The sequence below is a fragment of the Alosa sapidissima genome, chromosome 5 (genome assembly GCF_018492685.1).
Source record: "Alosa sapidissima isolate fAloSap1 chromosome 5, fAloSap1.pri, whole genome shotgun sequence".
In the NCBI taxonomy this organism is placed as follows: domain Eukaryota; kingdom Metazoa; phylum Chordata; class Actinopteri; order Clupeiformes; family Clupeidae; genus Alosa; species Alosa sapidissima.
The window spans coordinates 24,160,164-24,224,993 of record NC_055961.1 but is presented as its reverse complement, the minus strand read 5'-3'; the positions used below and the strand labels follow the sequence as shown (position 1 = coordinate 24,224,993).

General features: G+C 42.6%; 2 protein-coding genes and 2 long non-coding RNA genes across 5 annotated transcripts in view; all 4 read right to left on the bottom strand.

Annotated features, from left to right (window-relative positions):
• The window catches only part of LOC121708978, a 5,524-nt gene extending 3,970 nt beyond the window's left edge, over positions 1 to 1,554 (bottom strand). Inside the window, exon 1 of the long non-coding RNA XR_006031810.1 lies at positions 1,486 to 1,554. This is a non-coding gene — a long non-coding RNA (uncharacterized LOC121708978). The remainder of the gene's footprint in view (positions 1 to 1,485) is intronic.
• Positions 1,555 to 12,276: 10,722 nt separating this feature from the next.
• On the bottom strand, positions 12,277 to 31,107 carry LOC121708971 (transmembrane protein 47-like). Its single transcript, XM_042091971.1, has 3 exons — positions 30,768 to 31,107; positions 23,785 to 23,925; positions 12,277 to 13,963 (listed from the first exon to the last, which is right to left on the bottom strand). Exons 1-3 carry the CDS (start codon positions 30,961 to 30,963, stop codon positions 13,782 to 13,784), a joined length of 519 nt encoding a protein of 172 aa, XP_041947905.1. The 5' UTR covers positions 30,964 to 31,107; the 3' UTR covers positions 12,277 to 13,781.
• A 19,148-nt stretch (positions 31,108 to 50,255) lies between these two features.
• Positions 50,256 to 53,937, bottom strand: LOC121708979. The gene is made up of 3 exons (XR_006031811.1): positions 53,637 to 53,937; positions 53,364 to 53,511; positions 50,256 to 50,392 (listed from the first exon to the last, which is right to left on the bottom strand). It is a non-coding gene; the product is annotated as an uncharacterized LOC121708979 (long non-coding RNA).
• Positions 53,938 to 54,689: 752 nt separating this feature from the next.
• On the bottom strand, positions 54,690 to 63,770 carry LOC121708963 (hexokinase-2-like). 2 transcript variants are annotated; one of them, XM_042091956.1, is made up of 11 exons: positions 63,635 to 63,770; positions 62,891 to 63,041; positions 61,322 to 61,484; positions 60,894 to 61,042; positions 60,547 to 60,666; positions 60,030 to 60,125; positions 58,106 to 58,205; positions 57,584 to 57,767; positions 56,847 to 57,002; positions 56,322 to 56,558; positions 54,690 to 54,976 (listed from the first exon to the last, which is right to left on the bottom strand). In XM_042091956.1, exons 2-11 carry the CDS (start codon positions 63,005 to 63,007, stop codon positions 54,775 to 54,777), a joined length of 1,524 nt encoding a protein of 507 aa, XP_041947890.1. In that variant the 5' UTR covers positions 63,008 to 63,041; positions 63,635 to 63,770; the 3' UTR covers positions 54,690 to 54,774. The 2 variants fall into 2 exon arrangements, with proteins under 2 accessions (XP_041947890.1, XP_041947891.1); XM_042091957.1 differs by lacking the exon at positions 63,635 to 63,770 and having other exon boundaries at positions 62,896 to 63,006.
• Positions 63,771 to 64,830: the final 1,060 nt, after the last annotated feature.

Sequence of the window (64,830 nt, the reverse complement as noted above, 5' to 3'; positions counted from 1 at the left end):
CCACCATTTATAAACAGTAGTTTCATATCTCTAGGCAGCATACTACAGTGGAGAGTAGGAGAGACATTTAATTATGGACTGTGTGGGATCTCTGCCATTGTTCAGTGCGGTCATTGTAATCTATGGTGAAAGTTCTCTCTGTCTATTTTTTGCTTACCCCAGCCCTCTCTCTCTCTCTGTCTGTCTCTCTCTCTGTCTGTCTGTCTCTCTCTCTCTCTCTCTGTCTATCTCACTCTCTCTCTCTCTCTCTCTTTCTCTCTCTCTGCCTCAGTGCCTCTGCCTCTGTTTCTGTGCCTTGTGGTCAGTAACTGGTATCTGTCCCTGTGGTGATGTGTCTCAAAGACAGGGGCAGTCCTGTTGCTGTCCTCACAGTACGGGCTACTCTACCTTACTCACACCCAGTTTCTTCACCTTGTAGGTGCTTCTGTCAAGCTGCTGTTTTGTCTTCAGCCGTGGCCTACAGGTTAGGGTTTTGGACTTGTATCCGGAGGGTTGCCAGTTAGAACCCCGACCAGTAGGAACAGCTGAAGTGCCCTTGAGCAAGGCACCTAACCCCTCACTACTCCCCGAGCGCCGCTGTAGCAGGCAATTTACTGCGTCGGGATTAGTGTGTGCTTTACCTCACTGTGTGTTCACTGTGTGCTGAGTGTGTTTCACTAATTCACGGATTGGGATAAATGCAGAGACCAAATTTCCCTCTCGGGACCAAAAGAGTATATATACTTAACTGCTTTAAGCTGTGTCCCTAACCTCTAAAAGAAATGTCTTTATAGTCTAGTGTACTGCAGTTCATTAAAGATCCTTGTGGTGTTTAAGACATTCTGGCACAGTTGTGTTTGGTGAGAGGAAAGTTGAGGTACTCAGGATGAACATGTGTCAGTTCTTCCGTCTTGCTGAAGTGCACGTTTTCAGACCCAGCAAAACTCACTCACAAACTGCAGACTTTCAAAAGACAGTCGCAGTTTCATGAAATCAGACCAAAAGTTTATTTATCATCTGTGTATGCTAATTAGCTGTAACAATTTTACTTTTATTGCTTCAGTAGTTCTTGTAATAACTCTTGTGTTGGGTTTTGTGTAAACTGTTATTTGTCTATTTATTCATTTTTGTTTATCATGTAATAAAATGAATTCATTTCCTCTCAAACCAAATCTGTGGATGTGTTGCTGAAATTTCTTGCATTAAGAATAGAATAAAAATGTGTCTAGACATCTCAGCCAGCACTGCATTTTGCTTTGGGAAATGCAAGAAAAGAAGAGCTGACTCAAATAATGAGTTGCTTCACTTCATATTTACTTCTCTCTCTCTCTCTCCCTTTCTCTCTGCAGTGGTGTGGAGAGTGTGTGAATGTCCAGGTATTCATATGCCCGGAAACACACACACACACACACACATACACACACACACACACACACACACACACACACACACACACACACACACACACACACACACACACACACACACACCACAAGGTTTGCTTACCAAAAGGGAGAGTGTCAGTAGTTTGGTGTCTTTTTTCACTGCTCTAGAGATGAGAAGGCATTCCCTGCTATGAAGGACACACAAAACACACAAGGTGTCAAGTGAAAGTAACACAATGAGACTGCTTGAAAATAATAGAGTCTCTGTCATGAGCGTGTAATGTGTTTGGTTTGACACACTGCATAATTGCCACTGTTCCTACTGACAGTAAGACTCTGGAGCTCATGTTAAAACGCTTGCTTGGGTATCAATGCAGATCCCCATACTGCTGCTGGCTCTGGAGATAATCCGATTCAGATTTCAGATTTCAGATTTCAGATTTCATTTTATTAGTTTGACATGGCAGAAACATTAGAAAAACTTAACGTTTTTACAGTCCTGAATTTAGTCAAACAACAAAGTAAAACTCGCATATATAAAACAAGTTACAATTATCAAGAGGACAAGTTCTGGATGTGTCTAAGGGTTAAGCATGGGACGAGGGGACTGGAATGTCCAGTTGTACTGTGGTGATTGGCGTATTACTGTAACATCAAAAAAGGATGATGGGTGGCCCTGTTACAGCATTAGTACACAGTGTCTGGTGTCTGACCGTAATGATGCCAACAGAATGGAACAAAAAGAAGCCCAGTAACGGTAGAGTGTATATTCGCATGTGTTTTTGTGGTGCAGAGTTTGCATATGAGACAGATGAAAATCCCTCTCACTCTCTCTTTATACTTCATCATCTCTCTGTCCTCATCCCTCCATCCCTCCCTTCCTCCCTCCCTACACTCCAACCATCTTTGTTACCATGGTTTGCCACAAGACGCAAAATGTCAGATGATTCATAGCGTGCAACTCTGAGTTCAAACTAGCGCAGGAGCCACAGAGTGGAACGCCTTGATGAGAACTGGTGAAAGAAATTACCATGCGATTGATATTCCCTCTCCCTCTCCTCCCCTGAGAGTAAGCCACCACGCGTTTTACTTTTCACTGTGTGTTCAGGGTAAATATTCAGCCCCAAAAAACTGAATCATCATACAGCTACTGCTTTTGCTGCAGTTGCAAGACCCTGATGATTTCGGAGAGAATCTTCTGGAAGGCCATGATGCTTCTTCAGAGAATGTTCTGGAGAGAGGGAGACTTCCGTTTGTGAGTGTGTGGTGCAGGCGTTGAGGAAGAGACACATGGTGAAGCAGGAGCATGCTTTAGATGCCCGTGTGCTGGGAGCCAGTGGGGCACGCTGTCCCAGACCCAATTCAGTGGCACTAAAAATACCCATGCTCCTTTTGAAGGGTCCCCAGCACCTGAGACAGACACACGCACACACACAAACGCATGCGCGCGCGCGCACACACACACACACACACACACACACACACACACACACACACACACACACACACACACACACACACACACATAACACACAGTCACACAAACGTGGCACACATACATAGACACTTGCACACCCATGTGTAACACATACGCATACACACAGCTGCCGACAACTCTGGCTGAAGCGACCCTATCTGTCATACTCTCTTTCTCTCGCGCTCTCTTTCTCTGTATGGAGAACCAATCTATCCTCCCTGTCTATTTCTCCGAGTCTCTCTTTTCTTTCTTTCATCCCCTCTTCTTTGAGCCTCTCTTTTTATTCTCTCTGCTTGTGGATGCTCTCCCCGATTTCAACGGATATTACTGAAGATCGAGACTTTGATTAAGAATGATTTGGACATTTTTCTTTTTCAAAGAGAAATGAATTTCATGTCCATTTGTATGTGCCTGTAAAATGAGCTGTGTGTGTGTGTGTGTGTGTGTGTGTGTGTGTGTGTGTGTGTGAGTGTGTGTGTGTGTGTTTGTGTATGTGCGTGTGTGTGTGCATGTGTGTTGTAGAGAGGGAGAGAGAATGTTTGTTTTGTATAGGTGTTTGTGTGTCCTTGTGTTTGTGTGAGCAAGCGTGGGGTGTACATCACCATGTACGTAACTCTAGCACGCAGAGTTGTGAGCTCTGAGTGTACTGTGGGTCAGGCAGCCATGAGAGGTGACGGCTGAAATATCAGAGAGCAGTGTGTAGGGTGTAGCGTTTCACACCAGGGGCTCCGGCCAGATACAGCTGCTGGCTCCCGCGGGGTTATGGGAAATGTGCTGAGGTTATGGGAAGACCAGCTGAGAACTGTGGGAAGAAAAGAAGCAGAGGAATGAAGTTTGTCATCCTCTGCAGGCCCAAAAATGACCTCATTCTTTAGGTACCACGTCTGATTTTACACGAAAGGCCAGGAATCGAGTCCAACTCACGCTTCTCACAGACACGGCCTCAGGGGACACCAGGGTAAAAAACAAACCCTGCACAGCTGGCATGTTTCACTGCACTCTGAAGAATACATTTGATGTATGAGCCTCTTTTTGAGTTCATGGTCTTGAGAACCAATTTGATCTAAAAAGGGAAATTACTTTAACAATGTTTTATTCATGTTTGATTCCGAGTTTACATTTTCCAGATAGGCCGGGCGGGTATAGATATGCCTGTCGGAAAACAAATTCCGTAATCTTCTGATGATCATTCATTCTCATTTTTTATGTCTTTATCCCTGCGTCGTCCGTGAGAACAAATTCCTGGACGATGGACTTGTTTGAAGTGAATGTGTGAGACTGCTGTTGTGTGATATTAATAAAGATGTGCTCATTGCGATGGTGGCGTGAACACACCCAGTGGGTCCTGGGTGAGTTTCGAGAGCCTCTCCTGACTTGGCATCTGAGGTGGCGGCGGCGGGGGGAGCTTTTGTATCCGGAACCGATGGCAGACGCGCTGCGGAACTAAACTCCTGAGATTCTTTGAAGGTCACTTCCCCAAAAATAGACATGTATTGACTCGGTCGGGCCCTTCATGCGCATCAACAGAAACGCTTGCACACACACCTTAACACACACACACACACACACACACACACACACACACACACACACACACACACACACACACACACACACATAGTGGCCAAACACAATGACACAACTTTAAAGATCATAGAGATGAAGCTGTCTCACTTCAGTGGCTTGACAGGTATTAGGCAGTAAAGAACAGCAAGGGACTGCTGCTTGGTATGGGAAAACAGTGGTGTTAGTATCCTCTGAAAGGCCAAGGTACTGCAGTACTATAATTGGGTTAGTTCTTCTGATAAGTAAACCACCGGATTAGAAATAAGTTAGAGAGAGGAACAGAAAACACCTCCCTCACACTAAATCCTTAAATGACACTTTTATAATGGAGAACCTAGTGTAATAGGATGAAACCTTAAGCCTAACGACCTCTCCTAATGGCCCACATAGTTTGTCAGTCTCCAGGGAACAGAGGCAGTGATTATAGTGAGTGCTCTGTTGTGTTTAACAGCCCCACACTGAGACAGCAGGTGGTGGTGGTGATAGGTTGTCATGCTTTCCATTTGTACAAAGGGCTCTTCTTACGAGTAGTAAGATGACCGAAAAAACAAGATGTTACACAAAATTACGCGACGGCACGCCCCCTAAAGTCATCTGGCGAGAAGCGATCTTGTACAAATCAATCTAGCCCCCAGTTTATGGCGAGTTTTGACGACTTCAAAGTTACTTAATTTCACAAGTTACGAGTTGTCACAAGCCGTCACCACGTACAAATGGAACGCACGATTAGTAGTGGTGATAGTGGTGATGGTGTTAATGCTGGTGGTGGTGCTGGTGATGGTAGTGGTGGTAGTTTGTGGTGATGGTGTTAGTGGTGGTGGTGGTGATGGTGTTAGTGATAGTGATGGTGGTCGGGAGCTTTGTGAAGTGATGGAAGGCTCCCTCCTGTGTCATGCTGCTATATGTGTTAGCCTACTCTCTAATGGGCATGACAGCTGGCACAGAGATCGTTCTTCTGGGCCCTGTAGTGAAGTATGCAGTGGTGATAAATTAGACCTGATGCCAGTCACACAAATACCCCCACCCCCTACAGAAATACCTCACATAACTCCTCACGGAAATAGCTAGCCTCTTCACCGCTCACAGTTACCACCAGACCTTCCCAAAAATGTGACCACCCCCACCATACCCCACCCCTCCCCTAGTGCCCTGGACCTGCCACAAAAATACCCAGCATGCACTCCACCACACAAAAATACACCCCCATCACACCCCCACACACATATAAACAAACTGACCAACACCCCCCCCCCCCTCCCCCACACACCCCCACACACATATAAACAAACTGACCACCCCCCCCCACACACACACACACATATATATATAAACAAACTGACCAACCCCCCCCCCCTCCCCCACACACCCCCACACACATATAAACAAACTGACCAACACCCCCCCCCCCCCAAACACACACATATAAACACACTGACCAACACCGTCCAACCCCGCCCCACCCTAACACACACTCACCCTGCAGACCATGTTTCAGTGCGGTCAGTGGAGTGAAGCAGAAGTGCTAGAATATTTAGCTTGTTCCTGCTTTGCCTCCAGCCAGCCTCATTTCTGTCCCCTTCAGTCCACCTTCTAGTGGGGAATTTAGTAGCGCCAGGTGCTTGACACAAATTACTGAAACCAGCCCCCCCCCCTCTGTTGCTGAATGTCCTCCCACACAGATATCCTCTGTGGGAGTACCTCTTAGTGACGGAGATTTGATGATACTCTGCATCTAGGCAGAGAGAAGTTGCTCTGTGCTTTTAGGAGGAGCATTAAAAATATATTAGAAATATTTTTCCATCACAAAGGACTGTATATTACAGCAGGCATAATGAGGAATGGGGGTGGATCGCTGGGGGAGTTGTTATGAGGAGCAACGCATCATTAAACCCCATGGCTACATTATCATCAAGTTGTTTTCACAAAACATTAGGGCTCACAGATACTTGCAATTACCCTGCTGCCTGGTGTGTCTTTTGCCACAGACCAAATGGGGTGGAGATGCGGCAGGATGGAGCCTTGGTTATGGGGGTGAGGACAGAGGAAGTGTGTGTGTGTGTGTGTGTGTGTGTGTGTGTGTGTGTGTGTGTGTGTGTGTGAGAGAGAGAGAGAGAGAGATGGTGGGGTAAAACAAACAGATGAGGAAATTAGTGCTTTTCAGAGAGGAAATGCTATGACTGCAAAAGAGGTTAGGAACACATACGTATAATGATGCCTTATGAATAATGAACAATAAATATTTCACCAATTCTATCACTGAAACATTCCAGAGAAACATTCAATTTCGTTCAAACGTTCAATTGCTTTCAATTTTATTTTCAATTATATTTTGACATACATCAATGCTAGTATGTGGCATTACATTTGAAACATCACCTACCCCTGGTCTGAGGAATTATTCCTGTAGGTCACAGACAAGGATTAGGGTCAGAGGTCAAGGGTCAAGGGTAAAAGTTTAGAGGTGAGAGTTTTGGAATAACACTCTTGCAAAAGCCTTTCAAAGTTGTGACACTCTCAAGTTGTTGACCCTTGAGTAGTTGGCCAATATGAAGTACATACCACTGTGGAATTTCAACAGCAAAAAAGTGTTGTATTGAAGCATATCAACTACATGTCTTGATCCATGCTTGAACCAATGGCATAGTTATTTACCTATATTATTATATGGCTACAATATTGTAGTCTCGAGCAATTTCAATGTATTGCTCTAAGAAGTTGTGTGTGCTGTTTTTAATTCATAGTAAGGAGTTGTGTGTGCCATTTCTAATTTACAGTAAGGAGTTGTGTGTGCCGTTTCTAATTCACAGTAAGGAGTTGTGTGTGCCGTTTCTTATTCACAGTAAGGAGTTGTGTGTGCCATTTCTAATACACAGTAAGAAGTTGTGTGTGCTGTTCCTCATTTAAAGTAAGGAGTGGTGTGTGCTGTTCCTCAGTAAGGTCTACTGCGCTGTATTTCCAGTAAGGAATGTTGTGTGCTGTGTATTGTCTTTATTGGGTCTGACAGCTGAGTAGTTACAGTAGGAATTGTAGGTGATTACAGGTTCATTCACAACAGGGGATAAACCAAATGATGACTAATATTACTGCTCATTTAGATAATACGTGTGTGTGTGTGTGTGCTTTAATGTCTCATGCTTGATTTTGTGATTACTACTGTCGCAAGACGCTTAATACTGTGCTATATTTTAGACCCATCAAGGGTGTGACACTGTCTATGTGTGTGTGTGTGTGTGTGTCTATTTGTGAGCGTGTGTGAGTGTGTGTCTGTCTACTTAGCTGCTCATCTCCTCCCTTGTCCTCTCCTCCAAGAGAGGGTAATAAGACCTGATATAAAATGGGAGAGCTATGTGATTGTATTGGAGATAGCCTGTCTAATATGCCAGTGGACACTTCGTTCTCTCAGAGGAAATGAGGCTGCGGGCGGTGGGGCTTAGGAACACTGCCGAGGTTGTAGGCAGAAGTATGTCTTCATGGCCACACTCTTTTTTCTCAATTCCTTTACTCTTTTCTTCCTTTTTTGAATAGGAATATATAAATATATGTGTGTGTGTGTGTGTGTGTGTCTGTATATGTTCATTTTAACTCAACCCCTAGCAGTCCTGGAATTGAAAACAACTGGAATGAGCCAAGAAGAAAGAAACTGAGGCAAGGGGAAAAATGCATTCCAATATCCCACAAAAAGCCACGTGCATCTGCAATGAATACATACATGTACAGTTTCTCCAGTCTCCAAGGAACATAAACCCACACTTACTCACAGAAAACCAAACACACACACATACACACACTCTCTCTCTCTCTCTCTCTGTCTCACACACACACACACACATTTGGAAATACTGAACCCTCAGACAGACAAAATCAACACACACACACACACACACACACACACACACACAAGCATCCTTCTATGCACGTCAGTGGCTGCAAAAATTGCTGCTGTCCTGCAGAAGATGCATACAGTTGTGTTTACTGCCCGAGGACCATCCTCTCCTCTCCCATCCCCTCCCCTCCTCTCCAGACCAAACCGTGGGCTCTGCTGGGGAGTGACGGGTCGGCAGGCTGGTGGGTGTCGGTGGCAGCAGATCAGAGGCTGCGCTGAGTGCGGCTAATTAACGGGAGCCTGATGAAACTGGGGCTGGGTGACGGGGTGGAAAAGGTGCAGCCTTCTGCCAGCGCAGTCTGACTCAATTCTGTGAATGAAAAGTGAAATGTGTCTCCTCTCTCTTTCTCTTTATTCACTCTCTTTCTATGCTTGCACTCTTTCACACAGTCTTATGCTTGCTCTCGCAAACACATCTGTCTTTTTCCTCTTTCATTCACTCATCTCTCTTCATCTCTCCCTGTCATTCTGTCTGTCCCTTTCTTTCCCTCACCAGAAGTTTCTCACCTGATGCCCAAAGCAAAACTCATACTTTTGTGTCTGCTCAAGAGGGTGTGAAGACGTTGCCTCCTCCTTCAAGGGTAGAATCTGTGATTCTGATGAATGGTTGTTGATTTCTTTCTTCAGGTTTTCTTCAGGTTGACCAATTAAATAACATCCCTCCCTTCCATAATCCTGATGCAATGTCTTGATTGGCTGGAATAGTGCATGACTTGTGTGTGTGTCACATTATATGTTTACCATTTACCAAGCCAGGACTGAGCTCAAACTGCAGAGGCCTTGTCCTCTGAAGGGACAGCTAGAAAGGAGCCGTATTGAATTTGATTCAGATTGTATCTTTAGGAATCTGGGGCTCTCCAAGTATATAGGCACAGCAGCCAATTTCCCATATTGCCCATCTCCACATCAGCCACTGTGCTTAGTCTCTTTCTGTGTGTGAAATACAATCATGCAGCTGACTTTCTCATCTGTGATCTGATTAGTTTCTGTGCCCTGGTGACTCGTAAGGGACTGAACTGTAGGTGCTAATAGTGTATCACTGGTGATAACAGTCATTTGAGTTTTCTGCTTTCTCTTTTTCTACTTTCTCTTTCTTTCTTCCCAATGCACTCTCTGCTCTCTCTCTCTCGAAGTCTCTTGCCATTCATCTTTTCTAGTCCCTTGTTCCACCTCTCCATCAGTTCCCCTTGTTGCTTCGTTCTTTCTACACCTTCCTCCCATCTCTTCTCTCTCTCTCTTTCTCATTCCCTCTGTCTCCTGATACAATGGATCAGAAGCAGCCCTTATAGTCTTATGTCGAGTCACAGGAGAGTATATCGATATCCTGGCAGCCTGGGTTAGGAAACCTCATTAGTGCACAGCCTTCACACACACACACACACACACACACACACACACACACACACACACACACATCCAATTTAGCCTGAAAGCACCGGCACTCACAGGGGTGATGGCAGCTATAATTGGGTGGTGGCCGTTTCCCCTCCCCCTTCTATCCTGGCAGGGATGGGGGTGTCAGACTGGTAGGTGTTACATGTCCAAGTGGTTGTGTTTGCCCAGGTGCTTCCATGCCCTACCAACTTCCTCCTTCTGAGAAACACGCCTCCCCCAACACCTCCACCATCAGCACACACACACACACACACTCAGGAGGAGTTGGGCATTCTTGTGATAGCTGAGAGTGTGTTGGTGTGTATTTTTGGCCCAGGCACTCTGATTCGGACCAGTAGAGTGAGCAGAGTGTGTACAAACACCTCAGATGTGCTCAAATTACAGCAACTCTACGCTGGTCTTCCCAGTCGAGAGCCGCTACTCTTTAGTAATCTCACAGGGACAGTAGCTAGTAAGGAAATCATGAGGCCATGAACCATGACTTGAAAAAAATAATATAGATATGTGAGACTGGCCCACAGATCGAAGTGCAGGCTATACTGGTCCAAATGTACCTCTAAGGTCTTGTGAAAAAGCAGGGGGGAAGTAAACTGATACTGACAAGTAAACGGTCACCAATAGACTATATTACTGCATAGAGTAAAAGCCAGTAAGTACAGTGGTGGTCTGTACACACAATGATACAGTGTCCTACTTCCATTTCATTGCTTTCCACTCCAGCAGTCAGCCAAAAAAATGAAACATTAGCCTAGCTTAGCATAGTTCCCTGGAAGTGGGTTACACCAGTTAGCCTATAGTTAGCCATAAACAGAGCTAACTGGTGCAACACACTTGCAGTGAATTCTGCAAAGCTAGGCTAATGGTGTCAGACTGGGTTAGTGCACACACAAAGAAGAATAAGTATCCTCTTATCTATCTCTGGGGTAGATGGCAAATGAAATAATTTCCCAAATGTTGGCATGTTCCTTTAAGAGTGAGACTGATACACTAGACTGGTTTATTATGCTTATGCTTATTGTGTAAGCGTCTCGGTGTGTGGTCCTCCTTCTGTGTTCTTGCATCACAGGCTTCTGTACACAGCATGGATGCACTGTGTGGGTGAGATCAATTAAACAGAAGGGAGAGACAGAATCAAAGCTTTTAGATCAGGGGTCTCAAACACCCGGCCCGCGTCCTGCCCAATTCCGGCCCGCGACGAATGACAAAATAATAATGTAATCCGGCCCTTGAGGCTATTAATTGCGACAAACAACGATACTGATTAAAATAGACGATAGATCCAGGTACGGTGACAAATCTCATTTGTAGGCCTACTCTGCTCCACTATGTGCAAGACATCCAGAGCTTGATTCAAACCCAAAATCGCTGCGCAAAGTTTTCAGGAAATACTTGTATTACACGCGAGAAACACAAAGACGTGCATTTGTAATGACGCGGAAGCGATGCAGGCCATAGTGTTGCAGAAATTGAAGCAGAAATTAAGCAGAAATAGCCAGGCCTACACCAAATGTTGAAAAACTTTCACGTGTGATGAAGTCTTAGGTAAGCTATGTTATTCACCTATTCTAATTCTGAAGGAGAATATCCTTTTGGAGATTATGATCGATCGTCTATGACAGTGATATTCACGGTGCGTCTGTGAATGGAGGTGCGTGTATACAACGGTGTCCACTAAGCATACCATGCTTGTTTCGACCCTCTGCCCAACATAGCTTGGAGGTTGCAGTGGTAATCGTGATGATAGTGTCCGTAATGGATGTGGTACAGACATCAGGGCTAGTAGAAATAGGGCTCTAAAGAACTACAAAGTCACCCGCAATATGATGCGAACTTCTGGTTACTGCAGATTACCCGCGATAGAAACTGTTTGACCAGAATACTTTATTGTAGGCCTATATTGTAGTAATCTATTACTAAACCACAACATCTTAGGTGTTGGTATACATCTTAGGTGTTTTTCTGTTAATTTGTTATGTGGGTAATATGAAAAAAGGAAAGTAAACCTGCTTAAATATGTTCATCCCGTATTTACTGAAAGGTGCATAATTTGAGGTGCTTGCCATCCAGTGACAAATTAGATGGGTAAATTTACCCCTTCATAAACTTTTGTTTTACTCAAAGATTTTTACATTTACAGTATAACTTTATCTCTGACCACTTTCAAGCCATGGCCTTTTAAATTTTGATATAAAAATCCAATGGTGTTGCTTTCTTAACCCTGATGCCTAGTTTGCCAGATTTAAAAAAGTTATGAGAGGAAATATTTGTATTTGGTGTGAAACACACACACATGCCTGTTTTTTATGTTTTTCATTTATTTTATAATTTGTATTAATATTTATTTTATCATTATTTTATTTATAAGCTAAGGTTGCTAGCACAGGTGTCTAAAACTAGATAAAAACACTTGCACTTTCTGTTTGCAGTTTTGTGTGGTATTTGAAAAAAAGAACATTGCATTTTCAGCCGGCCCTCCAATCAGATGACGTTGGCAGAATTGGCCCCCAGCTCATTTGAGTTTGAGACCCCTGTTTTAGATAGAGGTTGTCTTCCTGAAGTAAAAACAACTCAGCAAGAAGCACACGCAGCACTGCAGAGATCAACACTGTTTATTCTTCTCTTCCAATGGCACCTGGCGTACAGAAAGAAAGCCATACCTTGGTTTTGTGCACTGATTGCAGAAGAAGTTGGCTTTTTATTACTCCCTCCTTGCAATGAAGCCCCCTACCAACCAAAAAAAGAAACTCTGCAAGAGTTTTTCTGTGTCCCTTCCCAAGAAAAAAAAACTGCAATAATCAAACGACAAAAACATAAAATATACTTTATCTTCCTATTAGAGAATACATCTGTATGCTATGAACACTTGAACAATATGATATGTCCTGTATCATAAAATGCAACACAAGAAAGTTCATATACAAAAAGGAATAATATATGTACTTTACTCTTCTTTTTAAAAAAAAAGAAAGCAACCGACAATCTGCAACTTCCGAGATTTCATTTTCCTCGCATTGGTGTCAGTTTGGAGATCCATGGGATTCACTGTTGAGGAAGGGCTGAAGCACTGCACGCTGGATGAGAGAGACTGCAGGGGGCGAGGTCAGAGAGAGAGTGGTGATGGTGAGGACAGAGGATAGGACAGAGCGAAGGGATTAATGAAAATGAAAGAGGAAAGAAAATTAAATAAAGAAAGAATAGAGTAATAGAGTGAAGAAACTGGAGCCAGATGATATGTATACTGTATATATATATATATATATATATATATATATATATATATATATATATATATATATATAGAGAGAGAGAGAGAGAGAGAGAGAGAGAGAGAGAGAGAGAGAGAGAAAGAGGGATGTCCATTTCTGGCCTGTGTAGCGTGGCTGTGGCACCAACGTGCCCTCTTCAAGGATGGAGCTCTTCCGGCGGGCCAAGCAGCAAGTAGCCCCAGTCCTCCCCACACAGCTGTTCCCCATACTTCATACCTCCAGCAGCCAGTCTGCCAGCCAACCAGCCTGTGTACGGGCCCGCTCACTCTGTCTATAAATAACAGAGCTTGTGTGTGTGAATGTGTGTGCGTGTGTGTGTGTGTGTGTGTTTGTATTTGCGTGTAGTAAAACTATACCTTCTTTCTTCATACAAATGTTCTTCATTTTCGCCTGTGTGTGTGTGTGTGTATGTGTGTGTGTGTGTGTGTGTGTGTATGTGTGTGTGTGTTTGTATTTGCGTGTAGTAAAACTATACCTTCTTTTTTCATACAAATGTTCTTCATTTTCGCCTGTGTGTGTGTGTGTGTGTGTGTGTGTGTGTGTGTGTGTGTGTGTGTGTGTGTGTGTGTGTGTGCGTGTGTGTGTCAATTCTACATCTGCTCTGGGCCACCCTTTAACAGTGCTCATCTTGCCTTAGACAGCATATATATGTCTGTGGGTGCAATATAAGAAGCTGTTATGTGAGCTATGCACTATATGTGGCGTGTGTACACTATGCTTTTGGTCTGTGCTTGTATGCATGAGTGTATGTGTGTGTGTGTGTGTGTGTGTTCATGTGTGTGTGAATTTGTGTGTGTGTAGTGTGTATATATGCATGAGTCAGGGAGGACTCAGTACATGGCATCCTCGTACATATCTGTTCGCAGGCAGAACAGGATCCCACCCCCCAGCATGAAGATGGTGGCCCCCCAACCAAGGCCGTAGCCCCAGTTAAACTCGTGGTAGGTCTGCAGCACCGTGCCGTCGATGAATTTGATTGGGTAGAGGACCAGGGCACAGGCCTGAAGGACCACTGAGGAAGGAACATTAGAGCAAGGGCAGCCAATGAGAATCCATGTAACAGGTGTTAATTGTTTTTACATCAATAGCAAATTATGACTGAAAATGTCTCCAAACTTGATAAGTGGAACAAAGGATGAGATATAAAGGCTACTTGCAGAAAAACAATCAAACAGCAATTCCCTTTGGGTGCAGAGCACAACAATAAAGAAACAAGGGACAACTTGCACAAATAGAATTGTCATGGCTAAACTTGAGTAGAAATGTTTTCATTTTAAGAATGCTGTGGTCAAAGAACCACAACCATCTAGGATATTGTGTATCCCTGCATTCCACATCCTGTTCTATCTGCTGCTCACTGAATCAGAAAACAATTTTCAAGAAAGGAAGCAAGAGAAAAAAATGACTGGTGAAGTGGGAATTATGAAATGGCCTAAACACACAAAACAGAAAACAACAAAGTTGCTTGAAATCCATTGTTATTACTATCTGCAGCTGGTTGCACCAGCTGAATGTAAGTTCCATCTCTGCTTAGTTCCAATATAAATTGGCACTACATTGGAGTTACTAAAATGTATTGGTTTGCATCACACAAATAGTTTCAGCAAGTTGTGACTTACATTTTACACTTCCTTCAGTATATGGCAGGGTACTAATGAAGTGGAGTGGCTCATGGAGTGCTTTATTTGCAATACATGTTTCTCTTTCTCTGTAATGCAGTGCTACACAGATGCAATCCATCTTACTGTAACCAGAGGCCTATGCTGTTGATGTTTGCCTTGTGCCATCTGTCCAGTCTACCACACAGAAGAGTGAGAGACATTTTTTAACAGGTCACAAATCGGTGATCACAGTGAGCCATGAATGCAAATTTCCATTCATCTGTTCATCTGTACGCAGCCTACACAAGGACATCATCTGCACATGAACTAGGGATCTAAAGAATGAAAGAGGTGTGGAAGGTTGTGTGTGTGTGTGTGTGTGTGTGTGTGTGTGTGTGTGTGTGTGTGTGTGTGTGTGTGTCTGTCAGTAGGGTCACATCTGCATGTGTTGTGACAGGGTTATTGCAGAGATGGTACGGAACAAAATCTTTGGAGGAAGAGCCAGATGCAAGTGTCAGAGAGACATGCACAGACACACACACACACACACACACACACTCATAATTATGCATAATTATGAGACTTCCGAACATAGAGATAAACTAAAAACCAAAGCTGAACACACACCTGTATAGGAAACACACTACAGACATCCGACACACACACAAACACACACACACACACAGACAGAGAGACACTCCCTGGGGGTCTTTTCACACTTTCTCTCCACCTCCCCATGCAGCTCTAACAGCTGCTCATTAGTACAGGCCTTTAAGCCTAGTCCACACGTACCAAACCGATCTTTTTTTCCTCCGTCTTCCCTGGAACCGTATCAAGAATATTTGCGTCCAAACGGATCCATCTCAACACGACTCAACACGTTACTTCATATCCCAGGCCTATAGGTGGCACTGTTTCTTTACAGAAATTGACCAAAGCTTGCGCTGTAGGCTATACAAACAGACAGAATAGGCTACGACGAAATGGCTAGTACAAGGAAACCAGAATTGTTTGTGTGGACTTATAGAACTGTCAACTGTAGTCAACTGTAAAACTAATAAACTTAATGTTTACGGTTTGTGAAGGGTGCAGTCCCGTCCTTTATTTGGCTAACGCAGGTAAAAATAATCTCCTTTACTTTCTTTGGTTGTAGGATAGTCCGCGATTCACATTAGTTTTGGTTATCACCGCAAGTGCAAAGGCTACTAAAGGCTAGGCGTACCCAAGTTCTAGGCTATTCCGTCGCCACATTTATAATATTGCTATAATACCTTTGTAGTCGATACTTTTGCTTGCATCAAATTGCGCATTCGCATTTAGTGCGCATCTATAGGCTTAACATGAGTTCTAAGCGTCTTTGTATGTTCATGTCTGACTTCACTATGAATGCATTTATTTATGTTGTAAGACATGTAAAATACGCACAAATTAATGTAAACTTACACCGCACTTCCCTAATAACTTCCCTTCTCTCGCCTCACTTCCCTTCTCTCGCGTCACTGACAGTAGCTAGAATGCATAAAAAAACACCGGGAAAAACAGTGTTCAGTCCAACAAGTCATAAGATATCGGCGCTGTGCAGCATCAGTTGTGATATTTATCTTACGGAGTGTAATCGTAGGTAATGTCATGTATGAAAACTAGTATTGTTAGGCAATACTAGGGCAGCTGAGGTGTGGCGATTACATCATCGATACCAAGTAGGATGTGCGGTTTCGCTGTCCAAACGAATTCAAAAGGGCTACGGTTTCAGATTTTTTCACTCTGGGACCAGGTTTAAAAAAAGTGCGGTTTCGGGCAGTGCGTTTACAGGATTCGTTTGGACGCTCGGCCAAGACGAAGCAAAACATCTGCATTTAACCCAAAAAGCGTCTCTGTGTGGACCCTTAGTCTCACCTCTCTCTCTCTCTCTCTCTCTCACTCTCTCTCTCTCTCTCTCTATCTCTCCCCCCTCTCTCTCTCTGACTCCTCTCTTCCTCTGCCTCTCTGTCAGATCTCTTCTCCAGGCTGTGCCACCAGTCGCCCTGTGCACCAGAGAGACAATCAGTGATGTTAAAAAGCAGACCTGGTGGAACTGAATGGATGCACCAAGGAGTGTCTACAGATAGCAACACAACTATCACACACAGGCTCTCTCTCTCTCTCTCTCACACACACACACACACACACACACACACACACACACACACACACACACACTGAATGAGAGAATATCTTTAAGGCGTTGTAGTTATAGAAACCTAGATGATCTGATTTGACCTCAAGGGGTGCTGGTAAAGCAATGCATACATGACATATTAACCAAAACACACACACACACACACACACACACAAATTCCTGAACTCATTGGCGGTTACATAACTCCTAACCCAAGCCGAGTTCTCATAGACGTACGTCGCCAAGCTGCGGTTTGCCATTCATCGTTCACATTTCCCAGGCCAGTCCCATAATGCAGACCACAGAAGAGGAATCGAATCAATTAAAAAGCCTCTATGTGGCTCACAACATCTGCTTCCTGTCCTCTCCTCTCCTTTACGTCATGGATGCACACACACATACACACAGACAAACAAGCACACACACACACACACACACACACACACACACACACACACACACACACACACACACACACACACACACACACACACACACACACACACACACACACACACAGACACACACACAAACATCCACACATGTACATGTACACACACACACTCTTCCTTACATTCTCAGACAATAGCCCAGCACCCGCACTGGAATTCATACAGGCTAATTGCTATCCTCCAGTTGTCATAGTTACAGTTTAGGCAAGTGTGTGTGCTTTCAAGAATCCCAGGGGCAAAATCATTTGATAATTTCTTTCTTGCTTTTTGTTCGATTATCCTCCCTGTCATTCTACCTACTGCTCTCCCTCTCTCTCTCTCTCTCTCTCTCTCTCTCTCTCTCTCTCTCTCTCTCTCTCCCTTCTCTGTCTTTGGTTTGTGGTGTGGTCTGCACAATGGTCCCCAGTAAATCACACGGCAGCCGAGCTATTGATTTGCTTAACATGTTCATTTTGCTTCTTCAGAGGCGAGTAGCCCGGAACTGTTTGACTTAAGGAGGACACCCCTCTCGGGGGCATCAAACAAAGGGGGCTCAGTCAGTGAGGAAGCTACTTCACTTCACCAAATCTCCCTCTCTTTCAATTAATCCTGCCTTTGAATCAGTAGGGCTTCTTTTCTCGATTAGAAATAATTAGCTGTGTTGTACAGTAATTTATCTTCAGCAGTGTGACATCAAGCAGTGCTGGGCCTGTGTGTGTGTGTGTGTCTATTCAAAGGCTATACATTATTATACACAAGTTGATATTCATTCATTTGCATTTCAAACTGTACATGTTTGTACCAAATCAAAGAGGTCCCATTGACCTGTATGATTCAATGCAGTATAGCTTAACTTCTAAAGTGTGTGTATGAGAGATAGAAGCTTGAGTGTGTAACTGGTTCCTTAATTATGTGAGTGCTCTGAAGGTTTGTGTTTAGTGGATGGACTACTGCCACCTAAGGAAGCCTAAATGCCTAAATGCACCACTGCCTTACCAGTCTCATTCAAAATGCTGTCTAAGACTAAGGCATTAAAGTTTTAATGAGAGCTTAAGAAACTGTTCTCTCTCATACTGAAGTTGCAGACTAGCTCCTGTAAATCTTTTTTAGTGTGAAATAACGAGGAAATGACACCAGCATCAGTCATTTTGGTTTTACTGGTTTGGGGAGAGGAAAAGTTTATTTCTAAATACCTGGATGGCCATTTCCTTTCTCCATTTAAATGCAGTCACCATTGGAACCACTCGTTTCTGAGTCTGCTAAAACATTTGAGCTCCATGTGGAACCATTTCAGCCTAGGTGCGCGCACGCACACACACACACACACACACACATATTTATGCGTGCACAAAGCACACACACACTGACATACAACCAAGCATAGGAGCACACACACACACACACACACACACACACACACACACACACACACACACACACACACACACACACATACAATTCTGTGATCCTTTTCAAAAACCTGTACTGGAATCACTATGGGCCTTTGTCTCACACAGTGGCTACAGTAGCCAGTCAGTCAGTGTGAGTGCACCCTCCCAGTCTCAGTGAATCACCACATCTGCTCCACACAGTAGTCTCCCACTCGCAGCAAGGTTCCACCATTAGCTAGTGCTAAAACAAATGTAAAGAGGAAAGGAAAACGATCCTGTTGTTTGCCTCCCCAGGGACAGGTCTTGGAAGGGTTAGAGCACAGTGGGGCTGATGAAAGGCTGGCAGGACAGGCTGAACGGAACCACTGGCAAACGCAGACTTCTAAACTAGCCCTCAAGGCCTTGGGCGCTGGCGAGTGTGGGGCGACACCATGGCAACAGAGGGAAATTCAGTGGAAAACATAAAATCCATACACACACAAATTCACACAGCCAAACACACACACAAACATCCGAACATGTACACAACACACACACACACACACACACACACACACACACACACACACACACACACACACACATACACACACATGCTTCCCCCTTCTTAATCAGTGTTCTATAAATAAATGGCATGAAACAGTACCCTGGCTGCCTGCTAAAGACTGGTCGTCTCGTTTCTTAAAACCATTTGGGGGTTTCCAGTGAAAAGCCCACAATGAGTCATGTCCTGCGCATGTCAGACCATCAGGTGGAAACAGGGCTATTTAAGGCCAAATGACCCCTTTCAACAATAATGATAATGCTACTGTGATGAATAATGGAGAGAGTGAGGAAGGGAAAGAGAGGTTGGGCAAGTTTGGTTCCTCATCAAGAGTAAGTATATGTGTTGGGTGACAGGTGTGTATGTTGTAACTTTTGATTGTAAGTGGATGTGTGCATCTAAGTATGGGTGTGCGTGTGTAGGTGAAATTGTATGTTCCTGTGTGTGTGGTTGTGTGTGTGTGTGTGTGTGTGTGTGTGTGTGTGTGTGTGTGTGTGTGTGTGTTTATGTGTGTGTGTATACAGTATGTGAGCTACAGCACAATAAATGGAAATGTGGATACATGTCTCTCCCTCTCTCTCACTCTGTGTTTGTGTGTGTGTGTGTGTGTGTGTGTGTTCTGTCACTCCAGGGCCATTGGGGTAATCTCGTCCCCTTAACTGACAAAGGCAAACATACCAAACCCCACCCCAGAGGAAACCAATCAGACAGTCAGTCAGCCAGGCTCAGCCACACTCAAGTCCCAGTGTGGGGACAGACAATCCAACTACACAGCCACACAGTCCTTCCAACCACCAGCCAGCCCTCGCCCCTACACACACACACAGACAGACACACACACACACTCACACACACACACACACACACACACACACACACACACACACACACGGCATAATGACCTGGCACACTGCGACCATAAGGGCACCTTTATCCACACAAGGACTGAAAGCAATTACAGGCACCACGAGCGGAAAAAATCAGCACGTCTGTTGGAGAAAAGAGGAAAAAGAAGAAAAAAAAACAGTAGTAGCAACACGAACACAAGGCCCCTCTCACAGCCACAAGTCCACGCCCAGGAACCCAGCATACTCCGTACTTGTAGAGTTAACAGAGTACATCCGTCAACCCACCAGCAGAGGCCGTGGCACTCCAAGCACTCTCCCTGTCCCAGTCCTCTGCTGAGTGAATACTAAACAGAGATTTTTTATTTACTTTTTGAGTGTTTCTTGTATTGTGAGGGAGACCAATCTTCTGAGTACTTTTGTACTTCAGAGGAATGACAAAACAGAGAGAAAGAGAGAGAGAGAGAGAGAGAGAGAGAGAGAGATGGAGTGAGAGAGAGGGAGAGAGAGGGAAATTCAAGAAGAGCAAGCAAGCTGAAGAGTCTAAAGAAGAGAGAGAGAGCAGCGCTAGGAAAGAGAGCTTTAGGAGAGAAAAGAGATAAGAAATGAAAGACAGTCAGAGAGAGATGTGGATAGAGTGGGACACAAAACAAAAGATTCAGAGAGAAGGGTGAAACCACAGGACAGAGAGATGGAGAGAGAAAGAGAGCGAGTGGAGCGAGAAGAAGAAGAGAGAGGGGCTGCTCAGCGGGAGCAAACCCCTGCCAGCTGCCAGGCCGCGGGGAGCAGTTGAAAGGGAAAACTTCTAACACGTCTCTCTTACAAAAGGGAGCAACTGAGCCATCATACCACTCCCCCCCCCCCCCCCTCTCCTCTCCAACACCTCCTCCACCCAAATCCCCAAACACACACACACACACACACACACACACACACACACACACACACCACACACACCACACAGGCCGTCTCTCTGTGGCGAGGTGTGATTCCTGGCAGGCCTGGCTGGCTGTGGAGGAACCAGAGTCTTAAAAAGGGTCCGGAGCTGAGGGCCTGCATGCATTACGTAAGCGGATGTCTGCGGATTACATAAGGCTGTTTGCACAGCGAGGAGTGAGTGAGGAGAGACGCAGCCGGGAGAGGAGAGGAGAGGAGGGGGGAGGAGCGGGGAGAATGAACGGACGGAAAGGGGGAGGATGAAAGGCGCCCGGGAACGAGTAGGGCCGCACTGCACTGGTCCGCACACAAACCATTGTTATAGTTGGACTGAGAGGAAGTTCTAGAAGCATGACTGTGTGTCCGCACGTGACGTGACTCACATGCAGCGACATAAACATGAGCACAGTCACTCCCAAAAAACAACAAAACACATTAGCGTACTAACTTACTGACTCACGCACATATACAGAACACTCACACACACACACACACACACACACACACACACACACACACACTGACACACATACACTCACACTCACACACACATACACACACAGAGAAGAATACTATTCAAATGTGTAACACATCTTAACTTCCAATAGTGTTTTTCCTTGTTGCAGTGCTATACTTAATAGTCTCTCTGTATTAAAATGTAACAGTTAGTCCGTAGTGAAACTCAGATCACATATTAGATGCTCCTGATGGTTTAATGAGCTCGTAGTCCCCCTGACTTTTTGGCAACAGCACAGGCCGCCGTAAAAGCTGCCTCCTCATAAACAATTAATACAGAAAAAAGTGAAACAGCAACACAGCACTCTCTGCCCATGAATCAGGGAGTCTTCAAAACGGCCTGTACGTGGGTTCGGTTGTTTGTGTTTTCTTTCGCTGTTTCTCTTACAACTAATACCGCTGAAGAGCATTTTTCTTCAGAGATCTATCTGGCTGCTAGAGAGCTCCTCTGTTGGAGCGAGATTGGAGAAGAGAGGAGGTGAAAGAAGAGGAGCAGGGAGAGAGGCAGGAGGAGGAGGGGGAGAAAGGAGAGGAGAGGAGGTGAAGACATGGTGGACAGAATCAAAGATGAGAGAGCACAGTGGAAGGAAACACAGGCAAGAAGCCCATTGAGGAGAGGAGGTCAGCAGAGGAGAGGAGGAGAGGAAGAGAGGAGGAGAGGAAGAGAGGAGGAGAGGAGGTCAGCGGAGGAAGAGAGGAGAGGAAGAGAGGAAGAGAGGAGTGCAACTGAAAGGAGGAGAGGAAAACTGAGATGAAGAGATAGGGCATAGTAGAGAGGAGGAGAGCAGACAGCTGACAGGAGCGCAGAGCTGAGGAGATAAGACGCTCAGAAAAGAAGACAAAAACATTAGAAAAGATATAAGGTGGGGACAAGTCACGAGCACAAAGATGAAAGGGGACAGGTGGAGAGGAGAAGTGATGGAGGATGTGGAGGGTGGAAGAGAAGAGGAGAGAAGGACGGGATGAAGGTCTTAAAGGTTTTTTCAGGGCATATCATCCCTAAGGGAATCCATCTCTCTCTCATTAGTAAGTACATGCACTCTGCTATGGCCTTCTCTCAGCTCCAGGCAACTGCACAAAGAGAGATGGTGAGAGAGAGAGAGAGAGAGAGAGAGAGAGAGAGAGAGAGAGAGAGAAAGAGAGAGAGGAGGAAGAGGCTATGGGAGAAAGAAAGGATAGACAGATAAACAAAGAAAGAGTGATACAGATAGACAAAAATAACTAAGTCTGTCTAAATAACTGACACTGAGTATGGAATAGACAAATAGAGAGAAAGAGACGAGACCATGATGGATAGCAAGATGAGTCTATGAGAAAGAGAGAGACCATGATGGATAGCAAGAGTGATGTGGACAGACAAAAAGACAAATGTTGCCCAATCATTTTCTCACAAACACTTGAGCAATACATCACTGCTTTGGCCATGCCAATAAAACAAATTTGGTTGAACGGAACTAAATGGAGTTGGGATCAGAGCAAAGTAAATGTCGCAGCATGAAACCAAATAAAACAGCACAGACAACTCATCTCTCCTCCTGCTCCCTTTAATCCCTTCTCATTCTCTCGCTCATTTCCGGCCCAATCGTTCGCGTCTCCTCCATCACTGCCTGCTGCAGCAGCCTCCTCCTCCTCCTCCTCCTCCTCCTCTTCAGCGCAGAGGAATGGAGGGAGGGTTCAGCCAGGACGGCTGCAACTGCCTCAGAGGCAGCCAGGGCTCCAGAACAAGAGCGAGTGAGCGAGCGACCGAGCAGCCACACGCTACGTATTGCGTGTGCGGCACTTTCCCAAACTTCTCCCTGCAGAGTCTCTCTCATCGAACGGGGAGATCGACCGCGCAGCTAATGGCCTGTGATTGGATTAGCATGCATGTGATCCATCAACCACGTCCAGCTCTAATTAGAGAAGAAACCTATCTTTCTCTCTCTTACACTCGTTCTTTCTTTCCTTCTTTGTTATTCGTTCTCTCCTCTGTGCCCCCTGACATCTACTTGGCCATCTCCTCATCTGTCCATCCATCCACACCATCATTCTAGTCCGTCTTCTCTCTACCCACAGCACTGCCTCCAGGTACACCAACATGCCATGCAGTGTAAATGTCTCTCCCTTTAAGCCTCCTAATTATCCGTGCAACAAGTGCATTCATGTCAAAAGATACCGTTTTTTTTCTCGATGCCAGAAATGTTGCTAATGCTTTTGTAAACGTTTAATTTTGAATGAATGCATTTCTCAAAAAAATAGAAGTAAATATCTTGTCAATGTCAAAGTAATGGTTGATTGAAACGTATTCCTAAACTTATTTCTAAAACTCGTTGACTTATATCAAAAATTCCACTTCTGTCACCACCATCAAGTTTTGGAGACGTTTTCATCCAGCCTGTGTGCGGCGGGCGTGAGGCGAGCAAGGTCCTTACCTGCCGTGAAGAGGAACACGGCGACCGTGCGGTAGTGCTTCCTGTGCGTGCCCTTGCACAGGGAGATGAGGGCGATGAGGAAGGCCACCAGAGTGACGGCTGCACCGGCCAGCAGCAGCACCAGTGTGGCAATCTGCCAGTCTGGGGAAAGAGGGGGGAGACACGAAGAGAAAGTCAGTTAGATGTGATCAGGTGTGGTCAGAAAGGGCATCGGGTCATCTGAAGGTCTTGAGATGCAGAGTGAAACGCTGGCATCCTTAGAGATAAACTTCCAAAATGACACCAATATTTCTCCTTTTAGATTTCGGTTTTAAGACGTTCTTCTTATTATTATAACTTCTCAATTCAGTTTCAGTTCAAGTTTCTGTCATACGGAGACTGCATGGGAAATTGTGTATAAAAGTTAAGCTTCTTAGTATTGTACGCAAAATAAAATGTCAATACGACTAAATGACAGTGTTTCTCATGGGTTCTGCTATATTTTCCTCTCAATGGGAGGCCCAGAGTTACATAAAAGTTTGTTTGTGGTGTGAGTGTGTGTCTGTGTTCATAAGACACTGAGTGGTTATGGGAGAGCTCAGGGGAAGATCAGTCTGTTTAATGGAACCAGACAGGTAGGATTCCACTTGGGCATGTTTCACTAGGCCATCTGTCTGTCTTCATGGGTGGGAGACACACAGCACTATGTCCCCTTGACCTGAGAACAGCCTCCATACAAACACACACATACACACAGACACAAACACACACACGCATATACACATGCACACAGACACTATATCCCATTGGCCTTAGAACGAGGGTAGAACAAGGGTAGAAATATATTCTGTAATGTGGCTTAACTCCCCCCAAAAACACAGACACTGCCTTAAACACACGCACATACACATGCACATGCACACGCACGCACACGCACACACACACACACACACATATATATATGCTCAAACCCCTCATGAAGGGGATTCTGGGAGAGGCCAAAGCATTTCAGGAATGCTGTGCTGCATATTGTCCAGATGTTTAATGTCTGTGGAACTCAATATTTTACTTAACTTTTTCTTTTGAATACATCAGGCTCCTGGACAGTAATTTAAGACCATAATCCTTCTCTGAGAACACACATATTTGAAATGCCCGAACAATACTCCATAAAGCCTTAAGAAGACTGGACTGCTTTGGACGTGACTTGCCATGTGACCATGTCCTGTGCCTGCTTGGAGAGGTTGCCAAGCGGGGAGCTAAAATGACGCTGGCTGCCTCTTGGACAATAATTGCGGAATGGAATCCGGCAAAAAGTTACCACCCCTCCGCCAAAGCTATTTCCTCACAAATATGCCAAGCCACTAGAAAATATCCTTCTCCCCCTCTCTCTTTTACTCTCTCTCTCTTTTACTCTCTCTCTCTCTCTCTTAAACACCATGCTCCCTCACTTTCTCCCTCTCTTTTATTGTTCTTTCAAGGTTATGTTTGTGTAGAGTGTGTGAGAACCCAGAGGAAGGGCTCGGAATTTAAATCATGCATGCAAAGAAAACAGTGGACTCAATGGCTGACTTTTTCAATAGGCGAGAGAGAGGGTTCTGTCTGTTGGTGAGTGTTTAGACTCACTGTGCTTCTCTGCAGAGAGTTTAGCTCAGCATCAGCGGAGACGCACTGCAAATCAACACAAGCTCAGTTTTCTCCTCAGGGATGGACGGGCCACTGCATGATGGTCCACTGCTTTTACTGTGGATACGTGTGTAAGGTGGACTTGGGCCATGGCTAAGAGGAATAGGAGAGACCACTGAGCAAGAGAATAAAAAAAGAGAGAGGGAGAGAGAGAAGGTAGGAGGGAAGGAGAGAGAAAAAAGGAGAGGAGGGAGGGAAGGAGACAGAAGAAAGGAGAGATGGGAGAAAAGGAGAGAGACAAAGAGAGAAGAGCATCTCTGACCGAAACCATTCCACCTGCTGTTTCCGCCACGTATTACCTGCAGAGTGAGCACCTGATGAGAGTGAACTAATTCTGACAATTCTGAGTATACCACAGCCAACACACACACACACACACACACACACACACACACACACACACACTTTCTCTCTCTCTAGCTCTCTCTCTTTCTCTTCCTCTCTCTCTTCCACTCTTTCTCACAGAAACACTATTATGCCTCCCATCAATCAGAGGCACCTCAGGACCTCAATCGAGCTGTGCTCAGCGCTCCAGGGTGGAAGAACACCACGTCTCCCTCAGTGCTCTGTCAATCTGCTGTCTATTACCCCCTCTGAGTATGTGTATGTGTGTATGTGTGTGTGTGTGTGGGTGTGTGTGTGTGTGTGTGTGTGTGTGTGTGTGTGTGTGTGTGTGTCTGTGTGTGTGTGTGTGTGTGTGTGTGTGTGTATGTGTGAGATAGAGAGAGAAAGTGCATGTGTGTCCGTGTGTGTGTGTGTCCTCCAAGCCTTTACCAGCTGTGATTATCTCTGACACTCTCCCAGAGTGGAGGGGTCGTACAGTATGTGCTTTGAGACAAGGGAGCGATGAGGAGGAAAAATAACAAATGGAAAGGAGAGAGAGGGAGAGAAAGAGAAAGAGAGAGAGAGAACAAAAAAGAGGGAGAGAGAGAGGGAGAAAGAGAAAGAGGGCGAGAGTAAGTGTTGTCACATACATAAATAAACTGGCTGGAATTAAAGGTTCTCAGTCCAATGCTGTTCACCCTCCTAGAGCTGAGCTGACAAAGACACAGCTCTTTGCCAACTCTTCCTCCTCTCCTCTCTTCTCCTCTGCTTTCCTTTCCTGACTTTCCCCTAGTTCTCCTCACTCTTTGTCTCTTTTTTCCTCTTTCTGTCATTCCAAAGCAGTTCTCTTCCCGCCTGACTTGGCCCAGAGAAGGAGAAAGAAGGCCCGCTCTTGGGTTAATTAACTGTGGCTGCATGGCCCTGCTCTGTCCCTCCCTCCTCTTCTCTTTTCTCTCTGGGTCTCACTCCTCTTTTTGTGTTATCCCCCCATTCCTTCTTGCTGTGGGCTCCTTTTGTCCTTCAGGGTGTCAAACCCCCAACCCTTTTCCTAAACAGACAAACACACACACACACACACACACACACACATACACACACACACACATCCCTTTATCCCTGACCCCTTTAAATCCACACTGCACTCCAACACCCTGACAGATCAACAGTTTTAATGAGATGAGACCAGGCCTCCGTTTGGAGGCAGCAGATTCCCCCAAGGCAGACCACCCCACACATTCCACTGCGGAGCAGAATGACTCCATCACATCCGCTCATCATAACGCCATGATGACTGTCGCGTGTAACCATATGTGTGTGTGTGTGTGTGTGTGTGTGTGTGTGTTCTTTCCTGAGTGTGTCTGTGTGTCCCCAAGGAATGCTGCTGATCAATGGTGACGATAATTCACCCAGCCAATTACTCTAGACTAGAGAGTTTATCGACAATAAACAAGTCCACCAAAACAGGATTTGCCCAGGCGAGGGATATTTCCATCCACACACAAACACAGCAACTTCTCGGCTGCTTACGGGGATAAAGCGGTTGATAATGTTGTTGCTGTTTTGTTTCCTTCCTCGTTGTTTTTGTTTTGGATGTTGTTTTCAGACAAGTAATGACCACAGCCCCCTAATAAAATCGGCCAAGAGGTTTGTTTTCTCTGTTTTTGCCAAAGTGCTTCGGGCGCCGACCACTAAATCCTGTGCACCACAAGCATTTAGAGAACTGCAATTTAGAGATATGTAATACACATCTAACCATCTGTGGTATCTCTCCATAACATTATGAGCAAAATCAATGTTTCAAAAACTGTCCTAAACCTGCCGTCTCAAATAATAATAAAAAAAAAATTCTAGTCTAGACAAGAGTATAGATTAAACGTGTTCTCACTGGAAGCTCCCTTCCTGGCATAACTCTGATCTAGCCCTGCTCCATTCAGACCTGCCTGAAATCAGTGCAATTAAAATGCTGTGCAATGGCTAACTCAGATGTGTCCAGCTAAGTCCAGTCAAGTGTGCGTAGTGGAGAAAGTTGGGAAGAGAGCCTAGCAGATGGTCCTCCAGGGCTGGTTTGAGAACCATTGCTTTATAGAACCATTTCAACATGAAAAATCCTTTTGTTGGCAAAATGGCTCTTTGGGGCGGAGGAGACTTCTTTACAGCTGAATAGCTTTTATTAGAGGGATTCTAGGTATCTATAAGGTTTTTTATTCTTGGGTGACAAGCCAAGCAATGGCTTTAACCCTCCCCCTTCAAACCTTCAAGGGTAGAGCATCCCGTGAGAAGGCAACACTTGGAATCAAAGTGTCTGAGAGCAGCTGGTGCTCTCCGAAGGTATAACCCAGTATGTGATCTGCTCCAGCATGCTGTAAGTGGGTCAACATTCATTTTTAGACTCCAAAAGAACAGGGGTGAATTTTAAACGCTTTCAAAAATTAAGGATGAGAGTAGTGGACACTAATGCATGCTATCCAAAGATGCACCAAGGACCTAGAGGTGAAAGCACTGACGTTTAGTATTTCATTTGGTCAAGTTGTACAGAGGTCAACATTCCTTTCGGACAAGCGTGCAGTATAAAGTTTACATATTTGTGCATCATTAAATGTGCTTTCACCTGACTCCAAAACAGCCCTAAATGGTTCAACATAGATTGCTGTGATGAAGTGTTTTTTGGCTACTAACTTTAAAGCAACGTACAAAGCGTCTCAGCGTACAAAGACACCAAGGTTTCTCAATGCCTCCACTGATCAACATAGAAATGTTGTTTTTCTCTGGCTTTCTTAGGAAACCATGAAGAATGCCTCTTAAAGATTATTATCATATAAAGTTCCTGTGTCTGAATTGGTAGAACAACCACAGGAAGATGCTGCCATCATCAACATCTTTAGTTTGATTTGCGGAGAACACACATAGGCTGCTAATAACAACATACTCCATATCTATACTGCACTTGGCTTTGAGTAAAAGCGTCTGCTACATTAATAAATGTACATCATGGAAGTGGACACAGTTATACAGCTCTACAACAGCATTAAGGCCTTTGATCACAGGCCGAGACAGCCTCACACAGATTCCAAAGTTATAGATGTTAAGCAGTGAAATTCTACACAGGGTATCACCTAGAAAAGCCAGAAGAATGCCTGCAGAGAATAGGGGAGGGTGTAGGACCTTGGGGACATGTGCGGGGGGTGTCCCAGATCTCTTCCCTGAAAATGAAGCTCTGTCTGGGGCAGGGCCTCTTAACCATGCCCCCTGGGCCGAGTGTTGATGGTACAGTAGGCCAGGCTCTGTGGGAGCCTATTCACTTATGCATGCAAACAATAGCTTCAACACGCATCACCTATCAGACATGCACATACACAAACACATGGAAAGACAGATAGTCAGACACACATGTGCGTGCACAAACACAAACACACACACACACACACAGAGAGACAGACACACACACACACAAACAGGCATCCATGCACATAGTCTAGACAGACAGACAAACCCTCACACACAAATTGTTAAACACACGTAGACACATTCGCTCTTGCTCTTTGAAAAACAGAGAGAGAGAGGGTGAGAGAGAGGAAGAGAGAAGCTGTGTAGTAATTTTGATCCACCAGGGATGCAGGCTCATTACCATCTCCAGTTCTGGTAGAGCTTTTGGGAGATCACTATCTCACTCCATTGTGTGCCAAGGGACAATAGCTGCAGCCTTTATAAGGCACTGAGCTATTTCCAAAGAGATGAGAGCCAAGACTGCTACACTAGATTACATGGGGAAAATGAATATCTGTTTTCCATTGATGTGTTAATATTGAAGCACTGAAAACAACACAGTTCAGACGTTGTTATGCTGTCTTAACATACAGACATACTCACACAGAGAGAGAGAGAGAGGGAGAGAGAGAGAGAGAGAGAGAGAGAGAGAGAGAGAGAGAGAGAGAGACTGATTCCAGGCCTAGCAAGGCCCCGCATAACAGAATTCACAGAAAATTGAGTGCGAGAGGAGACAACACAAAAAAAGCTAAACAAAGCGCGCAGTGCCATCCCCGGCAGCGACTCATGACAATGGGGGAAACACACCCACTTTCGCAAACAATGAGCGCGGGGTCAAGCGAGCCCCCAGAAACCTCATCACGTCAGGGCGATGAATCGCTCATCAATTTTGCGTGCAAGTGAGAAAAGAAAACTTCGCATAGCACTGGATCAACAAACCCAAGCGGCTCTATCCTCTGAGGACAGAGAGCAGGAATTGCAGAAGGAGAGCTGTGGGAGGACGCGAGGTCTCTCTCCCCTGGAGCTAATCTCTGCGCATACGAGCATATGCCCCCGATGCTCGCGTTAAAACAAAAGGCGTGGAATTCGTGCAGCAGCCTACGTCCAAGTTCTGACCAGCGAAAACATCGGCCACCCCGTAAAAAAACAAACCATACTGTATACACATTGGTGGGCAGAGAAGAGTGAGGCAGTCCGTTCACAATACACCATTGTTTGATCTCATCTGTGATCCTACATAGAAAATCACCGTAAATTCCACGCATGTCTCTCGCTATAATCCAACGGCAAAAGGCATTGTTGGAATACAGTGACACGTGCTCTCTATTGGTACCCTTAAGACAATAGTACATGAAATTATCACACTGCAGTCAAGCAAACTATTTTGCCGGGCGATAACCTAGCTGATCGGTGAAATTTGACAAATTCACGTGCCACAAGTAAACAGAGACAGAAGTGGACGTTCTTGACAACAAGAGATGGAATTAGTGTCGTGAAGATATGGCAGGTATGGTTGAATACACTCTTTACGAATATGTCATTCTCTGACATTGTTTATAAAATTGGCCAAGACATAACTGCCCTGTTGGCTGATTTGGTACCATAAATCCGGGGTCTCTTTCATGTCTCTGCGCACAATTAAAAGTTGACTTTTAAACATAATAAGGATAGTTAAAATACGACACGAGATGCAAACGTATGATTATATTACAATTACCAAGGACACTTACCGGACTTAAGAGTGGAAGTACAGTCCCAGCTCGTCGCAGTTTCACTGCAAGCCTCCCATAGCGACAGAGAGTAGCGATCCGCTGTAACCCAAGCTGGGCTCAAAAGTGCTACGATATCTAAACACAGTGCGAGGAACACACAAAGTAAAGCGATCAGCTTAAACGGTCGAAACACGTACACTTCATTCACCGACATGTTTTCATAATAGGTTGGCTTGGATTCTGTCCGCAAAAAGTGTGCAATTGAAGAAAACCTAGCGGCGGACCGTCTGATGGTACCCTCTCGTGTGAAAGTTCGGAGTAGACTACGGAGTTCATCGACGGGGACCTACGCTACTGTAGACCACTGAACTCCACAGCAGTGAATGTGCGCACTACGCCTTGAGCCGTCAGTGCGCCACCCTCCGGTTGATAGACATGGGAAAAGGAGCTTGGGATCTCATATCCAAACTGATCAGCACACCACACACTATTGGAGGTCCGCATATTGTAGTATATATTGAGGTAGGCTAGTATGAGTGAGCAAATATATCATTTATATCTAGAATAAAATAGTGAATATTAACCTTGACATTGCAAAATACACATGCTTCGGTATGCCTGGGGACTTCACTGAACAATGAACAATATACAAGCATAGGCTACTCATGTGCTGCTCTATTACTTCACTTCTATCCTGGTCAATGTGGATTTTACTGTAGGCTACATGAAGCCTCAAAATGTAACAGGTCCACAGCCTGCTTGGCCTATTTGAGAGAAACATCCACCTGAAAAGGGCTGTTGTCTCTTTACTGCAAGGTTAGTGTGGTAGTGGTTGGAGAGAGGGGGAGTCAGGGGGAGAAGAAAAACACTTCCCTGGAGAACCTTTATTCCGCTCCTCTCCTTCTTCCACACAGGTAAAAATAAAACACCTCATACCTCATATACATTAGACACTCCAGTGTATGCAAAAAGATAAATAACCTGACTGCACAGCACTCCACCTCAAACAGACCTTTTTTCCTGCTTCCTGTTTTATTTATTTCTTTGTTTCATTGTTTCTTTCTTTCTTTCTTTCTTTTTACTTCACCCGTACATCAGAAGCAGTAGTCTGTGTGTCATTCCTGCCTAAAGCAAAAGCTCTATTCAAAAGCTTCCCCCCCCCTGCTCCAGAAGCCATTCACTGCTCTGCAAAACTGCACACAAAGCAACTGATGTGTGTTATTGTATCCTGCGGATGGTGTTGAGGTCTTTTGAGGGGACAAAATAAAAGTCAAACCAAACGTATGTCTTTGATGTCTTCAAATAGTTTATAAATGGAGCTGTATTCTAAGGACATAGATACAAAGTTCCTTCCATTGATCCAAAGACTTTTGTGTATGGCAAGTAATTTTCTTATGTATTTATGCATGGAAAATACTTCTCTGTTATAAAATGTTTACCCATAAATGTGGCTCTTTGGAAACAGGTGGTGCAGCAGGTGTTCCTGTATGGCCATTGTCCTCTCTTACCTAGCGACAGCTAGAATCACACTATTCGGTGATGAAGGCAACACACACACAGACACACTACACACACAGAGAGAGAGAGAGAGACACACACAAACACACACACACACACACACACAGAGACACACACACACTCACACAGACTTGTTCTAAAGCTGCACCTGGTTCGGCCACATGGGGCCAGGTCTGCCAGCCGTGCTGGTGAATCATGCCCTCATGTGAGCGAGGCGACACATGGCGCTCTGGATATACTTACGACTTCCTTTCAAGAGCTCGCGCCTCTGCTGCTCTCCTGCTGTCGGGGACTCCGCTGCTAAGATTGCCTGTGATTAGTGTGAATGCAGTGAAATGATTTATTGCCTTGCAGGGGATCAGCGTTGCTCGTGCCGCCGGTGAAACTGTGATTCATGTGTCAGAGCATGGCTGCATCATAAAATAGAATGTTTGCCTCAGTATCTGCACTCAACATCAAATATTAAGCTGTCCTCAACTATATGTTTCAAATTTACAGCTAGAGTGACAACACAATCCAGGGAATATTATTGAAGGAATGATAGAAATGATCTGTGACATAGGCTGTGACATAGGCATTGTGCTATATGATGTAATTGTATCTTCATTACTACAATTAACCAGACTTTGTCTATTGTAAAGAGACAATGTTCATTGTTTTTAGAAATAATGAAAACTGTTTTTGAATATGTCAGAATGTACCTAGACTGTTGCCAATGTTATTCCATCCCTTTTCGCCATACAAAGAACAGCCAGTTTTTGACAGTATCACTATTCATGACTATGCTATTTTAAGGCAGTAGATGGGTAGACAGGAAGTGCCTTGTTATACCTGAGTGGCAGAGAGAGAGAGAGAGAGGGATTTTTAGGTTATGTCCTATATTTGCACAATGCTATACTGAGACAGGGGAGGGCGTAAATAACTGCTCTCAATAACTGATGGTAGGAAGCTAATGGAAAAGGTTCTGCTTGAAACGCACCTCCTTAGGTTCAAGAAGAAGACTGATGTTCAGTGAACATTTTCGTATTATTATTATTGAATCTCCAAACTGATGAGTTACTGCATATCACAAAAAGGCTTTTAAAGTAGGGATACTATCAAAAAGGCCCCTTCATTGTAGATGTAATAGATGCATTGCAATGAAGTGACAGATCTATTTATTCTCATTTGCAAGTCTACCGTGACTGAGTCTAGTCATTAGCGAAATTCTCCATAGACCGTAAGTGTTCTCCTTATATGACTACTGAAGGCATCTAACATCACCTGTGACCTGTGTCATTCATGTGTAAAATATGTTAAATGATAAAACTGTGGTAATGCTCTGGTAATTTTAAAGCTACACATGTATCTGCAAAACATATTTTAGTTTGGCAAATGTTTCCTGTGCTAAAAATCTTAAGGCACTGTCTTCTTATACACCCTTACAAAGCTGTGACTGCATGGTTCAGACTGTGCATTCACTTCCTGGAAATTTGCAACAACAGGAAGGACATATGCAAATAACTTTTAGTAACTTAATTGTGCAAAGTGACAAGTGCATTGCAGTACAACTCAATTTAAAACATTTCAAAGTGGATATACAGGGAAATAAATTATATGTCTTTGAAGCAGACAAGCCAATATCCCTGAAAGTGGGTGTATAAAACTGCCTGTGCAGAGCAACAAAAAACAGCCTTGTGTATGACAGTGGAGCAGAACAGTTTTGCCCAAAGAGGATTATCATGACGCTCAACTTATTCATTCTTAACCATGTGTGTGCAATGACAGTTCAACTGAAATATTATCCCACCATAAAGGAACTACTCTTGTGGTAGGCGTCAAAATGACAAAAGCATCAGGTTTCTAAGGGGAGAGAATGTTGCCTGTAGTAGAGGTAGATGTGGTGGGGCTGATGAGTCCGCATTCCTGCTTGCATAGCACCAGACACCCATAGGAGTCTGAGCCCATGGCAGGGTGTCAGGATAAACAGGAATATGATGCTGGTGAACAAGTGCTTTGGCAAGAGTTTCAAGGCACTCCACGCTGTCAGGTAAGCCCTAGAAAAAGCCCGAACATGGTCGATTTTATTTCTCCATGGCCGGAGCTTTTCCAATCTGAGAGTGGATTAGAGAACAAAAGTGTGATGCCACAGGATTCGGATCATTCAGACTGTCTGTGACCGAGCCAAGTATGGAGGATCTTTGGGAGGGTGTGAAAGGAGAGGGATTCATCACAAGACAATCTAGCTGGAGTTCTGGAGAAGAAAGAGCCCAGTATCTCAGTGAAGGGTCTTTTGATACAGGGCCATGCTGCGCCTTTGCCCCACATAATGATCTCAGGCTCACCGTAAATCACTTAATATTTTGGTCTATTGCTGAGTGCTCAAAATGAATGGAACAAGTACAGGAACTGTCTTGCTAGGTGCAACTGTGCAGTGAAATGTTTTCAACACACTCCACTGCAAGGTACAGCAGATATTTGCCAAACCCACTCCCACTGCAACAAAACTTCTTAATAATTGCATTATTTGTTACTAGAGACAATTATTAAATGTTATCTGGAGTAAAAATATATTTCACGTAACACTGTAGGCTTTTTAAAGCATGTCAAAGGGCATGAAGGATATTATATTTTGATTATTGCCAGAGATGGCAAAAGTACTCACTTCCCGTACTTAAGTAGAAGTACAAATACTTGTGTTAAAAATACTCTGGTAAAAGTAGAAGTAATGATTTAACTTCTTTACTCAAGTAAAAGTAACAAAGTACAGGCTTGGAAATTTACTTGAAGTATAAAAGTAAAAGTAGTCTTGTGAATGACAACCATTTTTTATGCAACGCTACCTGGACCACACAAATGTTACCAGAGTGCAAGTCCCCCCCCCAACATTGCACTGCCTACTTCAGAGGGCAGTGTGTTCTTTTGGCCTACCATCAAATGCTAGACATCTGTAGAAAGCTAAGATCCTGTAGTTTCTTAGAAAGCACTGGCACAGAGTTACAGAGCCTAGAATATTGTTTTTTCTTTCTGCCGGATAACAAGCATCTCTGAATTAACCACATTTCAGCCCTCTAGGTCACTTGATATGATTGTAGAAACACAACTGAGCCCTAGCACCAGGTCTTGCGAAGCTGTGTGCAAAAGTATCAATGTAGAATAAAAAATGAGTTCTTTAGATCACTATTTGACAAGGTATGCTCATGCGTTTTGTAATGCCCTATGGAAACTCCCCATAGGACTTTTGGTTACCCAAAATGCATACTGACAATAAAATTATGCATTTCTGAGGTTTCTTGTAGACTATTTGGATTGTAGCCTCTGTCAGGTTCTGATATAGAATGACTACACAAAATGGAATAATTACACCAAAGTCTCTTTTTTTGCATTTTCTTTTGTTGGCTTCCATACCTGTCAACATTTAGCTTTCCAAAAACGGGAGATTTTTTTTCGGGGGCGGGGTGTCAGTGTTTATACCGGATCTGTGTTTGCATATTTAATACGTTTCATACACGTGTTTCAACACTGCATTTCGGTCGTTGCTTTTACCTTACCATTACCTTACGCATACCAGTTATGTATCCACCAGCGGTCTGCCTGCAGCCTACTTCCAAAACTCCAAAGCTGCTTGCTGTCAGATTTGCTTCCGAGGGCACAAGTTCAGTGTATCAACAACACTCAATAACAGTTTATGTGATGTGTTAATCAATTAACTCAGTTAATCAGTTAATCAGTTAAACAATTTCACAACAGCTAGTTCTGGAGTAGGCCATTCAACTAGCCCGCTTGATTACAACGAGACTCAGGCTGCGCAGGGCACCCGCTTCCTTATTTGGGTTTTGGGTTGCCAGGTTTTAGCCTATGACAAAACGGTTGAAATTGAAACTAAGTGATCGTGTATGTGTAGGGTGTATTTCATACACAATCTGGCAACCTGAATGGATCAATGATTTTAAAATGAAGTTTGATGGCCATGCAAATTACAGGACTTTTCCGGGAGAAATAACAAAACGGGAGGGTGCTGGGAGATGACCTTGAAATACGGGAGAAACCCGGGAAAAACGGGAGTGTTGACAGGTATGGGCTTCATGGGTGTGTATAAGATGGACTATATGCCTACATATGCACAACTAATTTTGGATAAAACAACATGAATATTTAATTCCTGCATATTTCAAGACCATGAATGTAGTGGTAAAATCAGAGGTGGGTAAACTATGAATTCTGTGATCACGGTAAGATGGACTGCGCCATGTGGTATCTGATTCTTAGAAAAGGCATTCAGAACATGTTTGATGATGGTGGAGGTTATTGTCCAATGTTTATAACAATACAAGTGGCATTAAGTGGTTCATAGAGTGTTGATTAGTGTACATATTGTTATTATGGATAATACAGTGTGATTTCTAAATGTCAACAGTTGTAATTGGTGAACAAACTCTTTTGAGAGGTGGATAAACTCTAATAAGAGATGGATAAACTATTTCTGAATTTTCAGAGGTGGAAACTGCGTTTACTTGCGTTTAGCCTCCACTACATCCTGTTAAAGACCCAATACTGCATCTACTTATTGCTAAGGATATAGGCTACACTGCAGCTAGAAGTTATGGAAGCATCAAAGGCGAGGAGAGGAGGGGGGCATTTTTGACTAAATTTAATTGAGACATAGGCTACTACTACGTGATAACGTTAACGTTATTGCCATAAAGCTGTAATGATTTGCCGCGAATGAATGCCGCCCAAATCTGTCAATTCATCTTGTAGTGGTGCGTCAAGTGCAATAGGCTATATTCCCATCGGCTATTGATGACGGGGAAAATAACGGTAGGCTAACTCCACTGAAATTACTTGAAACTAAAGTTACGAGCCAGTTTTCTAAAATGTAGGGAGTAGAAAGTAACGATATTTGTGTTAAAATGTAAGGAGTAAAAAGTAAAAAGTCGCCTAAAAAATAAATAGTAAAGTACAAATATCTGAAAAATCTACTTGAGTACAGTAACAAAGTATTTGTACTTCGTTACTTCCCATCTCTGATTATTGCATTGACCACTGTAGTGTGTGTTACACAGTAGATTTGTAATTGTGCACAAATATTTAGTGATACAATGCAATGGAATTGCAAGGGAACACTAGCAGTCCATAAAAATATGGAATATTTTCTGCCATCTGTTCATTGAGAGGTTTTGCAGCATCAAGACTAGTTTCCCACATGTCATATGGTGTTGGTGAATCTCTGTTACGAAAGGCAAATTTGGCAGAAAACAGGCATTAGAAGAGGACTTAATTTCAACTTCAAAAAGGATCAACTTTCCCAGGAGTCTTTTCTCCTTCTCTGTTCTGCTGTGCAGAGATACTCTTATTCCTTCAACTCAAAGATTAGACATGTCTGCTTTAGAAGCAGCATTGATGTGTGGGTCCGCATGTGTGTGTGTGCTGGTGTGTGTAAGTGTAAATGTATGTATGTGTGTATGTGTCTTGGTAATGATATTTACTGGTATCCTGAAGGAGACGTCAACTTGATTTTTCTTTCATGTAGTAAAAGAAGAAATTCACGCCACAAATCCCTTAACCAATCATATCGCCGTAAAGCTTATGATGTGACGTTTATAAGGAAGTTTTGATAAACAAAATCGGATGAAGTATGGCGGAGATATTAGATTGAACGTCATGGGTACTGGGGTACCAAGATTAGAATGGGCCAACTGCAAAGGGTTAAAATGTTTCAGTGATATGGTCCATCTACTGATGGGCGGGGAAGCATCATCATAACCATACCATCATATGTATGCACAACTACTATCATATGCAGGTTGTTCCATTTTATAATAACCTTTTTCACATCAAATATACATAACATATTCCTAATTTATAGCATTGACACCATCTTACTTTCTCCATGTCACCATGAAACAGGCAGGATGTAAAGCTGGCTGAAGCATGTATGGTGTTGGACAGTGACTGGTGATGCAGACATCTCCTCCTCCTCCTCCACTGAAGCCTCATCTCTTCTGGATGATTCGGTCTGTCACTCACTCTCCCTCATCCTGCACACTGCAGCTCTCCGCCATTCCAGTCCGAGATAGTGCCCTGTGTATAGGATGACTTCACAGGCAATAAAAATGTAAGGTGGTGCTCATCCCTGAATTTAGGGCCTGGACCATGCTACTTATAGTAGGCCTATATGTGTCATGATGGCACACATAATTGTAATGTCCACGCCCGTGTCCATTCTAAATTTAACTGACCAGGCCCTGCTCTGGTTGTGAAATGAGCTACGTTTTCATAGTGAATCATCCCCTCCACAAAGGCGAGGAAGAATGTCTCATCAGTGACACTCTCACACTTGTGACTCACTGCCCTGCTTTGACTCACTTGTGACTCACTGCCCTGCTTTCATATGGCATTGCACATTCTGCACTGTGAGCACCTACTGACAGACAACATTCAGGGTCACAGCTACATATCTTTGAGCGTGTAGACGTGTGTGTGTCCCTGTGCTGTGTGCACTCCCGGTGCTCATATGCATATGTTTGAATGCCTGTGTGCATATTATTGTGTGTGTATATGTGTGTGTGTGTGTGTGTGTGTGTGTGTGTGTGTGTGTGTGTGCGTGTCCTCATAAATATTTGTGTTTTTGTGTATCCGTATGAGTGTGTGTGTGTGTGTGTGTGTGTGTGTGTGTGTGTGTATGTGTCCTCATAAATATTTGTGTTTTTGTGTATCCGTATGAGTGTGTGTGTGTGTGTGTGTGTGTGCATGCATGTGTGTGTGCCTGTGTGTGTGTGTGCGTTTGCGTAAAAGCATTTTAAAGGAAAAAGCTGTTCACAGCTGATAAATTATTGAGGAATCCGAAGCAGGGGAGGAGGAGGAGGGTTGCTGGCTGCCCTGTGGAGGTGGAGATGGACCTGATGATACAACCATCTGAGGCCCAGACGTCGCCGTGACAACGTGCACACACTGGGCACAGCCAGAAGGCTACATCTGCCACTGGACCATACTGGGCAGCAATGACAAGCCATTAATATTCTAATACTAAGAGTTATGGGCTAATATTTACATTATGACATGGTAAGAAAAGGCCATGTACAATTCATTACACCACAGAGCGTGCAAATTAGTACAACAATGAGGACCCAGACTGTGCAAAATAGGACAACTATACAGATGTGTTATATCGTTATTAAGGGCATGGCTAGCAACAATGTAAGTGTTAGGATATATCAACAGCTGCCCATGCAAAATCCTGATGATGGAGTTATGAAGCAGGAAAAGACTCGTCTTGACCAATGAGGTCCAGACAGAAAATAAGGATGAAAGCTGTGGTCGGCTCATGAGAGGAGCATTTGACAAAGCCCTAACTGCATTTGGCTTTGAGCTGAGGTATGGAGAATGTTTCAGTATCAGGTGTTGAGATGGCTTTGAATAAGGCTCTATTCAAAGTGGCAGATAACTGCTGTGGAGGCATCACGGGGGCCGCGGTCCACTAAGAGACTGCTGCATGGATGATTTGAAATCTCGTAAGCTACTTTCACTTACTATTGGTGCATTCAAGGTTGCGCTGAATGCATGTCTCACCCACACAACCATTTGAAAGGAATGCATCAACTAAGCCATGGATCCAGCATGAAAAGACCTTGATAAATAATATGAAATAAATAATTAAAAATAGCTAACCAATTTACAAATACCCAGAAACCAAGATTTATAGACACCTGAATTAATGTGGCTTTGTTATCTGTAAAAATATGTAATGTGTGTGTATATGGGGATGAAATGGCAACACTTTCATACAAAAGTTGACTTTCATACAAAAGTTGTCCTTTCCCCAAACTTTGGAGAAGTGCTGAGTGGGAGAGGGATCATCATGACAAAGGCAACGAATGTGTGTGTGTGAGAGAGTGAGATAGAGAGAGGGGAGGGGGGGGTCTGCCAGCGCTGCTGATGATACTATTAGGAAGAGCAGTATGGTTTGTTATGAAGTTTGCTTTGCTATTTTAAATTTTGACATTAAAATGTGCCACAAGTTCAAGGCACTGGAAATGCTGGTGATTAGAGACAAACAGCAGTAAAACTGTCTTAATCTGTAGCAACATTTCCACGTGGTCTCTGATTTAATATTTAAAAGGTTTATTTAAATATAAGGCTATAATGTATAGGCTATATTGTTTCTAACAAGGCAAGAAATCTGAAATGGTTTTTGTCACAACCAACAGCCAATTTACGTAGCTTTACAGACAGCATAAAGAATATTTCATTTTCTCGGATATGATATTATGCTGCGTCTATGGTTCATGAATTCTTAATCATCTTTGATGTACGACGGGAGAAACGTGGGCGGCAGCGGAACGAAATAACAGTTTTTCCTCGTTATGCAAAATATACAATGTACAAATAGGCTATCAAGAAAAGGACACCTGCACTGCCCAGCCCTTAACACCGAATACAGCAAGGCTAACCGATGTAACGTCAAGAGATGTGCGTCTCCAGCGACACTTACATCCTGAATGACAAAGAGCGCCCTACCACACACGCGTAAACACGCGCCTATCACACACACCATTTCTCGTCGGTGGTCTCTGGACCTAATCAGTTGGAGAAGGTTACTGTCGCAAGTAACAATAGAAGACCACCTCCAGCTGTGGACAATGGACCAAGACCAAAGGAAGAAGGAGAATATAACATACAAATTATAGACCGTTCTAGGATTTACAACTGGTCCGTTTTCGGAAATGTGAAACGTTTCTGTGAGAATATCACAGAACATCACAGGAGTTGTTTGATATGCTCGACGATAGAGTGATCTGGAGGAACTTTTTCACTCCAACACCTGACGCATACCCTACTATCTCGCGCAACGTGTCCTTCGATGAACACATCTGGACCACAACAATAGCACAACTCGGACGTCCGGATACAAAGCTACCAAGTTTGTCCACATACCTTGGACTTTTTGTGTGTTTGCTATTGTTTCTTCTCGCCCTGGTGATAGTGATGCTCTATCGAATGAAGCACACCATTGCGCCGCTTCCCTCGGATGTAGAAATCGCCGGGCACATGGAGATGTTTCCAGATGTGGAACCTGCTGCTGTGTGACTGCGAATTTACGACATTTCAATTCCAGTAATCTTTGTAAACGGCCACGTGAATCTCTTGATATTGTGGATGTGAATGATGTGTTTACCTTTTAGTTGTTGTTTTATTTCCTTGGAGAAAATATGGCACCAGTCGCTGCTGATAACTGTCACACTGTCTTGTTTGAGACAGCTAAACATCACAACAATGATTAGGCTATAGGATAGTACTAGGCTATGCCATTAGTTATGTGTTCTTAACCAATAAGGAACCAGAGTATTTTCTCAAAATCCAATTAAATGGAAGATGGATAGCCTATTGATGATTACGTGTAAATTTAGATCAATTTCATTTTTGCTGCAGTTCTTTAACTGTGTCACCAGCAGAGAAACAGTCTCTATACAGACTTAATGTAGCATGCTCCTAAAAGATCTTAAAAGATCACACTCACTTTGGTCCTCATGTAGGCTATTTCGGATCTTTCTAATGTCATATATTTAAATCACACATCATACACCAGTGTTTGTAGTATTTCTGTGTCAGGTCAGATATTTCCCTCACTTCCTCTTTTGTGTCTTACATCTTGATAGAGAGATTAAAGGCTGTTGTATTGTGGTATATGGTGCTGTGATGCAGATAAGAGCACAGCAAAGTTCTTCAAAAGAGCATCAAATCATTTCCTGTGTATAACTAACTGAATGAATGGATGGATGAATGAAACGAAATGGGCTATCCAAAAGTGTATCCAGAATGTGACAAATACTCCATAGGAATCAACCTGTCGAAGACTTCAAATCAAGGGAAAACCCATGTTGCCTTTGCTCTCCTCCCTCCAATAAATTGGGTATTACACTGGTAATTTTTACTGGTTGCCCATATTTGTGCTTATAAAAAAGGTCATCTCATCACTCAGTTGTTTTAGGTCTATTTATAATTAAATGCGTAATTAAAGCATGGCAGCACTACATTAATTCGAGAATATTCTTCTCAGCATAAAGGGCTTAGCGCTGTCCATTGTTAAGTGCTGGAAGGTGTGGCATGGCTAATGGAGGCTGCTGCCTCAGAGCTCTTGAGTGCATGAATCCTAATTGATTGAGAGTGGGCCTGGTTGAGATCCCCCCCCCCACACACACACACACTGGGGACCCCACAACATGCCTTCCCATCGCCTATGCCCCTCTTCCCACTTCTTAGGAGGAGCACAGCTCTCCCTCTCAGTCTCACGTGTGTGTGTGTGTGTGTGTGTGTGTGCACAAGCCTTTACATGTGATCAAAAATGTGTTCTTCTTAAATCTTATAATAACATGGCCTTCTGTGTGTGTGTCTGTGTATATGTGTCTGTGTGAACTTGAGATAGTGAGACAATCTTATCTTTAAGGTTACATTATCATACTATTGCACTGTTCCTAATTATAAGAATGTCACTTGAAGAGATGGCCTTGTTTGAAAAGATAAAAGACATCAGCTACATAATACCTTACCTGTATTAGTTTTCAGCCATTATTTTTAACAAATGATGTAGAGAATAATGCAGGCTCCTCATTATAGTACGTGTCTAAGCCCAGTGGTTCATTATAGGGTGATCTCTGGCAGAGAAACAAAGGTTTAATTTCATGTTTTATCTTTTCTTTTATCTTGCGTTTGCTTTATTGGGTGTTTGAAGGCGTCTCTTACAAAACTCAAGTCAAGTTCTAATGTCCTAGTCCACCGTAGATGCAACATATTATTTTGCATAGTTGCTGTGACCTTTTCTATCCACATTTATGACCTGTGAAAACATGTCACTATCATGGCATATATATATATATATATATATATATATATATACATATATATACTATGTATGAAAATGGCTGTTTATTAGTGTTTATTAACATGTTAATTAATTTGGTCACGTTTGATTAAATAACACATTTGGCACAATACATGTATTCTATACTATGATTGCACTGGTCAATTCACTATACAGACAGATCATCTATTAACGGTCATTATATTTCTAATATACTGATACTTGCCAATGTGACAGCATATCAGGTAAAAGTAATTCAACCTCAATTCAAATTTTCAAAAGCATACAAAATAGGAAGATGCGAAACACAATGTGTTCACTTCCTCCTTGGATGTGTTCTGTATTCTGTTGCAGCACTGTGGGTTCCACACCACCGTTTTCACTCTCAAGTCCTTAATGGCTTTCATTGCACTTTGCCCTTGAGAGAGTATTTTCATCATTGTCAGGTAACCGTCAGGAGGGGGGGGGGGGAAATGGACTGACAAAGATGTAGTACAAGACAAGACACAACCACATAACCACACACACAAACACACACACAGCACACACAGTACAACAGCAACATCACCTCAGCCTCTCCACTACCATCTTGCCAACATTGTCAAAGATTTGCTCAGAACTCAGCTCCATAATGCTAATAAAGGTCAGATGGGCTCCGGCCTCTCTCCTGCCTGCCCCTCCTGACCCCCACATGCCTGAAGGGAGTGGGAACTCGCAAGCACACCGAGAGGCCACTACTGTTAGTGGCTCACAATGGGGGGCCCTCTGGATGGTTATTAGAAGCCAAGTCCAAGTCCATTTTTTTTTTCACAGTCAATTTCACCCTAAAATGGACCCCATGAGCAAATCAAATTCCTCGCCATTTAGTCAGTCATAAAAAGAAAGACTCTTCCAGGTTTCTAATATGCACCTGCCTTTATACATGTTACAGTAATGAAAATTTTTGCAAAACCTTATGATCCTCAGGAAAGCACTGCATTCACAGTAGTTTACACGTTATGATATAACCTGAACCAAGAGGTAACACTTTCTATGAAGGTCACCGCTATGATGATTTCTGCATACATTCATAACACAGTATAATGTGTTATAATAACTGTTACAATCATTTGCAAACAGGCATGAGACTCTGTGGCAATGTTCATAAGGTATAGTTCTTAATGTATTATGACTGATAGTTATACCAGATTATCATTAATGGCCAAGATCTAAGATCATTTTGCATAACACATTATAACATCAACCCTGCCCATAGCTACAGCCTCTGATCACTGTGCTGCGGTTGCATTTGAACAAGTTATGCTTAACATGTTATTGAACAAGATGGAACAATACCTTATTATCATTTATAATGGGACATAGCACATCTTTGCTTTAAGTAAAGTATAAAAATGGTCCGTACCAGTATACCACAGGCACGCATAAAGCAATAATGAAAGTATATGACTCATACAACATCGTAAGACGTAATTGTTATATAGGTATATAGTTATATAAGAATTAGGTATTATTGTTGTGAAATCACTGAGCAAAAGCTGTTAAAAGGCAACAGCACAGAAATCATGGGTCTAGTTATGAATAGGGTCGATGATAGCCTATAATGTAAAATGAACTGATAATTTGGTCCAATAATTATTATATTATATAATCTGGAATAACCATGAGTTATAATACATTAAAGCAACAGGTCATAATGCAACATGAACATTGCAGTAGAGTTTCATGTTTGTCTGTAAATTATTATAACATTTATTATAAAGTTGTACATGTTTGAGAAGCATATATCAGTGTGAACCAGATGATCACAGACATTTACACAAGCACACACTCACACACACCAAAACACATGTTTGTATGACACAGTATGTGCAATGTAATGCGCTAATACTGACTCACACAAACTAATACTAATCTAATGAGCAAAACAGAGCATTTTGCTAATTTAATTCCATGCCACACGTAAGCACCGATGGGTCAAATGAGGCAGTTGTCAGTACATGAATTTGTTGAAATTTGTTTCCATGAAACTTATATGAAATCATCGATGACAAACTCTCACTTAAAGTCTATCTCCATCTCTATCCATTGTTTCTCTAGATGTTAAATAAAATGCTACAAATTACTCAACTGATTTCTTCATGCATCATGTCAATAAATTAGCAAATATTGGTATCAAATATTGGTATTGTATTCCACACAGCATGGTTGTGTGCACTGCAGATTCAAAATTGTTGCCCACATTGTGGATATAACTTTTGCGAGGGTTACTTTATGACTATTGAGTCTGATTGGTTGGCTGAGACTGGCTGGTATAGAGATGCATACATCCATTCATTCAATGTCTGTAATTTTTAGGACAATGCGTTTGTTGTATTTACCATCTCCATGTGCATTTCCATGTACTGTAATGACAAGTGTAACACCTCAAAGGTATCACAAATATGACTGCATGAATTAAAAACATGCTGAGTAGATTTAATGTCATGAACATTAAATTCCATGAACATAATTCCATCATGTCTGAAAAGAGACCCATCTCCTAAATCTACAAACAGCCCACCTGCCTCCACACCTGTTTTGGAATATGGCAGAATTGCAGAACCTTTTGTGTAACTCTCCATACATAGCTCTTCATAAAGCCCAGGTTTCCCCCAGTGATTAGTTATAACGTCTGCCGCCTCGGAATAATCACAGCAATCAATCATGGCAGATTAATCATAACCTTGGTTGAAAACACGTAACATGTACTGGTAAAAAAATTGTAAAGAACCATCCATATCCCTCTTTCTCTCTTTCTTTCTTTCTTTCTTTCTTTCTTTCTTTCTTTCTTTCTGTCTTTCTTGTCATCTCTTTTTTATCTGTCTACTCTCCTATTTTCTTCTATGCTATTTTTAGGGTGATATATCTGTAGGGTCTTGTTTTTTTTCATGGAAGAAGGCAGCATCTGTTAGAGAGCCTCTGCCAAATCTGTCTGCGGATTTCCATCGGAGGTGCACCTCCCTGAGGCTGGCTGGTTCATTGGGAGGGTGCTAGCTCACTATGCTCAATGAGTGTTACTGATGTTATTGTTGGGTCCAGGAATGGAACAGTCCCAATGGCATTGTGTGTTTCTCTCTCTCTCTCTCTCTCGCTCTCTCTCTCTCTCTCTCTCTCTCTCTCTCTCTCTCTCTCTCTCTCTCTCTCTTTCTCTCTCAAGATAGAGCACACAAACAATTAATTTCCTCTTCTTATTTACAGGCTTGTTTTGACACTATTATGTAATTATACAAGGAAGCGCATGTGTCTAACAGGCAGATGGGCTGAAAATCTACCCAGTGTTTCAACTAGGAGAGAGCTAATGGGCCTGCCATTTTGGATCAGGCACTGCCATTTTTAGATGACACTGGTGCTCACAGCTCCTTGCAATGTTTCTATTTCCCTGGATGATGACAGCTTAAGATCTTATGTTGTGAGTGTGAATCTGATCAAATGTCACCTGAATGTTTTTTTCAGTCACAAAGAAGTGTGTGTGTGTGTGTGTGTGTGTGTGTGTGTGTGTGTGTTTGTGTGTGTGTGTGTATGTGTGTGTGCATGAGTGAGCTCATGTTTGGTGTGCAGTGTGAGTGTGTGTTTATGTGTTATGTGTTTATGTGCATATGTTTCAGATGGTATGTGTGTGTACATACATGTGTGTGTGTGTGCATGAATGAGCTCATGTTTGGTATACAGGCATATGTGTGTGTGTAGCTGGGAATGATCATCTGAGGAGGATGTGACAGGTGGGGGGCCTCTCTGTTATCACTCATATATGGGCTCTTCTCTCAGAGCTGGAGGGGGATGAGGTGAGGTGTCAGCGAAAGTGTCCCTTTTATCGTGTTTTAGGAAATGGCTGGCTTCTTCACTGCTATTCAGCACAGAGAGCCAAAACTGTCTTGTTAGTCCTATTTAGCTCAGTGGTATTCTGTTTCACTTGTCATGTTGTCATTGGCAGGAGTGATTCTAAATGGCATTGTAACCTAGCAACATTCCTTTGGAAAGATAGAGTGTATTGATAAATCCTAGTGAAAGAAAGTAAGAGTGATTGTCTGGTTGCATTGGCGTTCATAGAACACCTTGAACAGTGTCACCTGCAGTTTCAACACTAATGAGTCATAACATTGATTTGCACAGCCTGAAGACAAGATACACATTCTCTCTGTAGGGAGAGATATGTCTAAATATTTTCAAGGTCGTTTAAGATTGCCGCCCTGGACATTATTGTTATGCAGTCTTAGTAATTGCAGACAATTGGGTACAGACAAACTTTTAAACCACAGTTTTCCATGATTTTTTTTTTGTTGTTACCATTGGTTTGAAGGATTGTTGTATATTTCTGGTTTTGTAGTAGGTGATGTGGGTCTTTATGTGAAGTGGAGCAGTAAGACAGGGTTGTGGGTTTCTTTCTCTGAGACTTGTGAAGAAGAAACAATAAAATGAGTTTCCTCCCTGTACCTACCAACCTATTGGTGAAAGCGCTTGCAATATGACTACAGGTGCAAACATACTGTATAATTCTCTCCGATGCCAACAAATAGAGCCAAAGCAAACAATTCATATAATTTCAACTACACGTTAAAAAGGCTTTATCTTAAACCCAGCAGTCCACCTCAAGTCCCTTTCCTTATTTTCCCTTTCCTGTTTTTTTCATAACTTCCTTATCCCCAACCAGCACTTCCTCCAGCCTCCAGTTCAGGAGAGGTTAAGCCTCTATTTCCATACCAGTGATATTATTAATCTACCTATTAGCGCAGGAGCATTCTTCACCATCATTGCAGGGATTTTTTTTTTTTTTATGTGAGCCTTTCTCATAATTTTTCTCTTTTCCCATGGGTAAGAGCCATAATATGAGTCATAATTCAAGTAATATGGTTTAAAATGCTTCTCTGTTCCCCGGGTGGGATCTCATCCATTGAAACTAAATAGTGAAATGGGTTATTGTCTTGACACACATGATGACGGATGCTACAGTAATATCATTATCTTGGCCTTACCAAAAGAAATGGGAATTTATGGGGCAATTTAGCAGTGATAACTGAGGAATAAGTAAATGATTCAAATGTTGTTTTCCTCACACTTCAGGAGGCCACAAAACAACAGTGATTACAAAACATTTGTAAATGTCGGTTTCAATTCACACCAAGAAAATTCTCCAGTACAATACAGCGTTCTCATATTTGTTCTTCATACTCTGACTCACAGATTAATTATGCATAATGTCCCCTTAAATGTGTTGGCCTCCATTTATTTTCACCATTGTACCGTTATGTACCATGACTGTATAAGATTATGGTGCCACAGTGAAAACATTGCAACTATTACTAACAGAAAGAAGAAGGATACAACACAAAATATAACTCTTCAATATTATACTCCCCACAATTACTTTTTCAAAACATGACTCTTCACTATTATACTCCCCCACAATTACGTTTTCCAAATTGTGCATACAAAACATGACTCTTCAATATTAAACTCCACAATTGCTCATGGCTCTTCAATATTATACTCCCCACAATTACTTTTCCCAATTGTGCCCACAATTCCATATACATTTTTGTTTGAAGCATTAAAACTCAGACAAATCGTCCTCACCTCCACATTACCATAGATCTGCATATTTTAGTAAAATCTTTCTTTTCTCAATTGGTTTCTTCTTTATTTATGTTTATAACATTGATGTACTGGTACAGTACATAGGTCTAAGGTAAGTTTGCATTGAGTGCCATCTTGTGGATGTCATTACACATTGAGACAAGGGCTAGTAAACCAGACAAAGACACTCATTTAACCAACCAACATTTAACAGATATATAATTTATTTCACACAGTATGTTTTCCATTTTCCCATGTTTTCCTATTTTCTCCATTTTGTTCAAACTTGCTTAGTTCATCAAAAGTTTCCTACAAGTATGGTCCTAAAATTAAAATCTAATCATTAAAAATGAATCTCTTTAAATGTCTGCAAAGTCGTTTAAGGGGCATATGAGGAGAATTGAAACACTAGAATGCTAGAAACACTAGTAGCCTATTATATGTTTGCGATTTGCATTTGATACAGTGCCACCTTAAGTGCAAAGTGGTATCATAAGAGAGACAGCCTGGAACTGGCTGGTTAGCATATTCATTTCGGCAGATATCTGGGTAACACAGAGCATAGTCATTTTTGGCATTATGTCAGAATGGTTATTTCTTGAGCCACCTTCTGTTGCTATTTGGTCATTTTTTAATTAAAAAAAGCACATAAGCTCTTTTAAATACAGCTGCCTCCCATTTACAGCCAAGTAGTGATGCCTCCTCTTCTGCACTTTCATCATATTTTTCTACTTCACTGTGGATCACCAACCAATTTCTTAAACATGGGATTGGATTTAACAATGGGCTGCTATCACTTTTTCATCACTCATCTTCTTAATTTCTAGTTTCTTTTCAACAGCCACAACCATAGCAGCACCTATGCCACTGGCATTGTCTCTCATTTCATAGTTGAAGTTGTATGTGGGTGCCAAATCTTCAATGGTCTTTTGAAGCCTGCGTCTGAAACTGAGACTGAAAGGAGAAATGGGTTACCGGTAAGTTAAGTTTGTTTACATTTGTCGTTTTAATCAATTAGTTAAACTTCTAACAGCTTGGGGCATGTCAGTTGTATTAATAAGGTTTGGTGTCCCCTCTAACCTATTGGCTAAATGGTAGGCCCATGATTGCCTATATTATACAATTACAAAGCTATAAACTATAAACTCATCACCAGGGATGGATTACTGCACGGGCCTACCGGGCCCAGGCCCAGGGGCCCAAGGGGTCAGGGGGCCCTGAAGCCCAAGCCTTTGCATGGAATCATTGCCTCAATATCAACAAATCAGGATGTAGGCTCTGGATCTGCTGATCAACAGAAAACAGAAAACAACAGCAAACACACTTAATTAAGATTTCAGACCCATAGTCACTTGTGCTGTCTAGGTATAAAAATAAATGTTTTGAAAATATGTTCTGTTATGTCATATACATGTTCAGGTTTTGAACAGAAAATTCTACATGTAGATATGTAGATCTGCAATTTACATTTATCTGAATTTACATTTATCTATAAACATAGAGGACAGATAAATTGCGGACAAATCTCCAACCTCTCAATGGCAGACATGAATTCAGTCTAAAAGCCATAGGGTTGAAGCAACTTTCTGGTATGGTGCCATTAAACAATTTGCTCGTAGCCATCTTCACCAAGTCGAGCCACCTAAGATACCTGCCACTGATAATCTTTTCAAACCTGTAAACACAGAGAGTGAGAGGAACACACACACACACACACACACACACACACACACACACAGATAATTGATACAAAGATACAAATTCTTTTGAACATGGACACTATATGGGCCCTATTAAATGCTTTAGAATGTCATGACAGGGCCCTTAGTCTAAAATGCATGGTCACTGGCGAAAAGCTTATAATTCAGTGGGATGTCCAGTGGGACCACATTGGGAGTGTTTTCGTTATCAAACATTGGGTGGATGGCGCAACAAGGCGTTCCTAAGTTTCTTAATTAGTCATGTGTTTTGGGCGTAACATCGTTTAAACCAATGAGAATGACATCTATCATTCCATTTAAAGGGATGGTTCAGGATTTTGGACAAAGGATCTCATTTCAAAGTTAGCAAGTGTGATATTTATCAGTGGAGACCGTTTTCCACACGTTTCATCCAGTCCTTCTAGTTGCAGAGTTCGCAGGTGCTAAGCTAGCTCAAGTCAACGGTATGTGTTAGATGACATCTAATCGTAGGCTATTAAAGCTGCAGTTGGTAAGATTTTTTTTTGGTCATATTCACTGAAACACTATGCTCCGACAGAACAACATAAATCTATCTTTCTATTCCTGTGCGAGACCTGGGCCTCTGCAGGCGATAACACGCCGTTCTCTGAACTCCTTCCACCGGACTGTAACTTTTTCAATTAGTGTTGCCAGATTGGGTTGAGTGATTTCCGCCCAATCACGCTCAAAAACCCGCCCTCATCATCAAAAAACCGCCCCAACAACAATTTTGTCATAGAGAACCATTCAACTAAACATTTTATTTGCCCGCCTAAAGCTTATATAGGCGTTTTTTATTTGTCTGCCCAATCTGGCAACACTCCCCCCCATGCATCTGGGAGAGGTGGAGGTGTCGCCCATAGACAGTAAAAGAAAGGTGTCGCCTCTGTTTACAAGTCACTGTTTCAATGTCGGCAGATTCCACACAATGGTTTTGCGAGCTTTGAACAGCAACTGTTTGAAATAATTCTGTCTTTCCCCGTTTTGTCCGCAGTGGTGTATCGCCCACCTAAATTCAACAAAGACTTTATCCATGACTTTGCTGACTTTTTGTCTGGACTTATGGTAAAATATGATTAAATTTTAATTTCTGGTGATTTTAATGTCCATGTCTGCTGTGAGTCACAACCTCTGACCCGGGACTTTTTAAACCTCCTCGACTCATTTAGTTTAAAGCAAGCTGCCACCGGGCCACTTAGGCCTTCAGATACCCCTGCCATCCCACTCCCTGCCCCTCCACCCCTCCCCCTGCCAGCTGTCCTCAAGCAGTTTGAGCCCATTTCCCTATCCTCCCCTCTGACTGCCTACCCCCCCGTCTACTCAAGGATGCTACTGTCCCCTTCCTCCTGCCCCCTTCCTCCTGCTGCTGATAAACATCATCCTCACCTCTGGTTGCGTCCTGGCTGCCTTCAAGCATGCTATGGTTCAACCATTACTAAAAAAGCCCAACTTTGACCCCACTATCCTCTCAAACTTCAGGCTTATCTCCAAGCTACCGTTCCTATCCAAAGTCCTTGAGCGAGTGGTCAATGTCCAGCTGCAATCCTTCCTATCCAACAATAACATTTCTGAGAAGGTCCAGTCTGGCTTTAGAACAGCCCACAGCACAGAAACTGCGCTCCTGAGAGTCCTCAATGACCTGCTCCTAGCCGCTGACTCAGGTAGCCCTGTCATCCTGGTGCTCTTAGATCTAACAGCAGCCTTCAACACGGTGGATCACAGGATCCTGCTGGCTCGGCTCGAGCATCATGTGGGCATCAAAGACTCAGCCCTGTAAGTTCTTCCGGTCCTACCTGGCCGATAGGAGCTTCTCTGTCCAGCTAGGAGACTCTATCTCCCCTCCTGCCCCCCTCACCTGCGGGGTCCCTCAAGGATCTATTTTGGGTCCCATCCTCTTTTTACTGTACATTTTACCCCTAGGGGATATCCTGGCAAAACATAACATCTCCTTCCACTGCTTTGCAGATGACGTCCAGCTGTATATCCCCCTTAAAGCTGATGGGCAGGCTGCACTCCATCTACTGCGTGATTGTCTAGCTGACATCAAGGCCATACCTGTCAACACTCATCTCCCAGCACCCTCCCGTTTTGTTATTTCTCCCGGAAAACTCCCGTAATTTCCATGGCCATCAAACTTCATTTTAAAATCATTGATCCATTCAGGTTGCCAGATTGTGTATGAAATACACCCTACACATACACGATCACTTAGTTTCAATTTCAACCGTTTTGTCATAGGCTAAAACCTGGCAACCCAAAACCCAAATAAGGAAGTGGGTGCTGACTGCGCAGCCTGAGTCTCGTCGTAAGCAAGCGGGCTAGTTGAATGGCCTACTCCAGAACTAGCTGTTGTGAAATTGTTGGGAATTTAATTGATTAACACATCACATAAACTGTTATTGAGTGTTGTTGATACACTGAACTTGTGCCCTTGGAACCAAATCTGACAGCAAGCAGCTTTGGAGTTTTGGAAGTAGGCTGCAGGCAGGCAGCTGGGGGATACATAACTGGCATGCGTAAGGTAATGGTAAGGTAAAAGCAACGACCGAAATGCAGTGTTGAAACACGTGTATGAAACGTATTAAATATGCAAACACAGATCCGGTATAAACACTGACCCCCCCCAACCCCCCGAAAAGAAATCTCCCGTTTTTGGAAAGCTAAATGTTCACAAGTATGATAAAGGCATGGATGGGTGCAAACTTCCTCAACCTTAATGAGAGCAAGACTGAGTTAATTGTCTTTGGCAAAACCTCTCCGACCTTCTCCACCAATGCCCTGGGCCCCCTTGCCTCTAACATCAGGCCCTCTGTCAGAAATCTGGGCGTGATTTTTGACAGCAAATTCAAGTTCGAACAGCAGGTCAGTGCAGTAGTGAGGAAGAGCTTTTTCCACCTCAGAACTCTAGCTAAGACCAAAGCCTACCTGCCCCAGAGCGATCTTGAGAGAGTCATCCATGCCTTCATCACATCACAACTGGACTACTGTAATGCTCTCTACACTTGCATCGATCAATCCCAGCTCCGCCGCCTGCAGTTGGTTCAGAACTCAGCTGCCCGACTCCTCACCTGCACTAAAAAACGCGAACATATCACCCCAGTTCTGGATTCACTCCACTGGCTCCCCATCCACTACCACATCAATTTCAAACTCCTCTTGACTGTATACAAATCTCTCCATGGTCTGGCCCCCACCTACCTGTCTGATCTTCTCCATCACCATTCCCCTTCCAGAGCACTACGGTCAGCAGACCAACTGCGGCTGGAAGAACCCAGGGCCAGGCTGAAAACTAGGGGGGACAGAGCCTTTTCAGTGGAAGCCCCTAGACTCTGGAACTGCCTCCCCCTCCACATCCGTTCAGCTCAGTCTAAATGTTTTTAAGTCCCTTTTAAAGACCCACCTCTTTTCACTTGCCTTTGGCTAGTGTCTCCCCTTATGCCCCAGTGTTTAGTTTTAAATGTTCTTTTTTCTGCATTTCTTAATTTATTTTAGCCCTTTTTGTTTTTGTGCCTTACTGTTTTAATTTATTGCACTTTATTGTGAAGCACTTTGGTGCGGCTAAGCCGTCTGTAAATGCGCTATATAAATAAAATTGACATTGACATTGACATAAATCAGTTTTAGAAAAAAACCCGCACAAAAACTGAATGTCACTTAATAACAGAAGCATTATGTCATAAATGTTTATGACTTGTTTATGACACGTTCATGACACTCTTATGTCGACACTGTCAAGTAAAGTGTAACCAGTGATAGTCTAGGCTACTGCAGATAGGCCTAGGCAATGTTCACGTCATTCAGGCAGAATACGGGCGCTGCTTTCTCTAGGTATTGGTATTTATGTCCTTCGAAAACTGTGTTAAAATGCTATGTTTTGCAGTCAGTATTTCAAAAATTTCCCGGGGGAGAAACCTCCGGACTCCGGCTAATAGCACCCGCACCTTCTCTCAGCAAAATAATTCCATCTTCCTTGACTGGCCACATTGCCTATTGGAATCAGCAGAATGTTATTGCTAACAATTCACTTGCATTTCTTTGGGAAATAAATGTATGAATGAACTGAGGTAATTTCCCACTAATTGTTTGATCTCTGCTCAAATTAATATGAGCTAGCTATACCGATGTTGGTTATTATCTAACACATAACGACTTTACTCTTTTTTGAGGTTAATTTCCCCCCACTAATATGCTGTATTGCTCTCCTGAAAAAAAGTCATAGGGTTCAAAACATTGGAAAAAAGATGGCACAAATTATCAGTTATTAATCATTTTAATAATGAAGGTATCTAAACACAACAGCCTCCAAAGAGCACAGTAGTTTGAATCAGTCATCATCTTAGTCCTCCTCCTCCTCATCTTCCTCGTCTTCTTCCTCATCTCCATCGCTGTCCTCAAGCAGCTTGGAATGAATGGCCAGTCTTTGGGCAACAGCCGTAACCATAGCAGCACCCTTGCCACTTCCATCGTCTGTCACTAAAAACTTGATGTCGCATTTGGGTGCCAACGTTTTAACAGTCTCCTCAAGCCTGTCACTATAACTTAAGGATAAATGAGATAAGTTACTACATGTGTCCTTAGTAGATATCACAACATCACATGAAATGGATGTCACTGCTTGTTATGACATAATTACTTGAATTACTTTCAATTGTTATAGTACTTTCTTATGATTGCTTAGCATGTAGGGTAGCCTGAGGAAGAGCTGCTCGATGGTGTTTTATGCCCCCGTCGTCTTCCAGGTAGCGCTGCCACCGCTGACTTAAAGGCACCTAATCCTAAACCTAACTCCAAACCTAATCCTAACCTTAACCCATGCCTAACCCTAGTGATTCCAGGCAGCGCTGCCTTGAAGACAACGTTGGGGGCATATAACACCAAGACACGGAAGAGCCAGGGGCTGCAAACGTTGCACGAAAAATAAAAATAATACCTACCAAGGGAGCTACAGTATATGGTGTGCGGATCACTCTCTTTTACCTTTTAGCTTTGAAGTCATACTTTTCTGATCCAGCACCCATCCAAAATTGTGGAAAAGGGATGTGTGTGGTCATACGTCTACTCTATTATTGCTTAGAACATAATGCATGTGTGCAATGTGTGTGTGTGTGTGTGTGTGTGTGTGTGTGTGTGTGTCTTCATACTAGAATACTGTTCTCAAACTGATATAACATACACATACAGAAGCAGTGACCATCAAGTTCCAAGCAGTCATTGAACTGGATCAGTTGCAGTGCCCTCTGTGGGGGATTTTTGGAATTTGCGTCTTTCACTAGGTAGTGCTACACCACAAACGGGCGGTTATGGTCTGGATTGATGCACCTCATTGAGACCAACATATACCACAACATTTTGTCATCTTGGGTGCAATGGTTAGTGAGTTATTCCATGAAAACTGCTTTCAGCTTCTATTCCATGTCAGCCCACCATGTTTCATGTTCCCTGGAGTCCCGGGTATCGTTGGCCAAAATTTTGACAAAACTTATATTAACATATATAAACTTATTTTAACATATGCTGCGCTAACGGCATTCATTATTATGGGTGTACAGTCATTTTGTATTTTTGTATTTTCAAATCTAATCGAATAAAAAAGTATATTTTTATGATATGTTGTTGATAAGTATGTTATGATAAATTAAATAGTATGCTACAGTACGAGCCTGCGCAAAAATAGACTCCCTATATCAATACACAAAATTTGATGAGCCCTCTATTATTTCTCATTGAGTTTTACTTTGTCAAAAGTATAAGCCACTAGCAGCTCTATAACTTTGCAATTCTATTACCCAGGGAGAGACAAGCCAACACATGTCTACTACATCTGTCACCGTGTTTAGCTGCTGTTATCATAACCGATGGGTAACATGTTGAAATTCAACTTACTGTGGGTGCTTTGTGTAGACGGTTCCATCCACCCCCACTGTGGTGGTCAAGTGGCTCAGTCCACGGTTGTTGCGGATTCGATTGGCTATGGTGGCCAGGGCTGCGCCACATAGCTGTGCTGAGCGAGTGGAGAGAATGTCACAGACCAGCCGCACAATCTCACAGTCGTCTGGCCCTGCAGGGAGTCCCAGATCTTCAGTAAGGATCAGCTGGGCCCGCTCCAGACCAGTGTCCTCCCTTAGGACCGGCAAAGACACACAGACACCTAAATTTCCCTCTGGAAAAACAAAGTCTCTATCTATCTATCTATCTATCTATCTATCTACAGTGTATTTATCTATCTATATATCTATCTAATTGTACAGACTTAGTCACTGGTGCTATTTTTGTCATTTATTTTTTAAATACTTCCTTGCAATAATATTTACAAATAAATAGTACTTTGTCTATCATCTATCCAAAAATCAAGGATTGAGTATACAGTATATCTCAGCATAGAGAGGGATAAGACATGAGGTGACTCACTCTTCAATCTCGGATATGAATCGAGTCTCAAAGCTGTCAGGAGTTAAGAGTGCTTCTGACGTCTCACCCCCAAAGACCAAATTCTTCTTGGCCATTTCTATCAGAACCAGTCGAGCCACCTCACCCAGGTACATACCACTAATCATCTTCTCAAACCTGCACACACACACACACACACAATATATTTATTATACACACATAATATATTATTAACTAATAATAATGTAAAGTGTGGTATTGTATCAAAAGGTTTAACAGTAGCAAAATTATGAAATCAGGTAAAATGTAAAAACAGATTTTTGAACCAAAGGTCAGGCCAAGTCCTAGTGACCAACCAAAGGGTGTACATTTCATTTCAGTGTATGTGACACCCTATTATTGACCAAATAAACATTACATTGTAACACATTAAAATGTGCCAGAACGCTCACCACACACCAGCTTGAGGCGGAGAGTGAGGGAGTGAATGAGCCAAATACACTAGGGGGATGATTAGGCGGCCAGATTGAATGAGTCAGGTTGGGAATTTAGCCAGGACATTGGGGAACCCCTCTATTCTTTGTTATAAGTGCCATGGGATCTTAAATGACCACAGTGAGTCAAGGGTTTAACATGTCATCTGAAGGTCGGCATCTCCTGCAGTACAGTGTCCCCGTCACTGCACTGGGGGCATTGGGATTGATATTTTTGGCCAGAGGGAAGAGTGCAGAGGCAGAGCTTTGAGGGCAGTAGCTTACGTGTGGACACCTGGGTTGATAGAGGTGCGGTCAACTTCCACGTCAAACTCCGTCTGGATGTCTCTGAGGGAGCCATCGTCCCCGAAGCCCCCCCACTCTGTGTTGATGCACATGCGTCCTTCGTCTCCTTCCACACGCTTCACGTTACGCATCTCCTCCATGTAGCAGGCGTTGGTCCCTGTGCCTGCAGGACAGGGCCCAGATTTATAAACTGATTATAACTTTACAAGGAAAACAGCAGCCACTGAGATGGTGGTGGTGGTGGATTTGGTCCTAAAAAAGACCAGATCCACAGTAGAGTGAACTGCCTTCTCTATAAAGGGCTAATCAAGCTAATTAATGATATGTATTAATGTGTTAAAAAGTGTTTTAAAATAGTGTATTAATTCGATGTTGAATTCAAGTCAATTTCAAATGCCAATATTATTATGCTGTGTATCGCTTTTCATTCTCCATGTTTAAGACATAAGGAAGGCGATATTCTGTTTTAACTAATATGACTATGCCATAGTTTCTGCTTACCAATAATCAAGCCAATCTCACAGCTCTGGTCCTGGTACCCACAATTCATCATGGTCCCGACAGTGTCATTCACCATGGCAATAGAACCAATGTCATAGTCCTGAGGGAAATGGACAAAAATCAATATTAACATTCCACAATTTGGCACTGATATAAGATTAAGCGAGTTATTCAAACAGACAACCTGACCAGACAACCCAGTTAAATGGAAAGAACACAGTTTCTGTAGAGTGCTGTTTGGGAATGCATATGGTCATTACAGTTGCCCTGTAGAGTCTGACAAATCTGTCCTTTTTTCTCCCTGAAAGGACATGAGCCGTTTTAGCTGTGTGTATTGAATGACATAAATCTACTCTGATTCTAACATATCCACTTAGTGATATATCACATCAATGAAATGACACTTGCTTCTAGGTGTGTCCGGAAATTCTGATTATCTAAATTATTTGGGATAAACCTCATTTGAAATATTTCAGTGTATTAATACATAGGGTATATAGGCCAATATTTAATATGGCATTGGTGGCAGATATTGCCATGGCTGTAGTTCAGCTGTAGGCTATCTTGAGTACTGCAGCTAATCACAGCCATGGTGATATCTGCCACCATTACCACAATCACTCTGATTATCTTAAAGAAGTTGAATATAAATAAAATAAAAAGTTGTATTTTGTTTATAACATTTTCTAGGGGTGCTAATAATTGTGGCACCTGTGTGGTGTTTTGTTAGAAAAATATTTCTTAATGAGGATTTTTATTTCTTTTCACCATACATTGTTTTTATTGTGATACTAAGATAGAATGCAAAAATATTAATAACTACCAATAACTGTGGAGAGCACTGTATGCTGTTTACACATATAACCCAGGCCTGTTATACCATATACCTGGGCACAACTAGGCATACTATACCTCAGATATCATGCAGACATTACCAGAGCCGGACAGTAACGGAGTACATTTACTTGAGTACAATTTTGAGGGATCTGTACTTTACTCAAGTATCATTTTTGGGGAGTACTCATGACTTTACTCAAGTACATTTGAGAGGCAAATATTGTACTCTTTACTCCACTACATTTCTATCCATAATCCATACTACTTCTAAAAAAAAAGGAAAAAAGAAAAATCTCGGAAACCCTCAATTTGTTGTTTCCCTCTCAAACATGATTGGATTGTGCAGGCGCCACTGATTGAGACAGCCTATCAGCAATCACCTTCAGCTTTCCGCCAAAGTCAACTCCATGGTCAGATTTAGATAAGAGAAGTCATAGACGAAACAATGGATGAAGACGCAGCAGGTCCATCCCGGGAACCTGAGGCCCCACCTCGCCAGACTATTTCAATTTTCTGAACAAGTTAATGATAGTGTTCGCTTCAAGTGTTTCAATTACAAAATAGTATTTTGCATTTGAAATACGTATTTTAAATACATGTATTAGAAATATTGCCCATCCCTGGCAACATGGTAAAAAGATGAAAATTACTTGATTCAATTCCTTTTACATTCTCCAAGGTATTAACATTAACATTTTTCATAACTCCATGTAGGACATTTCTGTACATAAATGTGAGCACTGTGGCAGTAGTAATGCAATATTTAGAAAATGTAGGCTACTCTTGTACTCTTGATACTCAAGTACCGGTACTTTTAAAAACAAGTACTTCAGTACTTTTACTTAAGTAGACATTTGACTGTTGTACTTTTACTTGTACTTGAGTAAAATTTAGCAAAGGGTATCTGTACTTTTACTCAAGTAATGAAGCTGTGTACTCTGTCCGCCTCTGGACATTACAATATATAGGAAATGTGATAGCACATTATACCAATGTTAACATATACAATATGAATGCACAGCAGTAAAACATTTGTGGTGCATATACAGTATGTTAAAAGATATGAACATGGACATGAGTCACTCACTCCTCTCCTCTTAATGGCCTCTCTCAGCATCAGCACCACATCCTGCCCCTCCACTCCAGAGCAGGCAAAGCCCTTAGTCCACCGGATCAAGATGCTCTGCACAAAAAGACATACATACATACACACTTGTAAATCTTCTGAAACAGGACTTGCATTAACACATTGTTATTTGAAGTACCATGATAAGCAATGGGTCTCAGGCTCAAGTCAAGGCAAAAAAAAAAAAAAGTCAAGGCATGGTCTTTTAAGCAATAACATGGCCCATGTGCAAAATAAAAAGTTGCAGCCAAGGGTTATCAGTCCTGTAAAAGCTGGTTTATATATAATCATCTATGTGTGTTTCCCATTGAATAGACCATATAAACGTGCTCACAATGGAAGAGTGACATACTCACTGTCTTCACTATAGCCCATCATTGACATTGGTATTTTCAGTACATCTTAGACACCTTTATCCAAAGCAATCTAATAGTAGCAGGTTATTGAACTTATATGGAACCTATGAACAGTAACTAACCTTGTCAATGTCTTTTTGCTCACAGGGAAAGGAGAAGGTGAAACCAAGAGGGAGAATCTTGTCTTTGAGTTCTAATGACTCAAGGAACTCAGCTAGGCACGCTGCTATATGATCAAAGAGCTGCAAAGAGAAAGCAAAGGCTGACATGTCAGTAAATGCAAATCGCACCTGTCCCAAACAAATGCACAGATCATAAGGAACATTTTCAATGCACTCAGACATACAACACAAACTTCCCCCATAACCTGCACACACACCACACACACATCCAGACGGATGCACAGTGCACACACACACACACATGCACACACACACACACACACACACACACACACACACACACACACCTCCTCTCCAGGTCCCTGCATCATCTCCTGAGGTATGGCGCACACTTGTGAATCGTTCTTCAGCACTTTCTGCAGGTTCTCTTCCACACACACATGCAGCACACGGAAATTTGTCCCGCCCAGATCTAGAGCCAAGAAGTCCCCTTTCTCTGGGAGAACCAATCAGATAGGATCATGAGATACTGTAAGTCTAGACCATGAGAATCAAAACTCTTTACAGTGGGAATCTGTCAATTTCTCTTATTTATTTTTTTGCTGTACAATCATGATCTCTAACATTTTATTTGTGTTGTGTGACACATGAGTAGATAAATTATCTTCAATTACACTAGTAAATTATTTGTAACTGTTTTACAGGAAAAAAAATGTGATCAAACTGAAAACAAAAAGCAGTAGAGCAAGGTATTTTTCAGAGCAGCTTGTCATACCAGTCCCATCTGGTGTATCCCTGACAAAGGTCGGTAGCATCTTGACCGGGGCTCGCCGGTGGGTGTGCTTGCCCAGCCCTCTAATGAGGTCCTTACGAAGCTTTGAGGACACCTCACGCAGCTTCTCCAGTGAGAGCTGGAAAGGCAGTAGGAAGTCTTCCACCTGAACAAAACACCATGGACATTACTGTGTATATGAAGCTGCAATATCCTCATGTGCATCATGTCAAAATCATTCTTGAAGTTGACATATTTTCTAAAAATGAAAAGATAGTTCGTTCTCACATATCAAAACCCTCAAGCAGTATATTCATATAGTCATAGTTTTTTTCATCCCCAAGGAACATTAATAATAGGCCTATAAATAAACATTACATAGAATTATATAGCTGAAATAAAGAATGCAGTCTCTCACTCTACCACAGGGTGGACTCTTTCGACAGATATGCTTTTCGTTCCTATGACCTCAGATGTTTCCAAGAGCTTGATTTGAGGATTACGCATATTGTTTTGTAACAACCGTTTCTCGCGTCTCTGTTCATTGTACATTTCCATATGTGTTCTGATTATGTTCATTAATTAATGAAATACTATACCAAATTCTTGTGTTATATTGAGGATAGCTAAAGGGCCTATTAGGTTTGACTTTTCAAAACACTTCTGCTGCTAACTCATTCTGTTTTTGTACCACAGTTTCTTATAAATTAAGCTAAAATGAAAGCAGATGAGGGTGAAAGAAAGATAGAGCAAGAGACAGAGAGAGAGAGAGAGAGAGAGAGAGAGAGAGAGAGAGGGAGGAAGGAAACATTCCACAGGAAGGGGCTGGCAGTGTTTGGTGCCTCCCAGCTTGGACAAATACAGGCACCAACACATTACTAATCTCAGGAGATGGCATGTTCATACAGTCAACTTTCCTGTTCCCTTAGAAGGAACACGTTGGCTCTCATCCATGTTGCAGTGCTTAAAATGTTTTCTGTCTTGTTGAAATACCTCAAACAAGTTCCAACATTCTCACTTTGTGTTTTTTTCTTTTTCTTACTTTCATGCTTTTCACTTACTTACAGGGTACATTATGCAATCAGGACCTATCTCATTGAGATCAATCTCACTCTCTCACTTTTTTTTATAAGCTGCAGCGGAAGTTTTAGTGCACACTCATTCACTATGCATGGTAGTACTTTTCCAAAGTCTCTCTTCACCCCAACCCATCTCTGACACTCATTTTTTTTTTCTTCACAGACTTGCTTGGCTGGGTTTACAGTGGGAGAGTCTGTCTCTTCCTGACTGCATCTGATTACCTGTTGGGTGACTTGCAAATCTTAATGGTGTCTCATAGTCATATGAAAATGCAAAGGACTTGTTGTGTTGTTGTTGTTGTATATGAATGTATGTGCAAGTCTCAGTCACGCATTAATACGTTGACACACACAATATTTCCTAACACCAACTGCACTCAACACAATGATGTCTCCACATTTTACATGCCCTTTTCAATCACTTCTCTAGAAACACACTGACATCCAATAGTAAGAGAAAGACAGGAGGAGTGTTAAAGCCACATGGAACTACCTTACTCATGGTGGCAGGGGAGATGGCAGCTTCGTCTGAGTCGTCATCTTCATCTTCAAGTTTGGCCCTCTTGGCACGAGGGGCATCAGTGTCACCATTTGAAACTTCACTGCTCATTTGCACAGCTTTACTTTTTCTACTACAGGAATGACTAGTGGATGGAAAGCATGAATTACATTCAAGGTTGTTGGGAAACTCAGGCATATAATTGAATTTCCTCTTGAGGATCAATAAACTATCTATCTATCTATCTATAACTTAGGCCTGGACTATATTTTTCAGGACTGTTTTTCTTTCATCATGTCTTCAATTTTTCCAGCAAGGCAATTATGGATAGAATGACAATGAAACTGAGAACATGAAATCGAAATACTTGTGAGAACCAAAAGTAGCACAGTTAACATTTTAACTGTGTGATTTTGACACCTGAGGCATATGTCGCAGACACGCATAAAATTTCAGTTCCCGCTGTTTCCAATTCTCATGATTATAGCCTAAAAGCCAAGGCATCTCATCGCTCAGAAATTCTGGTTTGTTTGTTCGGGGGAAATGAGCAATGATCTACATCTACATAGAACCAGAAGAAAATGTCAGTGGGATAGCCTACCGCTCAAATGCGCTGAATCTATTAGCCTATACGACAAAAGAAAAATCAGATGAAATGCCAATAACAGATTTTATGAAGCGCATCTTAATATAGGCTACGACACTAACGAGATAGCAAAAAAATGTAGCTGAGCCTACCTTCAAGTGAGATGTGCTTCTGTTGCCTCCGATATTCCGATTGACATCGACTTCCTGTTATTTGGTCAATTTAATAGAGCAACGGCTCGTCCTGAACACATCTCAAGTTCAACTCTTCTTCTTCGACTCAATACTTGACATGCCTTTAGAGGGTGGAGAGCAGTGGCTATAACCTAACCATTGCTTTTGTTTCAAGTGCCACAGTGCACCATTTAGTGTTATTGAAGGTATTTTCCTGGCATGCAGAAGTTATACATTTAGGCTACTCTCTAGTTTACATAATGAAATATAGGACAACATTATGTTAGGCTATTTTGTGTGTTAGTCTACCACTAAGATCTGAATAGGCTAAGGATTTTAGGAATTTAAAAATAACGTCAAACTAATGATTTGCCTACTTTTCTCATGAAAGGAAGTGTGGTTATGTCGAAAGCCTATCGGTTAACCATCGTTCAGTGTTATGACATTTCCTCAACTGGCTTACAACATTCTTCTTTGAAACTTAACGGTTTAAATTAGGCTTACAGCTTCCTTGCAGAAAGAGTGATCACAACTGCAAACACTAGACAATATGGCCTAAATGATAATAGACTATGCCTAATAATAAGACTAATAATTGGAATAATAATAATAAAGTGAATAGTTAAATGATCATAAATAACGGCTCAATCTAAGATGAATCATTAGCCATATAATAATAATCACTAAAGGACAATTCATAGCTCAGAGCTGTATATATTTTATCTTGCGCCCCCATATGGTTGCTGCATGCATTCAAGCACTGTCAATACAGATTCATTGGTAGGCTATCATTCACCATCCTCAGGTCAACTTGGCATAGACAACTCATTCACTTTCTAATTTTAAATTCTGTGTTGAAAATGTTCTAAATGATCCCTGTGAATGCTTTTAGATTCTCTTTTGCTATATTTGCAAATGTCCTTATCCTATTTGTGATTTGTATTGTGTATGTTTTGTAAGCTATTCCTTTTGCATTTCTTTGCCAGGCCTCACTTGGAAAAGAGAGTTCTGTCTTAGTGTGATAGCCATGGTTAATCAAAGGATAAATAGGCTATATATATATATAATACACTCCAGATGTCCAGATTGCTTTCCCTTTCTTACCAGTTTTTGCTATGTGCCTATTAGGGGTTTGCACGGCGTGTCATCAGATTTGGACGTTGCCATATTGGAGA

Excerpts from the sequence above, each read along its gene's own strand:
- LOC121708971 (XM_042091971.1), bottom strand. The coding sequence starts at position 30,963 with ATGTCGGTGAATGAAGTGTACGTGTTTCGACCGTTTAAGCTGATCGCT. Across the intron at positions 23,926-30,767 it reads TACTTCCACTCTTAAGTCCG|ACTGGCAGATTGCCACACTG; the intron begins GTAAGTGTCCTT and ends CTCTTTCCCCAG. Across the intron at positions 13,964-23,784 it reads CGTGTTCCTCTTCACGGCAG|TGGTCCTTCAGGCCTGTGCC; the intron begins GTAAGGACCTTG and ends TTCCTTCCTCAG.
- LOC121708963 (XM_042091956.1), bottom strand. The coding sequence starts at position 63,007 with ATGAGCAGTGAAGTTTCAAATGGTGACACTGATGCCCCTCGTGCCAAG. Across the intron at positions 61,485-62,890 it reads CCCCTGCCACCATGAGTAAG|GTGGAAGACTTCCTACTGCC; the intron begins GTAGTTCCATGT and ends TGTTTTGTTCAG. Across the intron at positions 54,977-56,321 it reads GTCTACACAAAGCACCCACA|TTATAGTGACAGGCTTGAGG; the intron begins GTAAGTTGAATT and ends TTTATCCTTAAG.